The sequence below is a fragment of the Pempheris klunzingeri genome, chromosome 7 (genome assembly GCF_042242105.1).
Source record: "Pempheris klunzingeri isolate RE-2024b chromosome 7, fPemKlu1.hap1, whole genome shotgun sequence".
NCBI classification, from domain to species: domain Eukaryota; kingdom Metazoa; phylum Chordata; class Actinopteri; order Acropomatiformes; family Pempheridae; genus Pempheris; species Pempheris klunzingeri.
In genome coordinates this window covers 24,468-96,556 of record NC_092018.1, presented here as the reverse complement: position 1 = coordinate 96,556, position 72,089 = coordinate 24,468, and the positions used below count along the sequence as shown (strand labels likewise).

General features: G+C 42.1%; 1 protein-coding gene across 2 annotated transcripts; it reads right to left on the bottom strand.

Moving 5' to 3' along the window:
• Positions 1 to 14,160: 14,160 nt before the first annotated feature.
• slc4a4a (solute carrier family 4 member 4a) lies at positions 14,161 to 67,115 on the bottom strand. 2 transcript variants are annotated; one of them, XM_070834380.1, is made up of 26 exons: positions 67,023 to 67,115; positions 61,656 to 61,729; positions 56,480 to 56,653; positions 47,157 to 47,292; positions 42,137 to 42,297; positions 39,670 to 39,849; positions 36,310 to 36,386; positions 30,772 to 30,929; positions 29,984 to 30,071; positions 28,328 to 28,482; positions 27,490 to 27,600; positions 27,041 to 27,215; positions 26,827 to 26,960; positions 25,819 to 26,093; positions 24,768 to 24,838; positions 23,898 to 24,083; positions 23,696 to 23,809; positions 22,676 to 22,837; positions 21,545 to 21,723; positions 20,924 to 20,996; positions 20,693 to 20,761; positions 20,359 to 20,532; positions 19,974 to 20,135; positions 18,129 to 18,222; positions 17,300 to 17,379; positions 14,161 to 14,266 (listed from the first exon to the last, which is right to left on the bottom strand). In XM_070834380.1, the coding sequence occupies exons 1-25, from the start codon at positions 67,037 to 67,039 to the stop codon at positions 17,336 to 17,338; spliced, it is 3,243 nt and encodes a 1,080-aa protein (XP_070690481.1). In that variant the 5' UTR covers positions 67,040 to 67,115; the 3' UTR covers positions 14,161 to 14,266; positions 17,300 to 17,335. The 2 variants fall into 2 exon arrangements, with proteins under 2 accessions (XP_070690481.1, XP_070690482.1); XM_070834381.1 differs by having other exon boundaries at positions 39,697 to 39,849.
• Between the last annotated feature and the right edge of the window lie 4,974 nt (positions 67,116 to 72,089).

Below are 72,089 nucleotides of genomic sequence, written 5' to 3'. Positions count from 1 at the left end.
TGACCCGAGGCTGAGCAAAATATTACTTTCTGTAGAACAGCAAGACGTGTCCGAGCAGCGAGAATTTCAATAAGTCCATTTGAAAACAATGATGAACACATAAAATGGATAGATGCCTTCCTTAGCCAGGATACTTCACCCTAAATTTGATGGAATGGTGGATAATAGCTGGAATCAGCGTTAGAACGTAACCAAGAGAAAAGCGTTTCAAGGTAAAATTATGATGAAATGGGTTTTTTGCTAGTAAATTAAAGCTTAATTCGAGTGGAATTGAAAGAGCCAGCAGTTCACAGCATTTTAGATTTCATATAGAGAGGAACAGGCCAAAACATTATTGACTGGCGAGTTCCCTCGGATGCCTCTAAAATGCAACATTTGAGACGTCTTTGACGGCCAACATTTAGACTGCCTATTGGCTTTTAACTGGTGACACACGTGTGTGTTGTAAATCTGTCGATTTCTCGTCTCTAAACAAAGTTTTGTCCTGGAGAGCAGCGCTGTATGTTCACTGTCACAATGAACATCTGCAGCACTATAAATATTTCACCAACTGAGCTCCTGGTGGACGTGTCTGTCAGGATGAAGAGCTCTCTGCTCTATGGGCTTTATTTAACGCCAGTTAATGCCAGCCTCTTTTTGGTTTGCTGTCATGGTGCGTCTAGGCAGTGGTTGTAAATCTGACGTATTAGGAAAAGTCAGTCAGTCACCAGGTGCATCAGTCAACTTCAATTTTGGGCACTGAGTCCACATGAATCCAGGTGAAGAATATATTTTTTAAAGTCAAACATCGACAGCACACCTTTACAAAGATATTCACTTTACTGTCATAAAAACTAGCAATGCTTCACATGTGTAAAGGATGCAACCAGAGATGTTTGTTCTATTTTAAATAAAATATAAAATTGTCAGTTGACTAATTGGCTCTAATATTACTCTGCTGCTCATTTGCTAAACTAGAAATATCATGTTTTGAGGGTTAGGTTTAGGTAATGCTAACTGAATTATGTTTTCTATAACATAATGAGGATTGCTGTTATTTTCATTGATACTGAACACATCAGTAAGATGTTCACTGACAACGCATTTCATTTGATTTCTGTATCCCTAACCTTAACCAAACTGCTTTTGTTGTGTAAACCACAGACGGGAGTGTGTCACAGTCCTGCACTTTGTATATCCATCCACACCGCCTCCACCGCAGCACATACAGTGCCTTGCAAAAGTATTCACCCCCCTTGGTGTTTTTCCTGTTTTGTTGCCTTACAACCTGTAATTTAAATGGATTTTTATTTGGATTTTATGTGATGGACCTACACAAAATAGTCTAAATTGATGATGTGAAATGGAAAAAAAAATTGAAAGTGGTGCGTGCGTATGTATTCACCCGCTTTGCTATGAAGCCCATTCAAAAGTCACATAATTAGTTAAATAAAGTCCATCTGTGTGCAATCTAAGTGTCACATGATCTGTCATATGATCTCAGTATATATACACATATACACTCTGAATTGGCCTCAATAATCTCCTCATCTAGACCGTCAACATGTCTCCTAGACCCCATTCCTACTGGACTCCTTAAAGAGGTCCTGCCCCTAATGAACACGTCCTTACTGGATATGATCAATCAGTCTTTACTAACAGGCTATGTACCACAGTCCTTTAAAGTAGCAGTAATTAAACCTCTCCTGAAAAAGCCCACTCTGGATTCAGGTGTATTAGCTAACTATAGACCTTCATCCAACCTTCTCTTTCTCTCCAAGATCCTGGAGAAAGTCGTAGCTAATCAGCTGTGTAATTTTTTAAACTCTAATAGTCTATTTGAGGATTTTCAGTCAGGTTTTAGAGCGAACCATAGCACAGAGACACTGGTGAAGGTTACAGACCTCCTCCTTATGGCATCAGACAGAGGACTTCTCTCTGTCCTGGTCTGGTTAGACCTGAGTGCTGCTTTCGACACCATCGACCATCACATCCTGTTACAGAGACGGGAACAGTTCATTAGTATAAAAGGAACTGCATTAAGCTGGTTTAAGTCCTATTTATTAGATCGATTTCAGTTTGTACACGATAATGAATCCTCTGTCCACACTAAGGTTAGACATGGAGTTCCACAAGGTTCAGTGCTTGGACCAATACTATTTACCTTATATATGCTTCCTCTGGGTAATATTATCAGGAAGCACTCCATTAATTTCCACTGTTATGCAGATGATACACAATTATATTTATCAATAAAGCCAGATGAACACAATCAGTTGGCTAAACTCCAAGTCTGCCTTAAGGACATAAAGTCCTGGATGAGCAGCAACTTTCTGCTGCTAAACTCAGACTATAACTGACACCTTTTCTACCAATATAACTGCTCTGGAAGGCATTACTCTGGCCTCCAGCTCCACTGGAGGAATCTGGGAGTCTTATTTGATCAAGATTTGTCCTTTAACTCCCACATTAAACAGATTTCTAGAACTGCCTTTTTCCATCTACGTAATATTGCTAAAATCAGGCCCATCATATCCACAGATGATGCAGAAAAATGAGTACACGCATTTGTCACTTCTAGGTTGGACTATTGTAACTCATTATTATCAGGCTGCCCCAATAAGTCGTTAAAGACTCTCCAGCTGGTCCAGAACACTGCTGCTCCTGTTCTGACCAGAACTAAGAGAAGAGACCATCTTTCTCCTGTACTGGCTTCTCTTCATTGGCTTCCAGTAAAATCTAGAATAGAGTTTAAAATCCTTCTCCTCACTTACAATTCCTACATGTTTTACTCCTCTTTCAACCATGTAGAACACTTTGTAACTTGGTTTTTGAAAAGTGTGGTATGAATTAAGTTTTGAAATATTTTCATTTTTGTGTATTTTGGGTCACTTTATGAGAAGTCATCAAATTTCAGGGCAAAAGAATAACGTTTAGGGTTAGGGTTAAAAAAGCAGTTTAGTTAGTACTATTCCTTCAACACTGATGAAGCCACGAACAACGTGAATACTCTAGGTAGAATCTTCAATGAGGAATCACAGAAAGTCACAATAGAACATCCCAGGGCATTCATTAAAACCAGGCTGCCGTCTCCAAACTGATCGATGGCACTGAGGGAGAGCATGATGAAGGACAAAGAAACTGAAAAAAAACATACTGATGTGGCCCACACTCTTTCATGATTCCTCCATAAAGACAGCATGTTGCTAAATGAGCGCACAGTAAATGAAGCCTCTCTATGGGAGTGGTACACTGCAGGCATGAAGACTAGAACAGTCCTGTGCATCACAGAGATACTTATCCTTGAGCCAACATGTTAATTATGTCCCTTGGACTGCTCAGTTCATTCTGCTGTTCCAGCTGGAAACATCTTATTTAGTATCCCTGTTCTCCAGTGTCAGACTGGAGGAGGAGGAGCAGGAAGAGGAAGAAAAGAAGCAGGAGGAAGAGGAGGACGAAGGAGGAAGAGGAAGAGGGAGGAAGAGGAAGAGGAGCAGGAGCAGCAGGAGGAACAGGAGGAGGAGCAGGAGCAGGAGGAGGACAATAATGTACCACGTGTGGCCAGCACACTGATCTCAAATATTAACAGGTGGATGCTGGACCACTTGGAGGGTGGAGGAAACATCCTTGGTCCTTGGAGCCCATGTGGGCTCACTCAATAAGCCGAGTTAGATAAGGTGCCCCCACATGGTCACAGCTGTGAAGGCTGTAAACAGAAAGAAAGCTTGTGTCACACTCAAGAGCTGAGATGCTGACAGAGTGGTTGTTGCACAGATTGAGAGGCTGAGGGATCAGGAGCAGAGGGACGGTTCTTTACAGGTGAGCTGGAAAAGCTCCATCTGCCCCACAGCACACAGGCGGACTGATCACAGATCACACTGTTGTGCTCGTGTTAACTCGAGCACGTTGGAGGTGAACTTATGTAACATTCTCAGGAGCCGAGCTGCTCTAAACTCCTCAGCTGAGCCAAACATTAGTGGCAGCTGATGAAATATACAATTTGTTTGGCCACTGAAATCCAGCTTGTTGATAATGAACAGCTCAAGGCCACATGAAGCTGTTAGCTGTTGTTGGCAAAGAGGATGTGATTGGATGCTGGAGTTCTCTGCCTTCATCCCCATCTGTTAGCTAATGGTAACAGATAACAGCATTAACAAGCTGACCATACCTGACATGACAGATGCTTGTTAGCACTGAGCAGTGTATTATAAATGGACCACGGGTGATTACAATATAATGCATTCATTTCCTGTCACTTTCAGGCACCCCACAAAATGTTTCTGAGGGCTGCCATTGGCCTATTTGTTCATTTGTTGTTGGATTTATGTGTACACACACACACACACACACACACACACACACACACACACACACTCTAGGTAAAATAAATATTGAACACATCACCATTTTTCTCTGTAAATATATTTGACATGAAATCTTCACCAGATGTTGGTAACAACCCATGCAATCCACACATGCAAAGAAATCAAACCATAGATGTCCATAAATTATGTTACGTGTAACAATGTGAAATGAGAGGGAAAAAGTATTGATAGCTTACTGAAATTTATTTAATACTTCGTACAGAAGCGTTTGTTGGTAATGACAGCTTCAAGACGCCTCCTGTATGGAGAAACTAGTCGCATGCATTGCTCAGGTGTGATTTTGGCCCATTCTTCCACACAAACAGTTCCGTGGGCCTCTTCTATGAACTCTGATCTTTAGTTCTTTTCATAGATTTTCAATTGGATTCGAGTCAGGTGATTGGCTGGGCCATTCTAGCAGCTTTATTTTCTTTCTATGAAACCAATTGAGAGTTTCCTTGGCTGTGTGTTTGGGATCACCGTCTTGCTGAAATGTCCACCCTTGTATCATCGTCATCATCCTGGTAGATGGCAGCAGATTTTTATCAAGAATATCTCAGAACATTTTTCCATTCATCCTTCAATTATGTGATGTTTGCCAGTACCGTGTGCTGAAGAACAGCCCACACCATGATGTTCCCACCTCCAAACTTCACTGCTGGTTTGGTGTTTTTGGGGTGATGTGCTGTGCCATTTGTCCTCCAAACATGGTGTGTATTATGGCATCCAAAAAGTTCCATTTTGGTCTTGTCTGAGCAGACTATATTCTCCCAGTATTTCACAGGCTTGTCCAAATGTTGTGCAGCAAACTTTTGATGAGCTTCAACATGCTTTTTCTTCAGCAGTGGAGTCTTGCGTGGTGAGCGTGCATACAGGCCACGGCGGTTGAGTGCATTACTTATTGTTTTCTTTTAAATGATTGTACCTGCTAATTCCAGGTCTTTCTGAGGCTCTCCACAAGTGGTCCTGGGCTCTTGGACAACTCTTCTGATAATTCTTTTCACTCCTCTGTCAGAAGTCTTGCGAGGAGCACCTGGTTGTGGCCGGTTTATGGTGAAATTATGTTCTTTCCACTTCTGGATATGACCCCAACAGTGCTCACTGGAACATTCAGAAGTTTAGAAATCCTTCTGTAACCAATGCCATCAGTATGTTTTGCAACAATGAGGTTGCGCAGGTCTTGAGAGCTCTTTGCTTTTACCCATCATGAGATGTTTCTTGTGTGACACCTCGGTAATGAGACACCTTTATATAGGCCATCAGTTGGGACTGAACCAGCTGATATTAATTTGCACTGACAAGGGGCAGGATTGCTTTCTAATTACTGATTGATTTCAGCTGGTGTTTTGGCTTTCAGTGCCTTTTTGCACCTCCCTTTCTTCATGTGTTCAATACTTTTTCCCTGTGTCATTTCACATTATTACACATAACATAATTTCTGGACATCTATGGTTTGATTTGATGCATGTGTGGATTGCATGGGTTGTTACCAACATCTGGTGAAAATTTCATGTCAATAGCACCTTTAGAAATATATTTACAGAGAAAAATGGTGATGTGTTCAATATTTATTTTACCCGCTGTATATACAGTGTATATATGTATATATATATACATATATACATACATAACTCAACATCATAACAGCTCCTACACTTTTATGTGTGAACATCCGTTCTTTGTATAACAATCCAAGCCTCCTCTGCACCATAATCCCGTCTCCTCTGTCTGTCTATATGCTCACTATCTTCCACATGCTCAGACAGCATGAGGAGTCATAACTCATATTAAGACTTTAGTAGAGGAGGATCTCAATGAATGTACCATTTTTTTAATCATCTTCTACTAAAACAATGCAGGTAATGTCAGGTTTGGTGCCTAATCCTAAGAAGACTGTGACCGACAGACATACACTCCCCTCCAAAAGTATTGGAACAGTGAGGCCAATTCCTTTATTTTTGCTGTAGACTGAAAACATTTGGGTTTGACATCAAAAGATGAATATGAGACAAGAGATCAACATTTCAGCTTTTATTTCCAGGTATTTACATCTGGATCTGATACACAACTTAGAAGTTCGCACCTTTTGTTTGAACCCACCCATTTTTCATGTGAGCAAAAGTATTGGAACATGTGACTGACAGGTGTGTTTTGTTGCCCTGGTGTGTCCTGTTACATTGATTATTCAAACAATAAATAGCGCTGAATGTCTACGTTCAGTTTCAGATTTGGGTTTTGCCTGTGCAGACTGCATTTATAGTTAGAGGCGTAACCAACAAGAAAACCAGAGAGCTGTCCATGGGTGAAAAACAAGCAATTGTGAAGCTGAGAGAAGATGGAAAATCAATCAGAGTCATTGCACAAACATTGGCCACAGCCAGTACAACCATTTGGAATGTCCTGAAGAAGAAAGAAACCACTGGTGTACTAAGTAACAGACGTCGAACGGGTAGACCAAGGAAAACAGCAGCAGTTGACGACAGAGACATTGTGAGAGCTGTAAAGAAAGACCCTAAAACAACTGTTGACATCAGCATCAACCTCCAGAGAGCAGGAGAGAAGGTGTCACGGTCTACTGTTCGCAGAAGACTTCATGAACAAAAGTACAGAGGCCACACCAGAAGATGCAAACCACTCATTAGCAAGAAGAATAGGAAGGCCAGGCTGGAATTTGCCAAAAAGTCCAGAGACAAGCCTAAAAATTCTGGGACAAAGTTTTATGGACTGATGAGACAAAGATGAACCTTTACCAAAGTGATGGAAAGGCTAAAGTTTGGAGAAAGAGAGGATCTGCTCATGATCCCAAACATACAAGCTCATCTGTGAAACACAGTGGAGGTAATGTCATGGCTTGGGCCTGCATGGCTTCTTCTGATGTAACACATGATGGCAGCAGCAAAATGAACTCAGAAGTCTACAGAAACATTTTGTCTGCCAATTTAAAGAGAGATGCAACCAAACTGATTGGGAGATCCTTCATGGTGCAGCAAGATAATGATTCAAAACACACTGCCAAAACAACACAGGAGTTCATCAGGGGCAAGAAGTGGGAGGTTTTAGACTGGCCAAGTCAGTCTCTAGACTTCAACCCTGTAGAGCATGCATTTTACCTGCTAAAGAGCAGACTGAAGGGAGAAACCCCCCAAAACAAACCACAACTGAAAGAGGCTGCTGTGAAAGCCTGGAAAAGCATCACAAAAGCAGAATGCAAAAGTTTGGTGATGTCAATGGGTCACAGGCTTGATGCAGTTATTGCAAACAAAGGATTTGCAACTAAATATTAAGTCTTTTCACGTTAATGTATTTTAAGTCTATCTGTTCCAATACTTTTGCTCGCCTAAAAATTTGGTGTTCCGTCACAAATTCTTCTAAGTTGTGTATCAGATCCAGATGTAAATACCCTGAAATAAAAGCTGAAATGTTGATCTCTTGTCTCATATTCATCTTTTGATGTCAAACCCAAATGTTTTCAGTCTACAGCAAAAATAAGGGAACTGGCCTCACTGTTCCAATACTTTTGGAGAGGAGTGTATATTTATATACTCATATTTATTGTTGCCTACTTAACTGTGGAATGAGAGCAGCATTAAATGACACATGGGAAGCTTAAAATGTACATGTGAAATGTCCTTAAAAGCCCTTTTAACTGGTCCTGGTACTGGCTAACAAGTGGAAACTTAAAGAATATGTGTGACCAGAGGAGATCTGTTCAATGTGAGATAGGATATCAGACTAGATAACTCTTAAAGGGACAGTCCGTATTATTTGCATTTTGGCATTATTACCCAGATCGGATGCCAGTCGGCACGGCCAGTTTGGAGGAGGTTTGCTGTGCTACTGCTGCCTCAGTCAAAGAGCTAACTTGTTAGCTTAGATGCAGACTAACTGATGGAGCAGTCAACCAGCTTCTCCCATCTCCCTCCGCTGACTGTGGAGAAGAAGCTCAGACAACCATGCTGCTGATAATAGGGACTGTCCGCTTGAATATATTTAGGCATTTCTGTACAGGTAATTCTTGTTCATTACATACATAAACAGCAAGTGGATGTATCAGTGTGGCAGATTTATTGGTCAGGTGTCTCTTAATCGATTAAGGGCTTGTCAGGTTCTGCAAACCAATGCTCCCTGGCATGTTTTGGCTATGAATTATTGATCACACAGCAAAGTACAGGTCTAAGCTCTTTGTTAGGTTTTTGAAAAGCTTATTTTGAAAGCTTTTTTGAATGTGACAGTTTGAATTGGATTCATGTTAGTGGAAGAATAATGAAACTTTTTTAGGTATACAGGAAGAAGTGACTGTGTGAACCTGTGTCAGGCTCCTGCAGCTGATCACTTTCCAATTTTAAATGAGCTCTGCCTTTGTCACTGAAGAGAGGAGAATAAAATCGAGGCTATGGAAGTAAACACCAAATATGCTTTGAAGAGAAAAACGTCTGCTGTTTACTTCTGAGTGTCCTTCAAAAACAATGGAGCATCCCTCCTCATGTTGCCCCCTGATGGAACTGTGTTTAGAGACCAAAGGCCATGGTTTGTGTCTTCACTGTTTCCTTTTCTAGTTTTTCCATCCTTTGGCCAAAATGTGCCATTGTGTAAAACAAGTATGACATATGATTCTACTTTTAAACTAAGGAAGACTTCTAAGCTTCTAAATAAAATTGCATGAAGTCTACATACACACCAGCGAGCGCCATCCCACCACCCTGAACTTCTGCCCAAACCAACAATAAATCCTCTTTCTATAGACGGAACTTTTCAGCTTCCTTGTACAGCTGATTATCAGACCGAAACAAACGAAGTCCTTCCTCACTCCAGCTGACCACAGCAGACACATGGCTCAAACAAAGGTAGCACCAAAGATAAAGGTCTGAGGACACCACAGAGGAGCACACCGCATCACCAAGACTCATGAATGAAAAAAATGTGACACTTCTTATAGAAGCAATACAAATCACCATGGCAACACAGAGCTGAAGTGTATTCAGAGTGAGGAGAGAGACTGTGATGATGTTTACAATCAGAAGTGTGCCATCCACAGCTTGTGATCACCCTCTGGTGGAAACTGTCTGTAGGTGTTTGTGTGTGAAGGTGGTTCAGGTGTTTCACTGTGACAGCAAATGAAGCTTTCCAGTCCGTCTGTGATTTACTGGTTTTTACTGGTTCGTATTTAAACCTGCTGACTAACTGAAGCGCTTGTGCTTGACCAAGACGTGAAACACTTGTAACAAGTCCAGCGTCGCTTCTTTAGTTTTATAACATCATGTGACTGCGATGAGATCCACTCTATCTATCTATACCGCTTATCCATCAGGGTCACGGGGGAGCTGGAGCCAATCCCAGTTGACTTCGGGCAAGAGGCGGGGTCACCCTGGACTGGTGGCCAGCCAACCACAGGGCCACCTAACCTAAACTAACCTAACCTGCATGTCTTTGAGGGAGGAAGCTGAAGTACCTGGAGAAAACCCACACAAGCACGGGAAGAACATACAAACAGAAAGACCTGAATTCAAACCTGGACCCTTCTTGCTGTGAGGCAAGAGTGCTAACCACCACCACACACCACACCACACCACCACACCGCTCCGCACCGCACCGCACCGCACCGCACCGCACCACACCACCGCACCACACCACACCACCACACCACTCAGACCAAACTGTTTTTGATTCAGGAATTCATCATTAAGGATTCAAGAATCCCCACATGAGCAGCATCAGATATTATATTAGAGTGGAGGAAGAACTCCCCTCCCTGGTGACTGTTGATTTCTTGTTACTGGACTATGAACCATATGACAGAAAGGTCCTCACTAGATGCTTATCTGAAAGTGCTGCTGCCAAATTTAAGGAAGTGATTCCTTCAGTGTTTCAGCCAGTGCCATGTCTCCATACAACAGAAGACCCCCACGCTAATCTTAGCCCCTCACAAATTGATTATCTGGTCAATAGTGCTTCAGGCTCCCTACGAATGGCACTCGACTCCATCGCCCCCCTAAAAAAGAAGATAAAGAAAGAAAAGAGACAAGCTCCCTGGTATAATTCCCAGACCCACAAACTTCCTGAAAACTTGAAGGGACATGGCGTGCCACCAAACTAGAAGAGTCCTGCTTCATCTGGCAACAGTGTGAAAACCTACAGAAAGGCCCTCTGTGATGCCAGAGCCTCCTACTACTCCTCACTGATAGAAGAGAATAAAAACAGCGGTTTAATTACTGCTACTTTACTCCTCTCTGTCCTCTCTCACTGTGTCCTGTTACATGGAGGCTATTGAACAAGAATGAACACTTCTATAAAAATATTCATTGAAACCAAAAAATGAAATGATATAACCAAATGATATTTTTAATAGCAGAAGTATGTTTACTTTAATAGTGTAAGTACATTTAGCTCTTGAAATGATGTGAAATCTAGAAAGTGACACTAGTATTTTCACAGAGTGGTACTTCTTCCTCAGTAAAAGATTTGAGTACGCCTTCCACCCCTGAGGCTTGAGTGTGTGTGTGTGATGCAGCTGCACAGACACCAGAGGGTGATACTGCACCAGGAAGCAGGAGACACCTCCATCCAACCATTATCTATACCGCTTATCCGTCAGGGTCACGGGGGGCTCGAGCCTATCCCAGCTGTCTCTGGGTGAGTCACCAACTAACCTGCATGTCTTTGGACTGTGGGAGGAAGCCATAATATAACATAACACAACATAACACAACACAACATAACATAACATAACATAACATAACATAACATAACATAACATAACATAACATAACATAACATAACATAACATAATATAATATAATATAATAGTGGATAAATGTGAGACTGACTGAACTCAGTACTTTACTACACTTCATGTACAGTAAATATGAGGTATTGTATTTTCCTCCATCATTCTCCATAGAGAATATCATACACTTTATTCAATCCCTTTAGCTTGTGACTTATTATTCACTCATCATATTCACACATCACGTTTAATGTGTGCTGCTGTATTTCATTACTGTATGTTTGGCCTTGTGTATTCTGTATTTTGAGTGTAAAGTGCGTTTGCCACAAGGTGATGAAGCAGTTTTGAATTGGACCGATTGGATAGATGAATCAGTTAGTGATCCGTTAGTGAACTAATCGTCGTACCACTGATGATCCTTTGTTGTGAAGGAGACTAAAATCCTCCTGATAACTATGTAATGTGTCCAACAGAAATCTACTGTCATCACTATTATCAATATTATCATTGTTGCTGTTGTTATTAATAATATTATAATCATTATTGTTGATGAAATGTCAAACAAGTGGAGACACCCTGTTAGTTTCCAACAGTCTCCAGACTTATTTTGTCCAGTTACCAGTTTTTACTGTCACACAAGTCAAACTCAAAGGCTGAAACTGGAGATTATTTGGTGTCTTTGCATCACTTTTGACAATGGATTAATCATTTTAGTTCAGAATAATGGATCATTTATCAGTGCTGCAGCAGAGGGTGAAGTGAACTAAACCATCTGTTGGCGGAAGATGAAACACCATCACACTCCATCACTTCAGGGTTGATCATTCTGTTTATTTCCAATATACATCTCGTTTGAAAAATAGAAATTCTAAAAGATACCATTCCACCTGTTCTATAAAGCCCCAGAGTTAATCAAAGAAAATGGATCAGTGTCGGTGCGCTAAAATGAACAGGTGTGTCATCTCCTGTTACAGGTGACATGCTTTCTCAGAATAAACCAAGAGCTCCACGTGATGTGTGTCAGACTGACTCCAAACACCACTGTGGTGGAAAACTCCGGTGTTTTTAAACCTGGGCCCTTGGTTACATATTTGGGGTTCATAATGACTGGTAGGTACAAAAAATGTTGGAATCTGTTCGACTCTGTGTGACTTTGGCGTTTTAAATCGTTAGTTCAGATCCAACACAATATCTGTGTAACACACAATAACAAAAACACACTACCTGATGGAGGCAGCAGCAGACCAGCCGCTCCTGTGTCCTGGGAGCTAAAATCTTTTTTGATTGCTTACGCAGCTTGTAATATGGTTGTTTGAAGGCTTATCAATTGATCATCAATAGATGTATTAATTAAAATATTGATTCATGTAAAAATCCATGTTGAAATACAGTTACACTCTTAACAGTAACAGCTGTTGTAAGTGTAATTTGCATTCCTTCCTTTTAGATCTTTTTGCATTTTCCTGTTACTCCTAGTATATGGACATTTGTGTGTTAGACAAATATTGTGTTGTATCTGAAGTAACACTTTAAAACACCAAAGTCACTCAGTAACAAACTAACTAACTGATGGAGGCAGCAGCAGAGCAGCAGCTCCTGTGTTCTGTTCTCTAAAATCCCTGTTTTAGTGAATGTAGTCTGGTGTGTGTGCTGTTTGTGGTTAAACCAAAAGGATCTTCCAGGTCTCTCTCTGTAGGGATCCTTTCCATGATGCTGTCACACACTTAGAATAACACTCTGAGCCTGTCAGTGGATCAAACAAGCTCTTTTAGTGGACCTACTGTGATCAGGTGCAGTTGTCCCAAACGTTGCAGCCATTGCAGCCCGTTTGGTGGCTGCTGGCTGAGGTGATCTACTGGACCAGTTCCAACACTTTTACTACCTACCAGTCACTCACACACCAGGATGTGGACAGAGAGGACCAGGGGGAGAAACAGGGGAGTGACCCTTTAAAATAGCATTCAGTGTATAAGACAAAAAGAAATGTGTGATCCTGTTTTCCCATCAGATCATCCAACAGCAGCTGAGATGAAACGAAATGAAGCTGCTGTCCCACTGCACGGAGCTCACAAGGATTTGATCTTTTTCTCATAATTGTTACATAAGAATTTCAGTCTCGTTATAAGCCACTTAGGTAAAGGAGTTTGTGCAGCACACGCCATTATCTGATATGCACTCCTCGTCAGAGTTGAAGTTTGGCTGAGGATAATCCGATGATTATGTATCACTCAACTGTTTTCTATCCACAAAAAACCAAAAAGGAAGGACACAAGAAAAGCTTACCGACATACACACACACAACATAATCATTAAAAAAAGAAAGTCAAAAAACATAAAGAAACACATGATTTACCTTAACAAAAGCTTTGAAGTGAACATGTGAAAGAAAGATTCAGAAAATTAGAAGGTGGAGCAATGAAAACTGCATCAAAAAGTGATGATAAAAATATTTACCTCATCTGCACATACACATATGCATTGTTAATTAACTGTTAATTAACTTAAAGTATCTATTTGCAAACATTTCCTTCACAAACTATAATACAGCGAATCTCTTGAATCATTTCAATGCAACAAGAGGACAGAGAGAAGATATCAAAAGCCCATGCTGCGTCAAAAATCAACATGTTTCACCAGAAGCATTTCGTCTAAAACAAGAGGTAGAGCTATAAAAACATACTTTTCCTGCTACAGGAAATGTTATTAGAATAATTCAATGTATATAAAAAATCAGACAGATGATATTTATATATATTTATATAAAAAGAGCAGGGAGGGCATCCATGCGCGGTCAGAGCTGCAGCATTCACTGTTGATCAGCCACATGTGAGGAGCTGCATAGAAGAAGTCAGTTATGTTGAACAGGGTTCGTTTACTGTGGAGCTGTGAGAAGACAGGGAGGAAAGAATCAGTTTTAAATGGCTTCACTATTAGATAAAAAAGGTTTCTATGATGCTTCCTTCCCTTCAAGCATTTCCTTTTCTCTGCAGCACATATTCAGACCAGTGTGGTGAGATCACAGAGAGGAGGTGGAGTTAAAAAGAATAAAGGAAAGTAGAAGAGAGAGCTGGTCAGCGGTGGCTGCTCGTTCTACAGAGACGTCTCAGATCCTCTGCTATTCCAGTAGAAGGAGTTCTCATCGTCTGGGTCCATGTCGATTCTAATCTGAGGCACAGACTTCAGCGGACTCATCTCAGGGCTGCAAACACAGAGAGAGAGACTGTTAGGCACTGTGGAGGAGCACTGTGAGGGGGATTAGGGTTAGGGGGCTGCTGGTATCGCAGGTATGTATAAATATATATTGTATTTTTTATTGTCTGTCTTTAATATGCTTGTCTCTTTTCCAGCTCTTTCTAAATGTAAAGAACACTTTAATGAAATGTTTCAACATTCTTGCCCCTCTGGAAGCTGAAAGTGTTTCAGTTAGAGTGGTGTTTCTTTAATCATGAACATTTTCCTTTTGTTTACAGGTGGACAAATATCTGGTGTCCACATGGAAACGTCACAGGCGTCTAAAGTGGACTAAAGCCTCCTTCCACTGATATGTCTCTTGTCCATGAGAGAGGGACTCACTGCTGTCGTGGTCTGATGGGTCCTGAGGTCATCTGAGCACAAAGCAATCTGGCCACAGTCTCAGTGGGACAGGATTAGTTTTTTGTAATTTTTTGTGTGTGTGTGTGTGTGTGTGTGGGGGGGGGGGGGGGTTCCCATGAGGGACAGCACCCAGGTCAGGACAGAAACACGAGATCTAACTAATCCGGACTCATCTCTCAGATAGGAAATTCAAACTGGTTCATAACAATATTCACTAATATGCAAATGACATATTATTAAAGGTGAAACTACCACAGAGCAACACATACGAAATACTTCAAAGGCAACATTAATAGTAACATTACAGTGCTGCCTGATACTTTTACTGTAGGTACGTTTTGTGGCTAGTACTCTTGTGCATATACCAGAGTACTGTGACAGTGTGATGTTTTATCTGTGGTGAAGGATGAGATGGAGGTCAGTGGAACATGTGTGAACAGCGGTCTGATCTCCAGCATAAGTCTGGAGGGGGTTTGGTGGCGTCACAGATGTGCTGCTGCCATCACAGCTGCTTTTCACACATTGTCCCAAACACTAATCCTCCCCAACTCGCAGGGAGCATGTGGGGTAAAACAGGAAAAAAATGTGACCCTGTACACACGACTCAGGGATCTTGGTCATCCTGAGGGTGTGGGCATGATGGCGAAACATAATCTCCTCCTCATAATCATCATGGGCCAAAAGCAAGGCTTGTTCTGCCTCTTCAGTCCTGATTGTCTCCTCTAAAGCTCGTCACAGTGTGTGTTTATCATGCAGCATCCACTTGCACTGCTCTGATGACAACACTGACACAGGCTGGTAACACTGTGATTACTGCCCCGGTCCTGAATGTTTCCGTCTGCAGTAAACCGAAAACCTTCAGCGCCACACGATGACTTTCATAAGATGTTTCCACATGGAGCTCAAGTCAATGAGATGAAAATATCATTTTGATCATATTAACCATATGCACACAAAACCTGCAACATGTAGGCAGGAAAATGCAGCTGTGGAGGAGCTGCTGAGCAGCAGGCAGACTCAGCAGCTGGGGGGCACTTAGCTCCACTGGGGAGCTAAGACAGAGGACACGTCTGAGAGAGGACACGTCCCACATAAAACAGATTTCCTGAACTGTCTTTTTCCATCTACGTAATATTGTTAAAATCAGGTCCATCCTGTCTGGAGATGATGCAGAAACACTAGTCCACACATTAGTCACTTCCAGGTTGGATTATTTCTGTTCCTTATTATCAGGCTGCCCCAATAAGTCCTTAAAGACTCTCCAGCTGGTCCAGAATGCTGCTGCTCCTGTTCTGACCAGAACTAAGAGAAGAGACCATCTTTCTCCTGTACTGGCTTCTCTTCATTGGCTTCCAGTCAAATCTAGAATAGAGTTTAAAATCCTTCTCCTCACCTCCAAAGCTCTTAATGTTCAGGCTCCATCATCTCTTAAAGAGCTCATAGTACCGTACTACCCCACTAGAGCACTGTGCTCCCAGACTGCAGGTCTACTGGTGGTTCCTAAAGTCCTCTAAAGTAGTGATGGAGCCAGAGCTTTCAGCTATCAGGCTCCTCTCCTGTGGAACCTCCTTCCAGTCTGGGTTCAGGGGGCAGACACCCTCTCTACATTTCAGAGTGGACTAAAAACCTTCCTTAGTGATAAAGCCTATAGTTCAGGGCTGGATCAGGTCTTGGACCAGCCCCTAGTTATGCTGCTATAGGCTCAGACTGCCGGGGGACTCCCATGATGCACTGGGCTCCTCTCTCCTCCTCTTCCTCTCCATCCTGATGCTTCATGTCTCTTTAATGTCTCTTACTAACTTGGTATCTTCCCCGGAGCCTTTCTGTGCTTTTCTCATCTCTCAGGTTCCTGTGGATCCTGGTCCTGGTTCTCAGGTTCCTGTGGATACTGGTCCTGGTTCTCCTGCTGTGGTTCTCAGGTTCCTGTGGATACTGGTCCTGGTTCTCCTGCTTTGGTTCTCTGATTCCTGTGGATCCTGGTCCTGGTTCGCCTGCTGTGGTTCTCAGGTTCCTGTGGATCCTGGTCCTGGTTAGCCTGCTGTGGTTCTCTGGTTCCTGTGGATCCTGGTCCTGGTTCGCCTGCTGTGGTTCTCAGGTTCCTGTGGATCCTGGTCCTGGTTCTCCTGCTGCAGATCGTCAGCCACTGACACTTTGTACTGATATTAGTCCTGTTATTATTATTCACATATTAACTGTTGTCATGTTTTTTGCTACCATATTGATCAGTATCAGTCACATTGATCAGTATTGTAGTTACTGTTAGTATTTTGGTTGCTGTTTGTTTTCTCTCTCTCTCACCTCCACCCAGCACAGACCCCGACAGAAAGCCCCCCCCCCTCTGAGCCTGGTTCTGTTCCAGGTTGTAAAGGGGAGTTCTTCCTCCACTGTGTCCTAATCTAATCTCTGAGCTGCTCTGTGGGGATTCTTGAATCCTTCCTGTTGAATTCCTGAATCTTTGGTCTCTGAATGAAAGAGTTTGTTCTGAGCTGCTCTTTATGGAAACAGTCTGAGAGAACGCTGCTATGAACTGGAGCTGTATAAATAAAGAAATAAAATGATTGATTGATGTCTGACAGAGGACACATCTAACCCTAACCCCCCCCCCCCCCCCCCCCCCCCCAACCCCCCCACTTCTCACCTGGACAGACAATTGGCCTGATAGTAGCGAAGCTGCTCAGCACGTCGTGTGTCTCTGGAGGAATGAAGGGGGCTCGTCTCCTGTGGCAGAGAGAGAGAAGTTCACTTTCAGACTGAGGAAGCCTCCGACCCACAGAGACTCTGCTCAGTCTGTTACTGTGTCTCAGAGAAAAGGGGCACAAATGATGATGAGTAATAAGTGTGGAAGAGCTGCAGATCTGAAGGCGTTGTGGACAGTGGACATTTACTCCACCAGAGTCCTGCTACAAGTGGACCTGGTGGAGAACCCTTACCACTGCTGGTTCATGTGTTCATTACAGTGTTCAGTGATATATGCAAAGTTTTACCTCATCTTCATGAGAACACATCAAGGCCAAATTTAGCTGTAGGTGGACTAACTTTTTAGAGATTTAATATAAAGATGAAATAGCAACTGTATCTGTATCTCTCAAGAAACCCTACAGAAAATATCTTATTATTGTTATTATTATCATTATTATTATTATTATTGCTAAGTTGAAGTTGTTATAAAAAGAAAAAGGAGGTTAGTTGAGCCTGAACCGAGAGGGGAAAAGTAAAGTAAAGTCAAATCTAAATGATCAGAAATGCAATACATGAGTTCAATTCATGCATGTTTTGGAACACAAGACAGACAGCAAAGAAGGAGGAGAAAAAGTTAATATCATGCAGTAATGAGGGAAGCATCGTCATCATCGTCATCATCATTAGAGATAGTGAGTGAGGAAGCAGAGCAGGAGTGGCAGGCAGGTTGAGGAAGAGGAGGACGCGGTGCTGCCGTCCGGTGCTGCAGGTGGCAGGGCTCTACTCACTGTCAGAGGCCTTATCAGCTAAGAAGGGCTCCTGTTCCATCATGTCCATGGGGATTTTAATGCTGGGAGCTTTGTCACTGTAAGGATAGTCAGACTGTTGGAGAGAGGAAACATCCTGAGACGCTGTGGGCCAATGAGTTAGCATTTAGCTGAGTTAGCATCAGCACACACACACACATGCACACGCATGCAAGCACACATACACACACACACACACACACACATGCACACGCATGCAAGCACACATACACACACACACACACACACACACACACACACACACGCAAACACACACACATGCACACACACTCTGTAGAACAACTCTCATGTACTGATTCTGAAACAGTTGTGGAGATGCATCTTGAATCTCTGGGTCCATCTTCTACATTCCTGGTTCCCACAGGACACAGAGACAGTGAAAAAATGGGCCTGTCCATCTGTTACAATCAAAGAGCTTCTGTTCTTCCATTCAAGAACAGTTCAGCCCTTTGATGTCGCCTTGGGACACGAGTCATTTCAACAAGACTGAACAGGTTGGACCGTTTCACTCCAGATCTCACTGGGCTGCTTCGAACTTTAAGAACCACAAAAACACAACAGCTCTACTAACAATTTGTACATTTCTGCTAAATCATTCATCAAAAGTGTGCCAACAAACTGGAGAGCAAAGAGCACAACAAAACACATCCTGCTAGATGGCATCATGGACTCTTCTAAGTTGGGTTGGGTTGGTTTCTGGTTTTGGGTCCAGTGTCGAGAGGTTAACCTAGTTTGATTTCATGTGAACCAGCAAAACAGGTGTTTGTCATTATGAGATGTTCTGGCAGATCATCATCAATATGTGCCAACGGAGAATCCACGTCATCCTGCACTACTAATATGTAATATCTGAAGGTTAGAGGTTCGATCCCGGCTCCTATGAGTCAGCATGTCGAAGACACTGAACCCCAAACTTGCTCCTTCAGTGTGTGAATGTGTCTGAAAGAACAGTCTCCTCCAACTTAGATTCCTCCTGTATGAATAATGTGCGATGAATAAATGAGGATGTGATGTTTGAGTAGATGACTAGAATGGCGCTATACAACACAGACCATTTACCATGATCTGCATAGTGTTTGTGTAGGCTGTAAACTGAGCCATTAGTGCCTGAGAGCAAAAAAGACTGACAGGCCATGTGGACATCTCGTGTCAGCAGACCATGTTCCTGTGTTTTTGGGGTGAAAAGTTGAGACATGGCAGAGTTAGTGTCACAGAGAACAAAAACTGGAAAATGGTGACATTTTGGATTGGGGCCGACAAAAGAGTTGAGATGAAAGATGACGATGCCATGTGTGAACGCCACAGGAAACAGAAGGTGGTCATATATATAACTCTCATTCCACCTGAGAAAACACCATGCCTCTACAGCTGTGTCCCCCCGCTCACGTGTCCTGACTGTGGTGCTGCTGCGCTCTTATTCATGGCCTCTCATTTCGTTGCACCCTGGAGCAGCTGAGTCACGTGCAACACCTAATGGTAAAATTTGGTACTAACACACTCCAGCCCAACCCTACTGAAGAGGCAGTGCCACAGTAGTGCCATCATACCTATAACATCTCTGAAAGAGCAAAGGCACAAAAGATGTACTGTCTCCACTCAGCAGGGAAACCACTCCCCAAACCACAAACTTTGCAACACGAGAAACCAGCTGCATAAAGGGAAGTGTATGCCTGGATATCGGTGAGCCACTGAGTGAACTGTCACATGAAGCATGCTGGGAGATGGCTGCAGGTCGGAGGTCAGTGGGGAGGTTAACAAACTGGGAAATGGGCTGACATGTAAAAATAATGATAACAAAAATCGTACGTCTTCAGCGTCGCTGTCTATGCTGTCTCGTTTCTTCTTTTTCTTCTTCTCATCCTCTTTCTTCTTCTTGTCCTTCTCTGGGATGATGTCGTCCAGGAAGCTGAGGTCATGCTGAGAGAACATGTAGTCCATTGCTTTTCTGACGGCAACCAGAGCGAGGATCTAAAGGACGAACGAGAGGGTTCGAGTTGGCCAGTCTGCTATGAAGCCTTTCCCATTAAATGGAGCTATATCATACATTTTTAACTTTAATATGAAATATGAGCTGATGTTTCAGTCAAAACAGGTTAGAAATGACTCACTAAACTTACTAAAAACTTAGCAGCATCAAACCTGACACATTAGCACAAAATGCAGGCTGAATCTTAATATAAATGTATCTCACCATGACAGGGAAAACAATAGCAGCCACAGTGGACTTGAGGATCCAGAGCAGAGCCAAGCAAAGGATCTGGATGAAGGTGAAGAGGTGGACCTTCCTGAGGGGAACGTGGCGCAGGTAAACCAGGTCCGGCTGGTGCTTCGCTGGCATCAGAAGCAGTTTGAGACGATCCATGAACTACAGACAGACAGACAGACATGGCAGGATGCACTGTGTGCACGAGTACGTCAGAGTAACAGCCGCTCACTGTGGCCTGAAAATGAGTGGCCGTTTCGTGGAGTGTCTGAGGGTTCTCTTGATAAAGGCAGTTACATGTAGAAATGCTTGTGAGGTTTACCTGCACTCCGTTGAGAGAAGCAACTCCCATGTACAGGAAGACTCCATATAGCACAGGCATGGGGATAAACTGAGAGCGTCAGAGAGAGAAACCAGTTAAGCGTACATGCGTGTAAAACTAAACGTGCACAGAGACACTCCTTTGGATTTTCTACAATGTGTAGCTTTAAGTGTGCGATAGAAGAAGAATATTTAAGGTCCAAGTCTGGCTGAGAATGATCTGATGAATTACCTTCAGAATAGGAGACATAAATACAGACAGTCCTGTGAGGATGAACACACACACACCAGTGACCCTCTGCTCTCTGCAAACAAAGACAGAGAAAGAAACATAGTTACAACAAGAACAGAGCTCACATTTTTGTTGCATGTTTGCCTGAGTAATGGAGCCGATGAAATCTCATCAGTGTAGCCAAAAACAAGCCCAACATTTGTAGGAAGTTCAAAGTGTTTCAGTTTGTTAGTTCAGCTCACAGCTGACACATTAGGAGGCTCTGGAGGACGTCATCAAACTCATGAAAACAAACTGGACAAGCTCTGATAACAGGAAGTGTCGTTACCATCTTTTAGTGAACACACAAGGCAAAACGTGGCAGATAATGTTTTAACAGGGCCAATTATGCGCCTTCATTAACAGACAGCGGAAAAAAAATTGCTTAAATAGCTCAAAGCGATGAAAAGAAGAGATTTGTTATTTTACTTCTTGAAAATACAGATAATACAAGAAATGAGTGTCACATTTACAATCCAGTATTTAAAGCAGTCAGGATTAACAATCCACCACTAATATACATCCAAATCAGCTTATTACAGTTCGTAGATAAAGTTGAATATGACAATGGACAAGTCTTACCTGACTCCCAGGAACTTGGGCTGCTCCCCAGGGGCCGATGTCTCGGTTTCCATCTTCAGACTGTCAATGTGAGCGATGGAGATAACGGTGGCAGCAACGTACCATGGCAGACCCATGAAGGAGCAAACCACCAGCAGAATAGCCACCCAGAACAGGTCAAGATGGTAACCTGCCCCTTTCTGGTTCAAACAACAAACACAAGGTCAGAGGTCATGTATGTGCATCCCCAGTCAGCATGCAGCAGTCAGCTGCAGATGCAGGCAAACCTAAAGCCAGCCAACAGCTCCTGCATGCTTTGATCATATAACCTGCTCATGTCATTAGGACTGGGCCACAGGACCATATGTATGTGATGATAGAACAACATCCATTGTTTCATATTATGCTCTTCTGCTTATTTCGTTGTGTCTTAACTGAAATATCTGTGAAACATGAAGGACAGTGAAGGTGACACAGAATGGGGTCACTCTTGACAGGGGAAGGACTCTGACCTAAACCAGGATGTGTCACAGGGACGATGTCTGGGGATGAAGCGTGTGACAGAAAACCTTCCTGATTCACTAGTTTAATGTTTAAATCAAACAAGCCATTGCTCAACTTCAGGAGTGAGTCTCTGAACATCTCAAGTAGCTGCCTTCTAAGCTGAACTGTGTTCAGTCACTGCCCTGAAACATCTCTCACTCCCATGTGAAGAATGACAGTAATATTTAACTACAGTGTGAAGATAGCAGTGTCCTGTAGAGCCTGAAGTTTGTTGTAGGAAATGTATGAAAAATCTTCACTTCACAGAAATCAGGGAAGCAAAAAATCTTTCATGAGAACAAAACCATTCTTATTGTTGTTAGATTTCTAATTTAAAGGTTAAGCCTGGGTCCAATCTGTCCCAAAGGATCACGTTGCAGCCATTGCAGCCCGTTTGGTGGCTGCTGGCCGAGGTGATCTACTGGACCAGTTCCAACACTTTTACTACCTACCAGCCATTCAGACACCAGGATGTGTACTAATAGGGCCCAGCCTTAAAGATACCCATGTTATACCTAAGTTGTACTATCTAAATTGTGGTCGTATTCTGACATTCACCCCCTGGGTCACAACTTCCGACCTGGCTTAGAAAACCCATTTTGTAAGTACCTTTAGTTTGTGCTCCTTCCTGTTGACGATCACAGCAGTAATCTGTTGGTCCATGAAGACCAGGATGGTGACCAGGAGGGCAGGAAGAGCCGACGCCAGGTAAACCCACCAAGGGTTTCCCCCGAACGGGGGCACAAACCAGCCCCGTTTAGGACTTGTTGGCTATAAGGGAGGAAGACACAAGCTTTATTACATTGGTCAACTGGACAAAGTGTCATCAGAGCTCAAAACATAGACAGAAATCTGAGGTGTGCTTTTGATAAACAAGGTCGCTTGACTCTTTGTGTTTCTCATTGTTTTGGTTTGTTTATATGTAAGAAATCAGTTCTTATTCTTGATGATCATTTCCAAAAGCCATTCCATTGGTTTAGCTGTTTTTGTGCTTCACATTTGATATTGCACATGTACAACATAGCTACATGTTTCTGCTCATGTATGTACCTGTTAACCTGTTCTTATTCATATTTGATTCTCACATTAACCTCTTCTTATTTATATAATGATCCTCACGTTAACCTGCTCCATTTCTGGCATTGAGTATATTTAGTTTTTGCAATTTACTGATGATCTTGTTCTATATTTTGTTTATATTTGCACTCTTTCATACTCTATCCTGCAACTGCCACACAACAATTTCTCTTGAGATAAATACAAATCTGTCTAATCTAATCTAAGCTTCTCTTCAGGGATTCAGTGTCTTAATTTGATATTTGTAATTTGGATCTCTGGACAGAAGAAGCCTTGGATGAAACCTACAACCCTACACACCATTTAATTGCTATCCTCTCTGACTTTGGCCACTGGTTTGACTTAAAATGTGGTTAAAAAACATAAATGTCACAGCAAACGATTAGTTTTATCTTTTGGCTAGCTCACATGGTGCTGTAAATGGTGGTGGTAACTAGGAGGATTGTGTTTTGGATTAAAGCCTTTTGAGTCTAATGGAATCTTATTATGTTTCATGAAGCAATAACCCAAAACAATATGAAGCCTTTCTGCGGGCAGCAGGGACGGCCTCACCTTGAATTCAGATGGTACAATGAGTTTAGGGGTATCGACTCCTACGAGCATGTCGACTCCACAGAAGATGAGGATGGCCAGGATGATGGCGAAGTCACTAATGAGTTTCCTGACCTGAGTGGGAGTGAACACAATGCTTCTCTGTAAGCTGATATTCAAACCTTTAGCCTGGCTGAAATGAATGTGGCTGAAAGGGACTCACGGTGGTGGGGAAGAATGGGCTGGTCTTGAACTTCTTCAGACCCATGGAGCAGGTGTATGTGCCAAAGAAGAGGATGAAGGACATGAGGGTGATGTCTGGGACAAAGTCGCAGGCCTTCCCCACCAGCTCTCCTTTGTACCTCAAGCACTCGGTCTTTGAAAGGGATGACCACGTGGCATTCATTGGCTGCACGCAGGAAATAAAAAGCATAGTGGTTATGAAGAAATAAGTATTTGTGCAAATGAACACTACAGCTGTGACTCATGGTACACTCAGTGATGTCAGTAATTTGTGTGCACACGAACGTCAAGTCAGAGACAACTAAGAAAGCCAGAAAAGAGAATCTACGATTCAAAAGGTCCTTAAACACACAGCAGGATGAAAAACAGATTCGACAATCAGGAAAGCAGCCATGTGAGGAGTGGATGGAGGCACTAACAGAAGGCTTTCAGGTGTTTCAAGTATTGTCACCTAACAACTGTTGTACTGAGAAGGTTCAGGAGAGCTCACTGATAACTGAAGCCGCCTACGTGTCACAGTAACCTCGGCCTGGAAACAATGTGCTTATCAGACTGTTGAGTTTCAACTAAACACAACTGTCCTCTTTAGTTTCCTCTTTATCTCCACCATATGGAGGGGGTTTGTCTTTCAAAGATTGTCAAAGAATTCCAGGGACGTTCAGGCCAAAGTCCTTCAGTCTAAACACTGCTTGGGGTAAATATATAAAGTGCACTGCAGTATTTCAAGGCTGTGGAAGGGCCCGCTTACAGGAGCATCGATGAGGCATCACGCAGACTATCAATGTGGACCATTTTAGAAAAGTGAACACGGTGAAAGTGGACTGGCACAAGAAAAATAGGAAATGCTCACCAGATCAGTGTTGTTCCAGTACCAGACTGAAGTACCTTCCAAAGGATCGCCCACGATGTCGGTACTGTTCTCTGTAGAGACACAACATAACCTCCTCTAAGCACTAGAAGCAAGGTTTCTAACATCAGTGGAAGTTTTCATTCATCACACACAACAAATATGTTTTCTAAAGCAAAAGTTTGAAACCAAAATATAATTATGTGTTTTACAGCTAAGCTGCTCTTTACACAAGGAAAACTAAACTGTTGAACAGATGAAAAAAGGAAATCAAAGAGTTGGTTTTCTGACGTGTGACACATTGACAGACCACAGCTCAGCAGCCCAGCTCTTCAAAAGCATTAACAATCTTTAACCATCTATGTGAAAAACATCATATTCAAACTTTAAGCTCACTGTGACTGTTACACTGTGACTCTAATCAATTACTCAATCAATCAATCACATTGATTTGACGACACGACCATCCTGGGCCTCATCACGGACAACGATGAGATGGCCTACAGAGAGGAGGTGAAGACACTACACGGCTGGTGCCAGGACAATAACCTCTCTCTTAATGTCAGCAAGACTAAAGAGATGATCGTGGACTACAGGAGACAGCAGGGAGGTGGACACCTCCCCATCCACATCGGTGAGGTTATTCATATAGAACCAATTCATAACAAATGTTATCTTGAGACCCTTTTCATTAAACAGCAGGTCAGACCAAACTCTTTAATTAAGAGAGAGACCCAATGATTCAAGAAATTAAAACTAAGGATTCAAGAATCCCCACATGAGCAGCATCAGGCAACAATGTCGGGAAAAACTTCACTTTAATGTGAAGAAACCTCAGACTGTAACCGGCTCAGAGGTGGGCAGCTTTCTGTCGAGCTCAGTCCAGAGTGTCCTACCTTTGACAAATAAAACTACCTCAATGTGGCAGACTGGGACAGTTTTCAGAGAACAGTCTCATGAACAGGACCTGAAAACCTGCTGCAGCTCATAGGTTAATCTAATCACACCCTGCTCTTTGACCCACATGGGCTAAATGCCTTAAACCACATCTCACCTAGAACAGCCGGGGCCATACAGAGGCAGTCGTACTGTGTGATGTAGTCCATCGTGAACTCTGAGTTGATGGGATAGTGGTGAGCTAGTTTGAGCATCTTTTTGAAGGCATCGTAGATGAAGATGAAGCTAATGAGACAGGAAAAGCCCTCCTCAGTGAACCGGGTGAAGTACTGGACCAGGAAGCTGGCGTCAGTGGCCACGAGCACCAGGCAGAAGAACGCAGACCACAGGCCAATCCACAGGCGGAACTCCAGGTAGTCAAAGCTATTATCTCTGTGAAAGAAACAGTAAATGTTCTCAGAGAATGAAGTCCATGTGACACAGAGTGTTAGAGACACTGTTAGAAGGTCAGAAAAACCTCTGACAACACAGCTCTTTAAAAAACAACAGTTTTAAGAAGTGATGATATCAGTCTTTCATTTGACACATTAAAAGACTGCTCTCACCTGCTGACTGTCTGAGTGTTAAAATCGGATACTGCTTTAAAATACTTGTGTAAATTTCAAAGACATAAAAACAGTTCAACTATGTTGATTTAACCTGGACCCTATTATTACACATTTTGGGTTCAAAATGTATGTAGATACAAAAAGTTTTGGAATCATGTGTTACACAAATGTTGTGTTGGATCTGAACTAACACCAAAGTGACAAATAACACACACAAACTAACTGGTGGAGGCAGGAGCAGCAACTCCTCTGTCTGAAGAGAGTGATGTAACACCTGAGCTGGGTTCTCACTCTGATAATAATCAAGAGTTTAAAAGGTAATTCTGGTATTTTTACCAGAGAGCCAGTTGTCCCAAAGGACCACGTTGCAGCCATTGCAGCCCGTTTGGTGGCTGCTGGACCAGTTCCAACACTTTTACTACCTACCAGTCACAATTCATTCTGGGAATGTTTACAACAAGCTTGTTTGGAGCTTCTGGAGTGTTTAGCATGATGATAATGTACTTTTCAAACCCTAAATAATCTGTGATTAATAACCAGGCTGAGAGAGAACATACCTGCTGAAGTTGAAAAGCAGCCGCTCAAACACCAGAACAGGCCCGGTACTGCTCAGGATGGTCAGAGGCTGTCCAGCCAGCAGACAGAAAACCCCTCCGGTGATCGCTGTGCCCAGAAAACTCTCCAACACCCCCTGCACACACGGAGGGGGACAGTTAGGGAAGCATTCACAACATAAAAGTGGTTAAGACTCAAACTAAATCTCAGCCTGACCTGCATGTTTTCTGTAGCATCTCCCAGCAGACCACCAAAGGTGATAGCGTTGGTCACAGTTCCCAGGTAAATAAACAAAATGGCCGACAAGGCCTGAATGTGAAATGCATCGGTGAAATCACTGACGAAGAAAGGCGCTTTTCTTTTGATGTCAAGTAGGAGACCCCCGCAAAACCTGAGAACAGAGACAAGCCAAGAGTCCTTTTCTGCAACATGGAGTACTAATCAACTAGAGGCAATTTTAAAAGTATTTACATGTTAGTACCCAGATGCGGAGAACTACGATCTGTCTTTTATTTTAGGATGCATAACGTTTGCAACACTGTGGACTTATGTGGGCTAGGTTTGGGTCTGGCAATGCTCTGAGTCCAGTCTATATGAGTGGAGCTATCCACTTGCACATAAAAAGTATTATTTAAAGAAATTTGGTTTTGTTCATGACTTCATACCTTCCAGTCTTCTTCAGCTCGTCCCCCACAGCATGCCCCCCTCCTCCGTGGCCCCCATCATGAGGCATATCTCCATTCATCTGAGAATCCCCTCCTGCATACATATTTTTCCTACAACACATACAAATAGACAGTTTGGAGCATTTCCCTCATAGTTTAAGTCCTTTTTATCTTAAATAATCAAATTTGTATACAGTTGGATTTGTAAATGCGAATGTATATGTGGTGGTAATGTGTGTGAGTATGTATAAATTGTGTATATATAAATTCTAAAATTTTAATCTTATGATGTACATTTCTTTTTTTTGCTTATGTACATGGTTATTTCTTTTTTTCATGTAGGTTCTGCTTCTGTTCATTTATTAACTGCAAGCAAATCAACTCAACTAAATCATCAATCATACATTTGATGCTGTTGACACAAAATGCACTTTTCAGCCTTTACATGTCTGCATGTTGTCAATCAGTGGATTAAATTGCTGCTTCACTGAGTCAAACTGCAGCTGCAAATGAACCCACTGCTGCTCCTTCATAATTCATCACTGTGCTGCATAGCTGGATGCTCTGCTCTCTCATGCCATAATATGGTCAGTGCACACAAAGCGTTCAGAGCATCAGTGGCTTCCTACATGTTTAATGTGACAGTCCTCTACCCTGTCACTTTCTCACTTTTCATCATTTTATTTCTTAAATATGCTCTGGCACTGATTATTTTTGCATTTCCACTGTTGAATCCTGTTACAGATACGTGTATGTGTATGTGTATGTACGTGTATGTGTTTGTGTGTGTATGAGTGTAATGACTTCCAGTGATTGACCAACAGACTAGCACACAGACCTTTTGTCAGAGGAGGGCAGGGATTTCGGAGGCTCTATCCTGATAGTTGGGTCCCACTCTCCTGGAGGGAGCACGATCACCTCATCCAGGAACTCATCGATACCGGCCAGCAGGTCCTGTCTGTCCTTGGCCTTATATGCAATGTCATGAAAGACCTGAACACAGATGGAGAGAGACGAGGTATCTGAGTGCAAAAGAGAGAGTCAGCAGGCAGTCAACATCAGGTCTGCAGGTCCATACATGGAGGTTGGGGGGGCCCTACATTCACATAAATGCACCAATGAGTCATTGAATCTGATCACCCCATTCACTTCACATCCTGCACAACTGTGGGGCTTAAGAGTTTATCAACACAGTATGAACTCATGTCTGAGCAGAAAAACTGTCCACAATACAGAGGGAATACATATGTGAGAATGCTCTTCATTGACTACAGCTCAGCATTTAACATTATTATTCCCTCGTATAAACTCGTCACTAAGCTTGCTGATCTCGGATTGAACACCTCCATCTGCAGTTGGATATACAGCTTCCTGACGGGCAGGCCCCAGGTGGTGAGAATTGGCAGCCACACCTCCTCCTCGCTGACCCTGAACACGGGTGCACCACAGGGTTGTGTGCTCAGCCCCCTCCTGTACTCCCTGTTCACCTACGACTGTGCTACCAAGCACAGCTCAAATGTCATCTTTAAGTTTGCTGACGACACAACCATGCACGCAAACTGTTCTCCCTGTTACCGTCTGGCAGACGATACAGGAGCATGGCTGCATGCACCACCAGACTCAGGGACAGTTTTTACCATCGGGCCAACAGGCTCCTCAACAAATAGACTTATAACTTATTACTGCTGCTACCTGCACTTTTCACTTGTACTGTTACTGAGCCACTTTAAGTTCAGACCAGTTTGTTCCCCACAGAATTAATCCTGATTATAAGCACACACACACTTTAATCAGAAAGTGTAGAAAGATCTGTCCATCAGAAGTATTCATGTGTAGACAGAGCTTGGAAATAAACTTGAATGAAACCCAGTGCACAGATTCAAACAGGAAGCAAAGGCTGGTCAAAGGTGTTGTAGGCAGCACAACCTTTAACTATGACTATACTATATACTATACTATACTAACCAACTCTATTTTTCATGGCCGCAGAAAACTAGGAGGAGGCTGAGATCCAGACTTTCATTCAGACCCCTTACTTTCATAAAAAAAACAGAATTTTATGTAAATAATTAGAATAAAACAAATGTATAATCAGGAGCTGAAAATGTCTAGTTTATCCTGTAAGTGTCTGGCAGTACGTATTTTATTGTATCTTCATTTTAGATCAGGACTTTGTGTGTGGTGCGCGGTATAACCTTTGGGATGTGTTTGTAGGTGTCACTTTGGTTTGGAATGTGTTTGTCCAAAAATGCAGCAAATAAGCTCTGTTAAAAGCAAAATTCTGGATCACTAATGTCTAAGCCCTCCTACGGCCCCAGGTCAGCCTATGTGGGGGAACCACACCGCATGAAACCTGGTAACATAATTTGACTGAGTACAACAGGACCATCAGTACAGCCTGAGTGAGGGATCAGATTAGGACACAGTCAGAAAATGTATGTCTGTGAAAGCATTTAAAGAGAACACAGCTCATGTGAGTTAACGGCAATCTGACCTCATCTGACATCAGCGTGGCGATCGCTCTGCCGATCTCATGGTACGACTTGGCTTTTCCTTTGGGTCCAAGCAAGATGAATAAAAATCTGCAAATGGTACAAAATCATTTGTGTTACGAAAAGTTTTTGATCTGGATTTTTTCTGATAAAAAATGATCTTCCTGTTCATTTTAACATCTGTTCATGTTTCCTGTTTCCTGCTGCCTGCACCTGTTCAGGTGTAACTATCAATAACATTTAGTGTTTAGTATTGGATTTCTTTATAATTTAAAGTGAACAAAGGAAAAACATCATATTATTTTATATCATTCAGTCCACTTTAATTGTTAATTGTGAGTGATTTCATTGTGTCTACTTGTATATTTCATGTTTTACATTCTATAAATACAATTTTAAAACATATGTGTGAGGTCAGGGCAGCATGGTGGTGCAGTGTATGTTTTTGTATGTTCCCCCCGTGTTTGCGTGGGTTCTGTCCGGGTAGTCCGGCTTCCTCCCACAATCCAAAGACATGCACATTAGGTTGATTGGTGACTCTAAAATTGCCCGTAAGTGTGAGTGTTTGTCTGTCTCTATGTGTTGGCCCTGCTGGTGACCAGTTCAGGGTGACCCCGCCTCTCGCCCGAAGTCAGCTGGGATTGGCTCCAGCTCCCCCGTGACCCTGACGGATAAGCGGTATAAACGATGGATGGATGTGTGAGGACACCTGAACAACTACAACTTGGAAAATCTGGACTGAAGCATCTTCCTACTTTAAACTTTATGTCCAGACATGAATCTCAGCCACCTTGTAGGAACAGGAACCTCCGTCAAGGCTCCCAGCATCACAGCTTGCTGCAGACGAACAAACGCCACAAACGGTGCATCCAGGAAGTCTACCTCCCCCACCAACACGTTGGAGGCCTCGGCGTCTCTCGGCAACTTCTTCATGAACTTGTTCCTCAGCTGAAAGCACAGAGGAGAAGAACAGGAGGATATGTTAAATGTTACGTTCACACCAGCAAGCTTCCCAAGACAGTGCTCACCCAATTAAACAACCTATATCAAACCTGACATTCCCATTCAGCTCAAATACCAAACTGGAGGCACCCTGGCATCAAAATAGGGCTGTATTTCTTTCTGGATGGAGGTCTGACACCTGCTGAGCAACATGTCCCCTCCAGAGGACAATAAAGTCCTGCAGCCGTGTCTCTGACGAGTTTCTCCATTACAGACAGAGGCAGAGCAGTAAATATGCATTCAAAGAATTAAACTGTTGGATCAAAGCCAGCTAAAGAGCAGATGCTGTATTTTCTTTCAGTCTCTGATACCAGATGCAAAGCAAAGGTTATCTTGTTTTCCAGATTTCCAAGTGCTCTGGCAGGCATTAACCTTTTAACATCCACCCTTTGTTTTAACACCTTTATTTAGCATATAGCTAATACAAAATAAAGTATATCAGTTCAAACATGGCTCATTATTTTTGTCTTCATCTTTAAGTCATATTTGAATAACAATAACTAGGACATGGAACATGCCAGAACTATGGAAATCACATTATTCCTGCTACATCCTGTCAACCACCCCTGTGTAAAATTACAGAGCTCTAGGCCTAACCTTATGGGAGCTAGCCATAGCTTTTGTTTGTTGTGTCTCTAGTGCAGGTGTGGACAGTGATGAAGTACACTTGCATCATTTGGTATTTGAAACGTTTACTCCACTGCTGCATTTTTGAGCAGTGTTGCTACCTGATCCGTAAATCCAGTTCTCAGAGGTGAGAAGGAGGCGAGAAGCTTAACTTGCTGGCTACTTTCATAATTTGCTCCGAAAGAAAACGATCGCTGTGTGAAATCACATACTATGCACTGTACTATTATACCTACCCCCCTACCTACTCTGTTTCATTTGTCTACTCATGTGAGTGCATTAGAGTATTAGTTAATAAACTTAATGTAACAAATATACTCATTCCCAGCATTGGCAATGAAAAAGCTCTTTAAATGCTCTTTCATCCTCTTCAGCAGAGTCTACTCCACTTTTTACTCATTTTAACCGAGCATTTGTCCTCACACGCTTTATACCACATTACATTTCAAACGACAATCATATCTGATAAAGAGAGCACATCCAGATCATTAATTAATAAAACCATAGACATGAAGATAAGATTGCAGTGGAAAACTACAGAGTTATATATTAACACTAAAACAGCAGAGAGTAAACATTTACTAAGACGTGGCCTGAGACGCGTCACACTGCAGCTCCTCCAATCATCATGATCATCATCATGTTTCACACCAATGTCACTATGAGTATCTCTCTTCTCTTCAACCTTTACAACGCTTAAGGTTTCAGTTCAGCTCTCTAGTTCAACTCTATTGATTGATTCATTAACTCCAAACCATTGATTCATTTACTAAATAGTAATCATTATACAAAACTGAGCATCATAAAGGTTAAAATGAAACCATCACCACTTCATCCCCTCAGACTGTTCGTGGCACCTTCACTACCAAAACAACAGCCACCACCAACTGTTGACTTTATAAACTAAAGATCTGAAAAGCCTTTAACACATTCGTCAACTCGAGAAACTGTCAGCACAAACTGCTCCGTGACTAAAACATCTCAACGTTTCTGCAATCTAACAACAGAAATTAAGGCATTTGGTAAATCTAATGCCATGGTTATCTCTGTCAGATTTATTTAGATTCACCTGAGGATGTCCCTGAGGAAATAAACACATAACAATCACAAGACTTTGACAATATTCACATCGTCTCTATGACACTGACAGTTATACAGACAAATCTATAAGCACATCAACATATAAGTGCCAACACATTCATCCACTACTGTCTATACGATTACATTTCATTAAATCATGCTCAAATTAATGTTGTCATGATTGGTTGCTCAATATAGATTTTGTTGCACCATTGAAAGAAGAATGATAAGATAAGACATGATGATGATAAGATAAGACAAGACAAGACTCCTTTATTAGTCCCACAACGGTGAAATTTACAATGAAAGTCTGTACCAGTGTGAAGACCAGCTGGAAGCTTTTTCCAAGGTTTGATGGCCATAAGTGAGAAAGCAGACTAAGTTTAAATAAAGATGACCAGCAGCACCAGAGGGTGAAAAACAGACTAAACTTTTCCAAAGTTCATGAGTTTTAGGCTTTCATTTCATTCACAATTAGTGGAAGGATTAGATGCACTTTTAAGGATCAATATGGTCTCCAAACTGTTCAGATAACCTTCAGATGTGTGAAAATCGTGTCGTCACCCAGATGAAGCAGAGCGCTCTGAAGCCAATACATTAAGAACATAGAAGAATTTCACTTGTTATCTGGATTCCATTGGCTCAGTCGGGTAAACTTTCTCAGTCTACTCTGCTCAGCTACTATAGTTACACTTTACTCAGTCTTCATTTACTGTTCCTGCAGTATTTCAGTGTTCTTCCTCACAGAGGAAAGTTAAATATTTTTAAACCTAATCTGAGAATGGACTTCTGATCACTGCTCACCCTTACACTCCATGCTGCTAAAACCACATGGACATGCACAGTAGATTATGTAACACATTAAAGGATCCATCAGACATGAACAGCCAGTTCAATGTCTAACAGTCCTGAAGACAGACTAACTGCTGTTCTAACTAAGATCAAGAAGACTAGTTCATGATCTTTGTGACCTCGACTCTGTCCCATAAAGATAAATGCTGTTCCACACACAGGCAGCAGTACCAATCAGTGAAGGCAGAGAATTGGCACACAGTGCTGCTTCACTTTCATCATCTCTGTTGTCTGTGTTGTGTTGTTAGCTTCCTTCTGTATAGTTGGGACATAATGTCAAATGTTTCATCTGTTAGGGAAGGAGGTCTGATAGCAAACTGAGTCTTGGATGGTGTCCAGTGTGGCTATAAAATCTGCTGTACTAGGATTTAAATTGGATTAGAATCCAAACAACCTTGGCATTTCCTCCAATCAGTGTGAGGCCGCTGGTAAACATCCATACAGATTAAAAAATACAGTCTGAGAGAGGTTTTGTTGTTATGAGATGACTTCAGCTTCTAAAATAAGATAAAGAAATCAATTGTTGATAAAGAGAATTAGAATTATTTTAGGAGCCAACCACAGCATGTAGAACCAGGGTAAAAAGAACAAGATGGAGGCAGTTAAGTCGTATTGGCCATGGGTTGGTTTGTAAATTTTGAGTCGAGAGTTTAAATCTGCGCAACTACGCTCTCGTCCTGTGTCCAATCACAGCTAATCCACACTTCCCTCTAGAACTATGTACACCCAATCTGTTCCCATTTGATTGCGAACTGACATCAAGAACACATTCAATTATCTCTGACATGAAATCTATTTCACACCTGAGATTAAAGCTGGAATAAGCTCAACTAAACCTACATCTTTGTCATTTGTCACACTCCAGCACGGTGTAAAAGAAAGAAAAAATATTCCAGTTAGATAAGAAAATAATGTTTTTTTTAACAATACAGCAATGAGCCACACTTTTAATGCATGTAACTTTACAGTGTGCACCTGACTGTGGATGTGAATCTGCCTGACTGTTGTCTCTATCATTCAGCATTAAGATATCAGGCGTGTGGAAATGATCACAGAGGAAACTAGTGAATGATATTTATAGGCTGAGTGGGTGTGGAAGAGCTTATGCTCAGAAGATGTGCCTCCTGTCCAGTTGTCTCCTTCCTACTCCGTCTGTCCCACAGGACAGGACTTACTGGGTCAGTCTGACCTAATTCTCATCTCCCAGAGGCCTGGTCCAGGATGAGACCATATGAATGGCCCAATGACTGCTGTGAATTGAGTAAATCCAACTGTTCCACTACCAGAATGAATGGAGATTACAGTATGATGTCGGGCACATTACACTGTAACTTTCACTGTAATTCACTACAACAGCAGCCTAAATTCATTTTAAAATTGCTGTTAATCCAGTTTCTACTCAGATCAGAAAGTTCATTGAGAAGTAGCGAATGAATAACTATTTTTGTGTATTTATGTCTGCATCATCATCATCACACACTGAAAGATTTTAAAGAATATGATTGGTTATCAGTATAACACTGAGCCAACCCCTTCCTGTGACCATGGCCTCGGATCCAGTTTCAGTCTGAGCTGCCCCGACACACTACAGGAGGAAATGCTGTAGGAGTACAGGACTAGAGTATTTCATCTGCTGCACCTCCTCTGACACACTATCATCTATAAGCAGGACGGATAAGATAGTATGAGCCATGCAGACACCAGGGAGCAAAGTAAACATGTTGCAAATGAAGGATATTTATTGATAAACGCAAAGATATCTGATATCTCCTGATCAGCCTGACAGATAAACTAAGGGAAAGTGCATCATAAAGAAAGTGTGTTTTGTTGTGTACTTTCCACTGTGACGTAATAACACCTTTTCTCTTCTGTTATTCACTGTTCCAAGGATTCTTGGCCTCAAAATCTCCATTCTGATCAGGAGAAGTTTATCAGGTCTCCTAAGGACTCCAGGAGAAGGCTGCTGGATGACCAAAGCGGGAGGAACAGCAGCCATCTACGAGCCAGCAGCCTCTACAAACCAATAGCCTCTAACAACCAATAGCCTTTACAAACCAACAGCCTCCTCTACAAACCAATAGCCTCTAACAACCAGCAGCCTTTACAAACCAACAGCCTCCTCTACAAACCAATAGCCTCTAACAACCAATAGCCTTTACAAACCAACAGCCTCCTCTACAAACCAATAGCCTCTAACAACCAATAGCCTCTAACAACCAGCAGCCTCTACATACCAATAGCCTCTACGAACCAGTAGCCTCTATAAACTAGCAGCCTCTAGGAACCAGTAGCCATTATGAACCAGCAGCCTCTATGAACCAATAGCCTCTATAAACCAGTAGCCCCTACGAACCAGCAGCCTCTACGAACCAGTAGCTTGTGCAGTGGTGCATGACTGCACCAATGTGTCACTTTGCTTTGGATTTCCAAATATGCTGGAATTGTCATATTTCTCTTGAACAATCCCTTCAAATTGGTTTCAGAATAATGTTTTATGCAACTGAATCAAGCCTCACTTAAATAGTTGTTAATGGGACATAAACCCTACTTGACTGGCACTAGTAAAAACAACTTCATTGAGTTCATGATCTTGATAATTCACTGATTTATTATAATTTATCTATTTATGACACAAAAAATAAACTGTTATCTTCATCAGCTTCATATTCCAAGAAATGCAAATGTTGCAGTGCTGCCCAAAAGGTTTGACTAATCAAAGACAAACACAAAGATAGATTTCCACTATGAAAGGATTGGGTTGACTCACCTGATCTTTCTCCGGTTTGTCAGAAATGTCATTGAGGCTGCTGGAGGTCAGGTGCCGGTGAGTCGTGGTGGGACTATCTGTTAAAACACATCAACCGCTAACAGTTAGAGCAGCTCCACCTTCACAAGGACTAAAGAACTGAATGGAAGAGGGGGCAGAGACCCAAGAAAAGACAGTGGCCCAGACAGTTTGCTCCACATGCAGCACCCAGAAGAATAATAAAGCATCTATCTTCAGCCAAACACAGACAGAAACATAAAGAGATATTGGTCACATTAACTATCATCTGTTTAATAAAGGCTGGAGCTCACCAGACCACACTAACTCCGTTCAAGCTGAAAACACTTCTCTTTAGATGTTCACTGACTGAAAGGGACAATAACTAGATCTACATGCAATCTGATGAGAATCTAGGAGACCGACACGGCTCTATTCAAAGTCAAAAATCTGTAACTTAAAGTCTGAATATCTCTAAAGTTAATGTAACATACAGTCTGAACCCCAACAACGCTTAGTTAACTATTTTCATTGAGTTAGGTTATCACTCTGTACTAATAATCATTATTATATTATATCATTATATTTTTACTAGAGAACCAGTTGTCCCAAAGGATCACATTGCAGCCATTGCAGCCCGTTTGGTGTCTGCTGGCTGAGGTGATCTACTGGACCAGTTCCAACACTTTTACTACCTACCAGTCACTCACACACCAGAATATGTAAAAAGATCAGACACAGTGCCCAGAGAGGCACACATCTCAACAAGTGCAAATTCTGATGCCACTGTAGTTCATGTTCATACATCTGCCCCCTGAGGATTGTGGGTAATAACATGCTTGTCAGTATGATGCAGCCAAGGTAAACAAAGTACTTCTATACAGTAGATACAATAACAAAAGGGAGAAAACAACTGAATTTAAAGGGAATATTTAAGGGATGAAATGTAAAATGTTAGCCAACTAAAAACAAATAGAAATAACCTAAACTGACATCAATAAAAACCTATTCAACAACACATTAAAATGAGAATTGGGTCTGAATGGTTATATTTTAAACTACAGTTTGGTCATGACAACGTTCAAACTGCAGCTCAAAGTTTTCCAGTTGTGGCTACAAAGTGACAAAGAAAGTGAAGTATTACAATAGTAAAAGACTGAGATAGCTGAAAAAAGTCAAATACACCAGCTACTTGGCATTTTTGTTCAGTTCAGTCACAAATATGAAGTCTTTGGCTTCTGCATCATCCAATAGGAGCAGTGATTCAGAATTAATCGGGGTCTGCAGTGTGAACGTAGACCAGGTTCAGAGAACTTACTAAGCCAGTCCATGCTGGTACTCCTTTGGGTCTGCAAGTCCTCCATTGATATGCGACCCGACAGGCAAGTCACAGAGTTCTCAAGAGGACTGCGAGCTTTTAGTAGCAGCAAGGCAAGCAAAGCAGGAGGAAAAAGAAGAGAGGTGACAGGAAAGTCGATAGGCAAACCACTAAGACAAAGCAAGAGACTTGTTAGGAGAACAAAATCGAGTGGCTGTTAAAAGATGTGTAAAACATGAATTATCTGAGTTTTAACAAGCAATGCAGAGAAGGTCAGAGGATACCATGGATCACTGGACAGGAAGATTTCAGGAGTCAACTTGTATTTTAAAGGAGAACTCAAGTAGGTTCTAAAAGTGCTGGAATTGGCTGCAACTTTTCTGGAGTTAGTTAGTTAGTTTGTGTTATTGTGTGACTTTGTGTGACTTAAAGGGTTAGTTTTGATCAAAACTGTTTAAAACACGAAAGTCACACAAACTCCTGTGTTCTGCAATAAAAAAAAACGGGACCAATTCCAAAATATTCAAACCCTAAATATGTACAAACTGGGTCCAAGTTTAAAAGTTCTCCTTTAATAAAGTAGATGATGTATTGTTTTAAAGTTGTAAAGCAATCAATGATTATTAGTGAAGCTGTTTATCTCAGCACTGTGATCTTGATAAGAGGCTCTGACTTTTATGTGATGAGTTTCCATTTGAACATTCTAACAAAGCAGATCAAAAGAGGAAACTTTTCTTTTGATAAAGTCATAAATGTGATAGCAGATAATAAATAACTTCACTTTCCAAAGACCCATGGCTGGTGACACATTAATTACACTGTCAACAGGGTGAATCACTACTCCATGTGTTACAATCACAGCACTTGTACACATGTTGTTAACATCAGTTATATATCAGTGGCTGTCACGTCCTCTAAAGACTGACTGCTGTTTAACAAGGTGTTATAAAAAAATTTGTTTGTTGCTGTCTATAGGAAAATATAATGTTCATTTCATGAACCTTACATGCACACTACATCAGACTGATGTTAAATCCATTTAATACAGAAACTACAATCCTGACAATTGGAATAAAAAAACATGATTGTGTATCTGAAATCAGTTCTCTTTGTAATACATTTTCAGTAAAGCAAACTGACAGCATGCCATGTGTGATGAAAAGAGGTGACAACTTCGACTGTAAAAGAAACATGAATTTTCAGAAAACTCACACACACACTTGAAGAAAAAGAAGTTAGACAAAGATGAAAATAAATCACCTTCAGAAGTTCAGACTGCTGCAAAGGTTAATCTCAAGTTCTTTATTAGTCATATCCTATCAAACCACTGGGGCAGCTTTATGATTTCTGATGACCCTGAACTTTTCTCATCAGTGTCATAAATTTGTACACTAACTCAGCTCCTCAGTGTTGAAAGTTACAACTGAAGTCAGTTTGAAATGAGCTCCACCTGCTCTCACAGATACAGGTAAAAATATCTTTAAGCGTTCTGCAGCGGTAAGGGCGGTTAGTACAGAAGTCTACAATGAGTGCATTAAACGTGATGTTAAAGTGATAAAAGCAATGATGAATCAGCAAAAGCCAAACTTTGCACTAGTTGATTAACAGGTAAGTAGAGGTACTGTACTATATCAGTACTGCAGTAGGACCAATACAAAGGTTTTTTTCTGTTGAGAAAATATAAGGGCTCAAACTTCTGATATGGTCTTCTATAAAAAATGTTTTCCACCTTGTGTTAAGGAGAAGCTGCTACGTATTTTTGGCTTTGAAGTGCCATATTAGTGGGTTCATGCAGAGGAGGGCAGCAGTGTGTCCTTTATGGCTCACTAACCCTAACCTTTATGGCTCACTAACCCTAACCCTCAGAGATCACACATCTCAGGGCCCCAGTTGAGCTGATGAAAAACATGGAAATGAAATGCAGCAAAGCAGGTACAGACAGCTATGTTGATTACAGTAAGACAACTGAGAGTAAAACAACTGATTTTGTTTTTTCTTGTCATTGTTTTAAAAGGCAGACTGCACCACACTGGCATCAGTATTACCGTTTTCCTGGTTGGAAAACAGCCTACTTGCACTGGAGACCGTCTTTCCGATGTCGGCCAGAGAGCGCAAGTTGGACTTCTTGGTCTGGTGACGATGTTTCCGAAGCAAAGTGTACATCACTTTGTCCTTCAGCTCTGCTTTCAGCTGGCCGATCTCTATCTGGTTGTCAGTGATCAGCTCTGGAGATGCAGAGGAAAGGCAGGAAGAGGAAGAGGAAGGTGATTTCAGTCTTTTTCTGGATAGTTTTACCTCTCAAACTACATGATTACAGAACCGCCTACAACAATCCAAAGAGATGTCTCACAGTTTAAAACCCCTAATACTAAAATGAATGAACATTTTGTGTTTATACTTTAGATGCAAAATGATAAACTGAAATAATTTATGACAACTCTTATCGAAAACTTTTCTCTAAATTTACAGATTTTTCCAGCACTTAACTATATTGTTCAACAGCATATAAAGGCCATTGAAAATGACTCCCTTTCCCTGGCTCCATAATATTTTTTCCTACAGAGAAAAAACTCAGAAAAAGTCAAAGTTACAGTATAATTTGATGAAGTCATCCATTGCAGGAAGATTACATGGCAACCTCGCAACCTGAAGTGATGTGGTTTTTCCCATAAAAACTGTTGTGAGAAAAATGCTGCCCAAAACTAAATTCTGCTGTTCTTTCAAATCATCAATACAAGGCTGTACTTTTTGCCTTGATGCAGCATTTTACCAACAACCTTCATTTAGTAACTCCAGGCGAATTAACTGTAAGTCACCATAAAGAGCCTCTTCCTGCTGGTCAGGACACATTCAGAGTCTCCCAGACTGTAGCGCTCCACAATGAAAGTCTTCGTGGCCTCATGAAACAGCTCGATCAAAAGGTCCGGCCTATTTTTAAAAAGAAGGTCAGGAGTCTGAATGCTGACGGAGAGCAGCCCGGGGGGTTTCTCCTCATGGAGGCTAGTGCTGTTAATGGCCCATCAGTCAGGTCTGTTGGCCTCAAAGCAGAGAGGCCCCTCTCAGCTCGGCCTGAACCCTCCATGCAGCTCACTCAATTACTTCACATTAATCAGTCCCAGGGCTAACGCTTCCTCCTGCTCCCTCATGCACACAAAAACCAAGAGGGCTGCCTGTCCTCATATTAGGAAGTTTTTGTCTAACCATTTACAAACTATTTGAGTCTCTAAGTATTCAAATCTGCAGTAAAGTACAGTACAGGCCGGAGCGGGCAGAGCTCTGGCCCCTTAAAGCACACAAGAGGAAAGAAGCCTAACCCTAACCCTCCGCACCCTGTGTGTGATCTACATTGATCCAGAAAGCTGCATGCAGCCCTGCAGAAGAGCTCAAATGCTCTGTCCATCACAGAGCACGTAACATCCACCTGGCAAGGAGGGGCTAGCTTTTCTGCATCACTGACACTGTATGCTCCATCTGTTGGGGCAGTGGTAAAACCAGAGACCTTTGGTTTGGATGACCCACACTAATAAAGCCATTCCATTCACAACACAGTCATAATGTCACCAAAGTATCCTCACAGAACAGAAACATGGATCTCTCTTTATGTGTGGTCCCAAAGACTGTGATCACGACCAACTATGCACAGATCAACTCAGAGAGGATGGATGGGAGCTTTTAAACTGCAAAATAATGAGACACAACAGTCAGAAACATGGGTGCCAGTGGAAAACTGCCCAGTACCATTTTTATTTTATTTTATTTTCCTCTCCTGTCAGAGCTGCTGTAGCGGTCACACTGCAGGTCACCTGTGCTGCAAGGGAAAGCCATCTGATATTATTTGAAGGGTGTATAGATAAAGGCGTACAAATGTGTATATTCAGTTTTTCTGTTTGTATTTTGTGAGTCAATTAATAAAAACTGTAATTCAGTGTCAACATAAGAGACATAAGAGAGACGAAACACAGAAAGGCTGTATTGCAAAGTACTGGATGTTTACCAACTCAATTTAGATCCAAGAGAGTGGAATAATCCTGGATTTGCTCTGGTTTTTGGTATAAATGGATTATCTTGTGCTTTCTAAGGCAGATCATTTGCCTTAATTAAAGGAAAAGTTATTTGTGTTTATAAGAACCTGTCTTTGAGTTTTTTTTAGATCCAAGGGGCTAGCGCTCTATCAAGTTGGGCTATGTAGGATGTACGTGTAGGATCATGGGCTTTTGAATCTGTGACTATTCTGTTTTTATTCTGTCTCTTGAAAACCCCTAACTTCATGGATAATGACCCAGGACCAACTTCAAGCGTAAAATGGGATGGACTCCAGTCTCTGGCATCATAAGTTTCATCAACCCAAAAACTAAGAACTTTTATACGCACATCCTGCGTTGTAGATAGACTTCAACGTAATGTGGGGGACATTATGTTTCTTACCAAAACACACGAGCCAATGCAAATACTGTTGTTGCCGCTGAGTGTGATGCAGTTTATCTTGTCAGAGATAAAAGTAAGGCCACCTACCGACCACCTGAGGCAGAGTGGAAGCTTCCAGATCCAGCATGATGGTGCCTTTTTCTATGCATGTCCGCAGTTCAAAAAGACTGTGTAGGGACAGCGTGGCCACGTGGGGTTTACTCCAGCGTTCACCTCCTTTCTCCACCTTCTCCTCAAACTTGATCCACCTGGAGAGATGACAAGGGTTAAACTGGAAACGGTGAAAGGTGAAGACAAAACATTTAAACAGGTTTCATATTAATATATTTTACCTGCAATCGTAGAATAAATGGAAGGGAAATTCAAACAATGATGGACTTACCTACAAATAAGCACTCAGTATTCAAATAAAATGAATGAAGTTACTTGCTAAAACCATAAAAAAAAGTCTTCTGTGTGATCATTTCAAATTAAATGTGACTGCAGGGATGTAGTGCACAAATGTACTGTATAAAGTACATTTATTCAAGTACTGTACTTAAGTTTGGAGTATTTGTACTTTACCAAAGTTTTCCATTTTATCTGGGAAATACTGTCATTTTTGCTCTACTACATTTATATAACGGGTTGGAGCCCAACCTACACTGGGAACTAGTGAACTAAATTAGCTGACTATATATAAAGTAGTTAAAACTAGTGGTGGCTTGCCCCGTGACAACAGTTAAATACTACTTAAGCAATGATGTATTAACATTATAGACCTACTGGTCCAATATATCTTAATAAATCAGTGACTGTACTGGTATTACTAAGTCCTGTATGTGTCATGGATGTCCAAACTATACTAGGCTATACAAGAGGTTTTACAGCTATCTCACAAATCTGATAGCAACTATTGGGTAATTCAACAGCATTTTAATTGTTTCAGAATTGGACTGACAAGCAAAAAAAAGAGGATATCTAAAAATAATGATTGACGTGTGGGTCAGATCACATGTATTTGGAACCTTGTATTTGAAAAGTGGTGCAGAAACTAAATAAGAAACATCATATCATTATGAAGCACATGACAAATTGTCAATAATATATACATTTATAGGCAATTTGGTATAACTCAGTTTTCTTTTATTACTCCTTTAATACCAGCATTTTATTCTTCATTTAATGCTGTTCGTCATCAAAGCCACATTAAAAGGTAACTCCTGTATTTTTATATCTGGGCCCCATATTTTGTGCACACTATGTTGTCTAAATGATGAGTAGGTACAGAAAGTTAGTTTTGGTTTATTTGTTGTGTTATTATGAGACTTTGGTACTTTAAAGAGTTAGTTCAGATCCAGCACAGTATTTGTGTCACACAAAATAACTTAAACAAACTAGCTGATGGAGGCAGCAGCAGACCAGCAGCTCCTGTACAGAACCTGTGTTCTGTGAGCTAAAATCCCTGTTTTAGTGAATGTAGTCTGGTGTGTGTGCTGTTTGTGGTTAAACCAAAAGAATCTTCCAGGTCTCTCTCTGTAGGGATCCTTTTCATAATGCTGTCACACACTTAGAATAACACTCTGAGCCTGTCAGTGGATCAAACAAGCTCTTTTAGTGGACCTACTGTGATCAGGTACAGTTGTCCCAAAGGATCACGTTGCAGCCATTGCAGCCCGTTTGGTGGCTGCTGGCTGAGGTGATCTACTGGACCAGTTCCAACACTTTTACTGCCTACCAGTCACTCAGACACGCGGATATGGACAGAGAGGAGCCAGGGTTAGAAGTTAGAGTTTTCCTTTAAGGCTCATCTTCATTGAAGAATCCTGGATTGGGTTTCCCTAGCTACGGTGTCAGACACAGATTATTATTTCGCAGTGTTGTCTCATGCACACCTGACAGACATGTGTACAGTGACGTACATGTACATGTAACGAACCAGTATTGTCATTTCTATTTTCTTTATGTATTTTTTCAATTAACCCCTTTCCCCCTCCCTCAGAGTCAGGGAGATGAGAAACTGAACTCGTGCTCAGCAGTTGTTTCTATTCCAGGGTTTTATTTGACCAGTTTGGCTGCAAAAACTGCACTTGGAGATCAGCCAGCACTACCCAGCAGCACTTGTGAGATCTTTTATTCATGTTGAATCCCTTGAGTGGACTTCTTTAGACATTGGGCCAGGGTATAATCTCGGAAATTATTTGCAGAATAATGAGTTTGACATTTAAAATGCAGGATTGATTAATTTCACCTTTTGTAAGCAATAAAAAAGTGATAGGCACTTACTGAAGGGTCTGGAACTGCACTCCTCTTTTAACCTTTTTAACCTGCTGATCCACTTGTAGTGATTTCTTACTTGTACTGTTCTCGTTCATAGCACTTGTTTCGATGTCTCACTATGGGATGCGCCTCCCTGCGTATTCCTCAGAAGCATTTATCTCCCTACACAAATACTGATTGGCTGGCGATTGTGACATCTGTGTCAGGCAGGTATACCCACTCCAAAATAGCTCACGCTATGACTCAGCATCCATTCAAACACCTCTTATTGCTTTGAAGCATATCTCAACGTGTTGCATAGGCTACCTAGCTTAACTGTCCACAGACTGGAGCTGTCCTAGCTAACACTCCGTCTGCCTCTGTTAAACAACGTTACGCTTTGACTCTTTGGTCTTCTCTATAGACTGGAGTCTTTTTCCCATCGGCCGTTCATGGTAGGCTTTTCTTCACGAATTAGCATACCAGCTAATCCATCGTCCCTCTCAGTTAGCACTCCAGCTAATGACAATGGAACCAAACGTCCCTCATACTGGAGGAGATGGAGATCCTGGGGCCCAACTCTGCACTTGTGGAAATAAAATCTCGAGTAAGGACATACCCCAGGTCTGCCCGTGCTGCCTCTGGCTGAAACACGCCCCATTGGCGATTGAAGCCCTCGGCTCATGCTGACACTGTGCCTGCTTCACCATGAAGAGTCTCCACCAACGGCTAGTACGCCAAGCCAGTTTGTCGGGAAAGGACCCTCTCTTGTTGTTGTTATTCTCTTGTTGAAATTAAGTTAAGATAGATAGATAGATAGATAGATAGAAAGAAAGTCTAAGTCTAAGTCTAAGTCTAGATAGATAGATAGATAGAAATACTTTATTGATCCCTGGGGGGAAATTTTTTTTTGATAGACAGAAAACAGATCAATTCTCAAGCTGTTGGCCTTATGAAAGGACCACCCGTTCAGCAGCAAGAGTCTGATACAGGGAGCTTCCCTGAAGAAATGGAAAAAATGGCATACTCCGCTTACCCCCCATGGAGCCGTTAGTTGTAGCCCACCTCCACCCAAGGCTGGCAATGGCATCCTTCAGGAACCCCACACTGCCGGTTTTCAGTCCGCCCTGACTGAGAGGGGCTATAAAGCGGTGGCTTTAGCTGTCAGAGCACACTGAATGTTTCCTCTATGCTCGTGGCCAACGAGGCAGAGTTGTGTGAGGACATGGTGACCAAGCCTGACCCTTTCATGTGGGAAGAGATAACTATGATTACAGACATTTGCCCTGCGTGCAGCAATGTGCTGTCCAAGCCACAGGTAAATCTATGGGGATCTATGGGTCAGACAGAGAGAAGGAAAACATTTTGGACATGCCAAATGTGTCTGACGGTATTTTGGCACAGCCCTGGCCTCAATCCAGGGGAGATGTGAGACTTAGAAAAAGGTGGCCTCCCTCAGACTGGACCACAAGCTTCATTGCGCAGAAAGGGTGACAGTCACTGTAGAATGGATGATGGCACTGTGCAGAAGGTGCTACCCTGCTTTCCTGGTGCAGAGGGTGCCTTTGGGCACCATGCTTTCCTGGACATGAGACATGAGTTTGACGGGCTGGTGCAGAATATACGAGGGCTGATCTGTCAGGGGTTTCTGGAGCAGGGGTCTCCAGCAGTCTCACATAAATTATTTGGAGCTCTTCACTGTGTTTCTCACTCTGAAACACTTCTTCACATTTCTCAGTGGCCATCATGTCCTGTTGAGAACGGACAATACACTCACTCTCACTTTTCTCATCTCTCAGTCCCTGTGGATCCTGGTGATGCAGACGTCACGATCACCAGCCAATCAGTACTGACGTAATGAGATAAATGCTTCTGAGGAATACACAGACTCATACATACACATCTCACTCATGCTACTCTGAGATTTGGGGTTACGCAAGGAACCTAAAGTTTTCTTTTGATACTTCGGTTGATATTTTTGACTGCAGAGAAATATTATTTCCTTGTGAACATTTTTCATCATCATATTATGTATCTTATCCTGTAAACCTTTTAAACCGTGTGAAACCAAAAGCCAACATTTATTCATTTTTGCTTCACCTTTGGCACTTCTGTCTGTTTCCTAACTATCATACTTATTTTAATCCTAACCACCACCATTTCCTGGTTCCTAAAGCTAACCAAACTGCGACATGGACATGGTATGAGGACATGCTGAATTTATCAACTGTCAGTATCAGTTCTGCAGAAGACGGATGAAACAGAACTTAGCCTTAGTTCTTTTGAGTACAAGTAAAAACACTTAAAGATTATTGAGCGACTTTGACAGCAGAGTTCTTCAGGGGTTTCTGCAAACCATTCGACCAACAGTGAACCAAAATGTAAAGTCTATCTGCAGTAAAGTTGGTCAGAGGTTACGATAACAAATCAGCTCATTTGAAGCCTCAAACAGCAGCCCAGGGATCCAGTTTCCCCCTGAGAGAGTTTCATTCATCCAACACTAATGATGCATAAACAATCATCCCATCTCTCTCATCCCATTCCACCAGTGGGCCACACTGGAGAAACCTGCAGAACCCTGCTGCTCCACATTCAGAGCACACCGTAGATCCCTGATAGTGCAACTGAATTTAGACTGGCAACAGCTGAAGTTTTAAGTTTTTAGTATTTGTTCTGTCACTCGAAACTATATAAATAACAATTAGGTAACAGTTCTGAGGCGAATTTGAAGAAACAGATTTTTCTGTGTTACATTTTTGAATGATTGAATGAAAGACAATGGAGGAGGTTTCTAAACATCATTACAGCTGTAGAATCAAAAAGGTGCACATGCAGGAACATTGAGAGAAATTCTGACTGATGTCCTTACCTGGCTGTCTCCTTCCACTCCATTTCCTGTCCGTCCACTGACAGCAGTTCATCGAGCTCGGTGAAGAGCTGTGGGGGCGCCGGGCCATCATCCTCCTCCCCGAGGATGAAGCGAATCCTCTCGGCTGCCGGAGATACTGTGGAGAGAGGAAAAATACTGCGGTTCACAGGCTGGCAATGGTGCCCGTTGGGCAGGGGTTTGTGAAGGGGCTTCCCCTCCTCAGCTGGGCCCTTCCCTTTGACCTCAGCAGGAGGTGGAGGTGGTGGGATTTTCACCATGATCTCCTCTCCTCTCTCCATGTCCTCTTCTTTTTCTTCATTCTCCTCTTGATTATTGTTATTGTTGGACATACTTAACAACTCAGTAACCCCCCCTTTTCTCTCCAAATCAGCTGACCCAGAGTTTACTCTTCAGATAGCAGTTAGCGAGCAACACCACAGTCCCAAAGCAGCAGCTAGACCCTCATTAACGTCTCGGGTGAAAGTGACAGTCGTTCAGCTGACTGCTCCAGTACTTTGTGTGGCAGGTAGGAGGGGGCCGATGGGGTTTTGGGGTCCACTCAGTGAGAGTGTCCCCACAGCTAGCCCCTTTTCCTTTTCTGCCCCCCTTCACTGTTCAAACAGGCATTCGCCATTGGCCCTCAAGCCTTGGCAAACTGCCCTGGACGCCCTCATTAACAATTAGGAAATGGCTCACGAACTGGCCTATTCTTCAGCAGAGGCTTGGCTTTCCCTCCCCTTGTCTTCTCATTTGAATATTTAGAGAGCAACACAAACAGAATTTCAACAGGACTGATACATAAAATAAACTTTTCAGTGCTATTCAAACATGTTGTAAATGGTTGACACAGCTTGTTCCATCAAGTGGAAACAATATCTGAACTTTGAATGAACAATAACTGCCTCATTCATGAAAGCAGGCACATGCATGTAGAAAACTGAACATACAACTCACATCACAACACTCATCTCTTATACTGTATGATGATGAAAGAGACTGATGTTTCATTTTAGTAAAGCTTAAAGCAGAACTCTTTCTTAACCTGGACCTTATTTGTACATATTTCAGGTGCAGTTGCCCCAAAGGATTATGTTGCAGCCATTGCAGCCATTTGGTGGCTGCTGGCTGAGGCAATTCCAGTACTTTTAGTCCCTACCAGTCATTTAGACACCAGGATATGTACAGATTGGGCCACTGGAGTCCTCCGCAAGGCTCATCTCCACTGAAAGGCTCTGGAATTGGTTTTACCTTTGTGTCAGACACAGATTATTATGTCTGATGACTTTAGACTTTAGAGGGCTGTAACCTCATTTTAAACAGATTTTAAACCCAGGTTTCTGTTCAGTGTTTCACTATATCTGGGTATGTAAGCACACCTGACAGATTCCTTTGATTCATTCACAACATTCAATCAAAGCAAACCAGTAATATAAGAAAGAAGGGCAATAGCAGGAAGTAGATCTAAAGGAAGTACTAGTTTATGCATGAAATATACTAACTGGACAGTTAGTTTCAATTGTGTTTTAAATGTTCAAGTATGTTGCTTTTATGTGTGTGTGCTGACATCCATCCATCCTTGTGAGGACCTATTTGGAAAGTGAGGACATTTTGTCTCATTTTTTCTCAGGTTTTGGGTTAAAGGTGTGGGCATGTAGAGGGTCCTCACAAGTACAGGTGCAGAAACCTGTATGTGTGTGTGTGTGTGCCTGATCTGATTACGTAACAGCTTCCTAATACATATACTGAATGTATTTAATTTGGACTTGATTTTTATTTCCCAAAATGCAGTTTTTTGGTGTCTCCCTCTGACTCTTAATCTTATCAGAAAGAGAACAGAGACAGAAAGTAAAGTGAAATGGTTAGCAGGCTCTGGGAGAGTGAGAACTGACAATAAATTAACTATACTGCTCTTAGAAAAAGAATTCAGTCTGTGCATCACAGAGGAAGGACAACAGTCCAGGTTTATGTGAAGTCTCTAACTACACTTCATTGTGCAGGTGTAATGTACACGCACACACTTAACATTGCATTACACACCACAAACATTCATTCATTCATTCTGTCTGTCAGTCAACACAGTAAATGAGGTGAAGGCTTCAGTTTCTTTTTATTGTGTTTTCTGCAGCATAACAACAACAGCAGTTCTGAGCCAGACAGGCAGCCCTAAGATTACTAGGTGGGGGAAAACTGTCTGCGCACACACACACACACACACACACACACACACACACACACTTTAACAAGTTGAAACTAGCTTAAGTTGCTGTGACCTGTTTAATAACACCTCGGGTGGAATAATTTACATGTGTGTTTGACACATTCAGCTGACGCTGATATCCACAGCCATTTATGTTGATTACAGTAAACAGTTTAAACAAGCTTTTAATACCTAGATGGCCAAAATGACACATTAACAATAGCGGGCAGTGCACGGTGAAAGTCAAAGCTTCACACAGAGCTCATGCTGCTGGATTCCTTCTGTCCAGTTACTAAAGGAGAAAAGGAGCAATAACAAACTGTAAACAACAGATTGTTTTCTTCCCTATGAAACTATTGTAAAGGCTGTGATCCGCACTGTTTAAACTACAGCCTTTATATTCTAACTTTACTAATAACAACTATTACTAATTACACATTCAAACTGAGCAATACAATATGTGAAAACCTGAAAGTCAAAGAAATAAAAATGAGAATTAAGAATGAATTCTCTGAAGCGCCTTTGACAAATGTATCAAGACTGTCAAGATTTTATCCAAAAGAGATCCTGTAATTTTTCATGAGAAATTGTCCATGCTAGTGAGCAAAAACTGAAGTAGTGCTGGTGTCAATGCAGGACCGTCCCTGGACGAGTTGCTAAGAGAGAGGATGGGTGAGAAGGGTCTGGGGGAGTGAGGCTTACTGCAGAGTGAAAGCAAAGAGGGGTGAGAGCAAGCACGAAAAGGAGGGATAGAAATGAAAATCCCATCGTTCAAACGCAATTTCAAAGCTCTGTGTGCTCTAGCCAAGAGCCATGGGCATACAAAGAAGACTTTGTCCCAGCAGCAGAGGCTCATGGGATAGGGGATGGAGGAAGAATGCCCACTGCCCGGCAGAAAGCTTAGCGTGGCTGCCACTAAAGGCCTGTTCAGTCCCACTCTTGACATGCATCCTACACAAATAGCTCCCATCTCCTCTGACCTTGTGGAAAAATTCAGGCTACATGGGACCTAATAGCAGCTCATTGTTAGTGAGTGTACATGGGTTATGGTGAGGGTTAGATAACGCAGCTCTGCGTCACCTCATTCACAGCACACAAGATCACTGAGAGGACAGCAACTCTTTTCCACAGTCTCACATTCAGTATGCAGGGCAGCGCACACAGGCAGCACACAGGGAGCACACAGGGCTGAATGCAGAGTAACGCCCAGAGGGCCATTCACTGAGAGCACAGCACCACCCAGACCACCGTCTAGTGTAACCCCCCAGACCAGCTCCCAGACCACCATCCAGACCATCATCCAAACCAGCTCCCAGACCACCATTCAGACCATCATCCAGACCAGCTCCCAGACCACCATCCAGACCACCGTCCAGACCAGCTCCCAGACCACCATCCAGACCAGCTCCCAGACCAGCTCCCAGACCACCATCCAGACCACCATCCAGACCACCATCCAGACCAGCTCCCAGATCACCATCCAGACCATCATCCAGACCACCATCCAGACCACCGTCCAGACCAGCTCCCAGACCACCATCCAGACCATCATCCAGACCATCATCCAGACCACCATCCAGACCACCATCCAGACCAGCTCCCAGACCACCATCCAGACCACCATCCAGACCACTGTCCAGACCATCATCCAGACCAGCTCCCAGACCACCATCCAGACTATCATCCAGACCAGCTCCCAGACCATCATCCAGACTACCATTCACTGAGAACAGTACACAGTACGCAGTATTGTCAGCATCATGTAGTGACAGTAGTAACAGTACGCAGTATTGTCAGGATCATGTAGTGACAGCAGTAACAGTACGCAGTATTGTCAGGATCATGTAGTGACAGTAGTAACAGTACGCAGTATTGTCAGCATCATGTAGTGACAGCGGTAACAGTACGCAGTATTGTCAGGATCATGTAGTGACAGCGGTAACAGTACACAGTATTGTCAGCATCATGTAGTGACAGCAGTAACAGTACGCAGTATTGTCAGGATCATGTAATGACAGCGGTAACAGTACGCAGTATTGTCAGGATCATGTAGTGACAGTAGTAACAGTACGCAGTATTGTCAGCATCATGTAGTGACAGCGGTAACAGTACGCAGTATTGTCAGGATCATGTAGTGACAGTAGTAACAGTACACAGTATTGTCAGGATCATGTAGTGACAGTAGTAACAGTACACAGTATTGTCAGGATCATGTAGTGACAGTAGTAACAGTACGCAGTATTGTCAGGATCATGTAGTGACAGCGGTAACAGTACACAGTATTGTCAGCATCATGTAGTGACAGCGGTAACAGTACGCAGTATTGTCAGGATCATGTAATGACAGCGGTAACAGTACGCAGTATTGTCAGGATCATGTAGTGACAGTAGTAACAGTACGCAGTATTGTCAGCATCATGTAGTGACAGCGGTAACAGTACGCAGTATTGTCAGGATCATGTAGTGACAGTAGTAACAGTACACAGTATTGTCAGGATCATGTAGTGACAGTAGTAACAGTACACAGTATTGTCAGGATCATGTAGTGACAGTAGTAACAGTACACAGTATTGTCAGGATCATGTAGTGACAGTAGTAACAGTACACAGTATTGTCAGGATCATGTAGTGACAGTAGTAACAGTACACAGTATTGTCAGGATCATGTAGTGACAGTAGTAACAGTACGCAGTATTGTCAGCATCATGTAGTGACAGTAGTAACAGTACACAGTATTGTCAGGATCATGTAGTGACAGTAGTAACAGTACACAGTATTGTCAGGATCATGTAGTGACAGTAGTAACAGTACACAGTATTGTCAGGATCATGTAGGGTTCGTCCTCAGCTGATTTAGAACGCAGCAGCCACAAAATGAAGAGAACATATTACCCCCATTCTGGCGTACTTGCCTTGGCTTCCTCTACGTTTCAGAATGCAGGATTGGTCCAGGTCCCTTGGTCAAGGTTCAAAACAAAGGGGGATCATGATTTTTCCATTTAAGCACCAACTCTCTGGAATTGCACCCCCCCCCCCCCCCCCTCTCTATCAGGCCGTCTCAGTTGGTTTTTACTGGCTGGTGTTTTTAGAACTTGTTCCTAAACTCCTACTGGTTTTATTTGTCTTGCAATTTTGCTTTTCTTTTTGCATCCTTGTTCCTGTTGTACATTTTATGTTTCTTTATGTAATTCATTATGATCTGTGAAGCACTTTCAAGCTGTCATTTTTAAAAGTCTCTGGTGGAGTGGACAACACTCACTTTTTATTTTCTCCAGTCTGGTCTCATGACTGCAGACCTGTTTACAGTGTGTGAGCTCAACAGAAGCTTTAACACATGATCACTGTGTGAAATGGTAATGGTTGGTAATGGTGATCTGAATTTCAACCACAATCATGGAGGGAGGGTCAATGAGCTTCAGCAGGAGAGTACCTACCAGCCATTTAGACAAAATATGCACGAGTCAGGACCGGGAGTAAAAAACAACACAGTTTAATTTCTCACTGCCACTCTGAAATGTCCTTTCAGTTTGGATCCTCTGCGTTACTCTCGGGGAAAATATTTGGCACCAAGTGGATTGTATCTAGCACTGTAAAAGCTGTCAAAGGGAATTCCAGTTAACTTTCAGACTGATGGCTGTAAATGTTCAGGGGTGAAGCAGATGACTGTTTCCATGTGAAGGTTCCAAAATGTCAACTTTCCAGGGACCAGAAGAAAAACAACCACTTTCTACCTTGACCTTTAAATAAATCTAATCAATGAAAATCTTCATAAATCTCAGGATTGTACTTTAAGTTGTGAGAGAAGCAGTTTTCCTTCACTGAAGCAACAGCATTATATGAATACATCCGAGCAGTTTCAGTTGGCTCTCACTGACTTTGTGAAATTAAACCCATCTGTATAAGAACCAAGTTTCTAAATAATCTTTGTAATCCATTTGAAGAGAACATTTGATCCTGTAAGCAGAGGGGAAGCTTTAAAAAAAACACACTCATCTCAATGAGCAGGGGTCAAATGGCCCTGCAGTGGACGCACATGTAACCAGGAGGATGGACCCGCTGTCCCTGCAGTGTCCATCTGACCAAACAAGAGGATTTCAGTCTAGACAGCAGGCCTTCCCCTGGGGGCGGCCATGTTTTCCAGAGAGGAGGGCAGTGAATACCAGCAGGACATTGGGTATCCTGGGGGTTAGGGTTAACGCTGCATGCCTGTCAGATTCTGCATGCCTCACAGATGCCTGCAGGCCCCACTTTTAGTGGTACAAACATTTCTCACCAGCTGTCACAAATAAACAACCAACCAACTAAAAAGTGACTGGAAGTCAATTATATCTCAAAAATCTAAGTGGCAGTGATTTCAATTTTAGCTGTGATGACTTTGACATTGGGCAAACATCAACGTTCACCTCTTCGGTACAATGCGTTTTCTTTCACCCTGCACCATGTAAACTACTAAACTGTACACTCGCCTGTTCCCCATTTAAACTACTAATCCATAACCCATGTAACCTACTACCCTTCACCCTATGTAAACTACTTATCTGTTACCCATGTAAAACACCTAACCTGTACAATATTAACCTGTACCCCACATAAACTGCTAACCCACACCCTATGTAAACTACTAATCTGTACACGACCAACCTGTAACCCTATCAAAAAAGGTCACAGTCTATTCTTCAGACCAAAAAACGTATTTTACGTCAAACTCATCAGTAAATAACTTTAAAGTGATGAATGGCAGCTGTTCACTGACTGGTTCACATCAAATGGCATAAAATTGTACAAAAGTCTGTTTACATACAATAAAGACAATGGACCACTGACTGCACAGCAATACCAACTGTACTGTGAGCTGTCTGTTTATTTTGTTATTTAACTAAACGCTTTAATTCCATGACAGATTTTTATATAACTTCAGCCTTCACGCTATTTCACCTCCATGAACCTCATTGTCGACTGTTAACAAAATGTCAATGCTCACACTCACCTGCCAACACAGTCACATTTTCCATGAATGGAGAATTACTGGTGTTGCTGTCAACAAACTGAGGCATGAAGGGTTTCACGTTTCCTCACCTCTGTGGTTTTAGGAATGTAGGATGAGATTTTCCCCTTTGACTCATATTTTTTTTTTTTTATAAAAAAAAAAGGTAAATGAGGATAAATGAAGAAAACTGAGTACTTTGAATGCAAAAGACTTGCAGAAGCCATGAAAGATGTCTCCAAATGTCTTCTTTTGTTCGATCAATAGTCCAAAACCCAAAGATATCCAGTTTACAATGATATATAACAGAAAAAACATGTAACAGCAAATTCTCACATTTAAGCTACAACCAGAATTGTTTTGGCATTTCTGTTTAATAAGTAAATAGTTGCCAATTAATTTTCTGTCAATTGCCTTGTAGATGAGTCAACTAATCATTACAGCTCTTCCAGTTAGTCTTACACATTCAAACATCAATTATCAATCTTAATAGACTACCACTACCTAATAGACCACTAAACAAATGAAAGACCCCATCACAGTAAAAAAAAACTGTTGTCCAGAATATGATCCATCTTATCTCCAAACACACACTTACAGAAAAGACTAATCTTGTTGAACCAAATATGAGCAAATGAAGCGGCAAGACCAAAGAGTAACTGCAGTGCTGTTTACACATAACAGGTCAGGATATTTACCCCACCCAAAACGCAGCCTCTGTGGCCCCACGGACACGACCCATTAGCTCTGAAGATAATGGCATCCCTGCCAGGTCAGTTCGAATGCTCAAACACTGGTCACTTTGGTGGTAGTGATAGGGATCAGCTTTCAGAAGGGAAAGCAAGCACAACATAGTCTAAAATCTGTTTGTACTTAAAGGAAATACGGGTTAGAAATAAGACTAAATCTCTAAATCTGAAGTGCAAAGCTCAGATGACAATGTTCAACAGCAACATGATGTCTGAAGCACCAACAATAATCAATAATCACTTCCTCAGCCACTTTACAAACTTAATACTGTCTGGTGTGTCCCCAAGTAGCTCTTGTGACTGTGGTAAAGGAACATACCCATAAAAAAGTATAAAACTGCATCATCATCATCACAGTCAGTAACAACACCCAGTTGTGCTACAATCTATTCTCTGATTGGATTTATGTTCTGAAAAGTGGACATTGTAAAATCCAGTTTTTAAATCCGTATCTTAGTCCTCTTGTCACATCATGTGTAAAATGACATAAATGTGTAGAAATGACAGTGACCTGCCTCATTAGTCCATGTTGCACATGGTCCTTGTATAATCAAACAGCTACCTTCTATCCAAATTGACTGCATGCTACTGTATCAGAAAATTACTATTAAAATTATTAGTAATATGTATCTTTAACTTTTTTTTAAAAGTTATTTATCTTGTGACCCATTCAGATTTGTCTTGAGGCCCCTAGAAGGTGTACGGCCCCCAGGCCACGAACCTCAGTCATAAACTGTAACGAAGTTTTATTTTAAACGTCACCATTCTCTCTGTGACTTCACTGGACGTTTACAAGTTTCGTTAATGCAAATCTGACTTCAGTCTTACATTTATTCATATCTTAACTTGGGCACAGCAGAGAAAAAAAGTACGGACATCAGTAGGAATTGGGCTTACACTTTAACTAGTCACGGTCACCCAAGGCAACCTTTCCCTCCTCCCTTTCTTTCTGAAGTTTCCCTTGAACTGGCTGGAGCTCTTTGTCTGAGGGCACATCGGACTTCACACTCCAGCCAACCAACAACACAAGCACCAACACATATAGACGCCAACACACCCGCACACACACACCAAGACAGATACACTTACGTCTACAACCAAGAACAAAAACACAGGAGGGCATGCACTCACACTCTGCACTCTGGAGACTCACATCAGCCCGGGTACAATTATATCTGAGCAGCCATTACTTCCAGTGAAAATTCACTCTGCTCTGTCTAAACACACTTGTCACTCAGCAGGACACGCAGAGCTATTCCTGGCCACTAAGTGGACTCAGCAACTTATTTGGGGTCAGGGGGAGTTACAAAGGCTTTTTTCTGGAAAAGAGAGCAGCCTTCAGCTGAGACGGACATGAGCCCTGATCAGCCTCGACACAGAGTCCATCAGAACTTACTGAGAGGTTTGAGGATGCTGTTGCTGGCCTCATCATTGTTCTCTGTGTCTGACTTGTCAGAGGCGTTCTCCGTCAACCTCTCCTTTCTGTCCTTGTGTCCAGTTCTCCGACGATGACGCCTCCGACGCCTGTAGCTCTTGGGCACGTGCACGCCAATATAAATGGTGTGGTGACCTGCAAAAAGGCAAAACAGCAGATGAGCTGACATGAAGTATCCTGACTAATTCACATTGCTTTGATTCACCTTAACATCACAAATTCAGGAAGTGCTAAATTAGAAGCATCAACATTTAGAAAAGCTTGACTTGAACACTACAGAGCTCCAAAATAAGTTAAAAGCAGCATCACTCCAACCCAGTTCTGACCTCAACACAGTTACACGGGGAACATTCTCACATACTCAAGATAGCGCAGCTGAGCAGGTTCTAGGGGTCGCAATACACAGTCAAAACAAATATTAGCACAGAAAAAGAAGGAGGACGTAGCAGTGAAGACGCTGAGACTGCTTGCATGACTACATCCCTGTTATGTGTGTTGGCACGTTACCAATAGGACGTGCAGTTTGACATGTAGTCAGGTGGTTTATGGTAAGTAATGACAAATGGACCAGACTGTTTGCTAACAACATGCCATTCAGATGTGGATCTCATGCCAATATGCTACAGTAGAAATCTATTTTCAGAGATGCTGCTCATGTGGCTGATATTTAGATATCTGGTTCATGTATTCTTCTTATTCTTGTAGCTATGGGACGTGACCCACTCATACCTGAATGACAGACAGGTTAGTGGTATAGCGCGACTGGAACACGTGTTGAAATTGTTTCGTAGAGCTGTTGATTTACTTGCATGGCTGTAATACATAGACTTGAGTGCTGTTGAATTGCACTGTATTACACTGAGAGGTGTAAAATGGGTTGGACACAATAAAAGAAACACCTCTCAGTATTCCCCAAGTTCCATAAGGAGTTCCTGGGCCCTGGAAAAGTTCCTTCAGTGAAACAGGCATCTTGTCTGTATTAGTTCTTTGTTTGGTGTACCTACCAAACTGATCACTAGATGCATAATCGATTTATTTGATATTTTGATTTTGATTTGATATTAAGTCACTAATAATATCAATGATCCTTCACCACCTCTGTAAAGGAAGAATATAAAAAACGTTGTTTCAGAGCAAACATCAAACGTCCTCCTGAAACAAAGGCTCTATGCGATCCGTGTCCAACATCGGGTAACGCTGAGCCAAGCACTGCACATGACCCAACCAGGAAGTGGCTGAACCCCTCAGTACAACAAACAATGATCTCTCTTGGAGCACAACAGTATTCATTATTCACTCGCACCACAATGCCTTGTTTTTTTAAGGGTTCATCTAAATTCACTGACACCAACGGCTCAGCATAGCAAACTGGCACCGAGCGTTGGAGATGAAACACGAGAGGACACTGTAAATCAGGGGGAATACTTCATTTGGTCAGCTTTCCAATCTGAGGGTAAACACTGAGCAGATAATACCCTGTCGGTAGTCACTGCACATCAGCCTGTAGTTTGCTTTTAATGTTGTTGATGTAACTGAGCTTTCTCCCAAAACTAGAAAGAAACTGGATAAAAGCTTTAAAAGTCTTGGATCATATCATTTTACACTTCACTCCTTCAGTCTGTGTTGGTAACTTAACTGCCCAGTGGAAAACAAACAAACAGTTGGAGACAACCCGCATCACCCACACTGAGCTGCTGCCCACGAGGCTTTTGGTTCAACAAAGACACTACGTATCACATGTTTATGGGATAACATGAAAACATAGGATCAATCGGCCTCTGCTAAAACCCTGACAGCATCATCGGCCTAAAAGAAAAAGAAATTAAAACACAATTAATCTCTCTGAGACACATCTCCAAGTCAGAGCAGAAAGAGCAGATTAAAGTGAAGACTGAATCTCTGGATAAATGGCATGTTGTACTAGTGATGATTCTCTTCATAGCACTTGAACATGTGTTTGTTGTGGTTGTCACTGATATTTCTGTGCCGAAACTACTGATTTGTGCTGTACTTTGTGCCTGTTTTTCTTATCTGTAATTTAAAGGGTCAAAGTCTTGGCAGAGAAAACAACTCTAAGAGATTTACATTAGCAGCTTGTTGAGGCAGCCCCCTGAGTGAGATGCCTCTCCTGTTCATTATAGGCCAACACTAGTACATTTTAACTGATTCCACTCAGGTTGAGGTTGGCAGGTATGTTGTTCCTGGAACTACTTCACACCACAACAGCTTCACTTTTCCATCTGTGAGTAGCACTCTGCTATTCCTACATATGGTGTTTTGTTCACAAGCTGCACAGTATAGAACATATTTTCACACATGACCCATGCTGTCCAGATACAGTGACAGTTTCAGCAAATGTGACAATGGCCTAACTATAACCTAACCCTCACTCCCGACCAAATGTGACAAGTTTAGCAAATGTAGGGTTATCATCTACACAGAAGCTTAACTAAAGAGGTAAAACTAAAAAAAACATACCTGATGCTGCTCATGTGGGGATTTTTGAATCCTTAATTTTGAATTCCTGAATTGTTGGGTCTCTCTCTTCATTAAAGGGTTAGGTCTGAGCTGCTCTTTCTGGAAAGCGTCTTGAGATAAGACTTGTTATGAATTTGTGCAATGTAAATAAAAATTGATTGAATGATTGATTGAAAAAAGGAGAGGGAACTGTCAAAGCTCAGTTTTTACATTCCCTCTGAGTTTTGATTTATTGTACTGTATAGCTACAAATTCTGAGCCAAAACAAATGTAGCAAAAGAACAAGAAAACCAACTTCATTATTGTCAGTTTTTTTCATTCATAGCTAAATGTTTTCTCTTCTTTCCATCCACTAAAAATACTAATAAACATTAAGCAGGACAAACTGACCCCTTATGCAATAAAGATAGCTTTACAATAATGCCAAATAATGCATTATTTGTGTTACCTTTTACCTTCACTAACCCTCAGATTTGCTGTACAGGGAGTGGGCATTAGAACAAGGCCCAGAGGCAGATGGCTGGACAGAGATGGACAGACAGGAATAAAGGCGAGTGCAGTTAGAGCTGATAGATGAGCAATAAAACAGAGCATGAAGACGTTCGCAGCGGCTGGGCAACAAGAAAAGAGGTGAGAGAATGAGGAGAGTGATGGAGGAGAAAAAATAAAAAATAGTCAAGTCAAGGAGCTGGAAAGGAAGATTTGCACACAGCCAGTGCAGCTTTGTGTAACGACTTCCTCTTCCTTTTTTGTATGGAAGAAGACGTTCTAGCTGCCCAAAGCACACTGAATGAAATTAAATCCTTGTGTTTGTGGGGAGGTTTGTTTAGCTCACCACATTTCTGAGGGGAGGAAACACCGCCGCCAGTTTCCCGAGTAACCGCAGTGCTGGGACCTGCTCAGATCAGTGGGGAGGATGGCAACACGCCACACAGTGCTGACAGCATGCTAATACCAAATAACTTTTAACATCCACTGTTGGATTAGGGGGGTCAGGTGAGATACTTGGAGTTTTTGACAGTAGAAATGACTACTCTTCTTCTATAATTCTGATTCAGCTGTAACAGGAAAACACAAGCGTGCCTTTACTTCCCTAACTTCGGTATTTTTAAACCTGGGCTCTATTTGTACATATATTGGTGTCTAATGCCTGCGGGGCAACTGCACCTGATCAAAGTCAGTCCACACTTGTTTGATCCACTGACAGGCTCAGACTGTTATTCTAAGTGTGTGACAGCATCATGGAAAGGATCCCTACAGAGAGAGACCTGGAAGATCCTTTTGGTTTAACCACAAACAGCACACACACCAGACTACATTCAGATCCAAACCAACCCTTTAAGACACCAAAGTTCCATCTTCCTTGAAACTGAATCTTCTACCTTTCAGATACCAAATATTTTGCCCCTTATCTGACACACTAATCATTGTCAGATAAAGAGAATTCAGCCATACCTCTTCCAGACCTTTATCTTGCACAACGTGACAAATGTCAAGCCACCTCATCTCTTTCTGTTGTTGTTATCAGTGAGTGTCTGAGTCGGGCTGTCGGCTCTGAGCGAGCAGCAGGGAGGACGCTGAGCTCCACAGAGATTTAACCAGCAGTCTGACGAGTGAGGACACAGCTGAGGTACCGCTTACCAACAGGAAGTCAGAGAGACTGAAGCAAGCTGAGGTGACACCTGACAAAATGTTGACCTCCAGCATGAAGGACACCGCTGTGCAGATTCCACTGTTGACTCTGTTGTTCTAATCATGTGTACTACTGAGTTCCTTAAAGGATCATAGCAGGGTTTTGATCCATTCACCAGAAATTAAACACGTTTTACTGCACTGTTAAACCACGCCACTGTTTCCTCAACCGATCTGTACATTTTACAACCATATTTTCAGCTGACAGAAGCATCAACGCTTCATGGTAACACAGTTTGATTTGAAGAGTCTACTCTGCATCAATCTACTAACACAGACTTCACAGTTGGTGTGAAAAACGCATGTCCATGTTGCCACTAGAGAGACTGTCACATGTGTTCAGAGGAACTCTGGAGCAGTTTGTAAGGGACTGGTTTTCACCAAAGACATCTACAGCTTTTCTCACAACAAATGAGAAAAAATTGGAAAAACTGAAGTCACTCCACATGCCTTATCTGACTGTTAACAAGCTTAGCTCTTGGCTATGTTCTCTCTCAAACCAGAATTTATGATTCGTTTGTCAAATGAAAACTAAAGTTTGCAGTTCAACTACTGTTTGTTGCCTGGTGGCCTAGAGCACAATTCGAACATCACTACATTAGTTTTATGCATTACTTGATGAAGATTTTTCTGTTTGTTGTCCCTCAAGTCTTTGAGGGGATTAGTGAGGTAAACACAGGATCACATGCTCCCTGTTCTACATCCTTCTTGTGCCAGTTTGGTAAACAGGTGAGCGCCACAGTGTACGTGCAGAAGGTGTGCGAAATTTGGCAGTGACAACTGTCCTGTTTCTCTCAATGAGTGCCCTGGCTTTGACAAAAAAAAAAAACTGAAACTGAGTTTTTTTCTGAGTTGTGTGTAAGAGTTTTGGTTTTCCACAGGATAGTTTTCAGACTCTCAAAAGGTAAAATAATAATGTGTTGATCACATGCAGGGAATTAAAAGCTAGAGGAACATGTAAACTCACCCTCCACCTCCTCCTCGTCACACATGTGCTTGAGTAAGGACGCCCCCCGGTCCAGCACCGCCTCATCCTCCATCCTGTAGTAGTAAAAGAGGAAGAAAGACTGCTCACATCTCTCCTCCAGAGACAACGTGGAGCCATAGCGCTTTGGCTCGTTCACCTGCAATAAGTTAGGACTGGGGCTCAGTCTCGTGCTGCTGGTGGCACTCATCTCCACCCATTAAAGTCTCAGGAACGGACACACTCTGGAACTACCTCGGAGCTCCGAGAGAGCGCCTTCAGGTCTGCTCTTCAGCCCCCAAACTAGACTAGGTGTGAAAGTGTGTGTCGTCCTTGAGGGCAGAGTGCACTCGGTAGGCACAATGTGAAGGATTTAATCTGGCCGAGGGAGTGAGGGAGAGGACAGGAAGTCGCTGCTAATTGAGTGTCTGCTGCCACTCATGCGTAAAAAACGACCGACGGACTAACCGACTGAACTCAAGGAAATCTGGATCAGACTCTGTCTCCGTTAGATCAAATCAAGGTGTTCGGTTTTATTGAAAACAAGAAAGAAGGGAAAGAGATGTGAAAAAGAGTCAGTTAGTGTTAATGTCTAATCAGCCACACGCCCACACACACTACAAAGCCTCTCCATCTGCTCAGTAAAGCCTCAGGCCCCACCTCTCAACCACCCTCTGCCTAAGAAACAAGTGGGGCATCACATGTCTGTCTACTCATCCGCCCTTACAGGATTACGCCGGCTTTACTTAAGTGACAAGACACACACACACACACACACACACACACACACACACAAGGCCACGACAGGCCACTCTGTGAGACGACTCCACACGCCGAGTTGATCCTCACCTCCAACAAACTATTTCCAACAAAAGCGATGGGCCGAAGGATTAAAACACATTGGGTTCAGGTCGCTACAGTGGCTGAAAACTACTTATTTCTGTATGTTTTTGTGGTGGGGGGCATGAAAAAATAAAATGTCTTTTACACAAACACCTCACAGATTTATATTTAAACACGTATGTCTGTCAGGATGAAGAGCGTAAACAGCCCCCCTCCACTCATTCACCACCACCACCAACACACACACACACACACACAGTACGTAAGTAAGTAAGTAAGTACACTGTTGCCCATACAGTTGGAATAATTGTTCAATACCCCAAATTTTGTTAAAGCCTGAATACACAGTTTGCAGGTTAATTGTGGTTTAAGTTTCACTGCGATATGTTTGGAAGAGTTTGATCAATAAAGTTGAGAAGATATACATTTCATTTATCAAGAATAAATCACATTGTCAAATCATTTCATGGGAAGAGGTAAAAAACATTTTATTCCAACTTTATGGGCAACAGTGTATTCAGGCAGTGAAATGCAGTTTAGCATCTGCAAGTGCAAAGAAAACAGTTAAGTGCAGATTACGTACATAAGTATAGTGGAATCACAGAAATAAAACCTAATGAATGCACTCTGAGCAGGAGAGAATATACAGCACAACATGAAGATGAACAGGAACAGTTCCAGATATAGAATATAAAGTGCAGGCAAAGGTACTGCTAATATTCATTCACTCATTTATTAATTCATTCACTCATTCATTCACTCCCAGCTGACACTGGGAGAGAGGTAGGGTCCACCTTGGACTGGCTGCCTGTCAGTCACAGGACTGACACACACACACACATGCACATGCACATGCACACACGCACACACAGACACGCACACACACACACGCACACACAGACACACACACACACACACACACACACACACACACACACACAGACACACACACCCAGGCAGTTTAGAGTCCCTAGTTAACATAATTAACTTGATTACACAAATGAAACTAATTGACCTACTTATGTGCTGATACTAGAAAGAAGTTCTCTACCAATTACACAGGTGGGGGTAGACATGAGTACAGTGGATACACTATGAACAGACTGCAGTATAAATACAAGAACACTGTCCAGTACAGGCGGTAGTGTAAGTACACTGTAGGTAAGGTATGTGCAGTACAGACAGTAGTATTAAATGTGTGGGCATGTGTACATGTATGTGTTTATGTATTATTAGCAGTTATATGAGGAAGGAGGAGGATCAATATCGATAAATGCTGACTGTTGAATTGTTTATGTTAATGATTATTTTTTAATGTTGTTTCCAGAGTTCTTATAGTTTAGTATTTCTCATGAATTTTTATTCAATTTTCATTATCTTTTATTTGTCTTTTCAGTTAATCTGCAGAGAGGATTTGATGGTTCTAGTTTAGTTTTTTTATTAGTTTATAATCTTAAATCGGAGTTGAGTTTCTCTTGTTTCAGTGTTTTTAATCTAATCTGGATGTTTATTTGTCGGGGTAGATGAAGAACTCCAGGATTCAGTCAGTGAAAGCAGCTGATTCCCAGTTATGTAGACGGCTCAGTAAACAGACTCACCAGCGCCTCCTCAGGCTGCTCCTGTCCACACAGCTGACCGAGCTGACCCAAAAACACTCAGGTTGAACAGATTTCCCCTGGGTTTTACTTTAATTTGGTCATTCTGGTAAGAACGCCATATCAGTTCATCCATCCATCCATTGTCTATACCGCTTATCCTTAAGGGGGGGCTGGAGCGGGGGGGCTGGAGCCAATCCCACCTGACTTTGGGCGGTTACACCTTGGACTGGTCGCCAGCTAATCACACGGCTGACACATAGAGACAAACAACCATTCACACTCACACGTACGGGCAATTTAGAGTCACCAATTAATCTGCATGTCTTTGGACTGTGGGAGGAAGCTAAAGAACGCGCAGAGAGCATGGGGAGAACATGCAAACTCCACAAAGAAAGGCTCAAGGTTCAAACCACAAGTTAATAGTTTTAATTCAGTTCATTTTCAGAGCACACAATGCATGATGCTACAAAGACTTTGTTACTTGAAGTATTTTTCTCCTAAACTACTTATACACCTACTTTCTGTTCTAAGGTAAAATGGTAATATTTTCTGTTGTGTTGTTGATTTTTATTCTATTTTAATTATGTCACTGTCAAAAGTGTTCAGGAGCTATGACATCACCAAACATTGCACTGTGCTTGACTGTGTACACTGGTTCATCTTTGATGTGTGGTCTTATTATCTGACTGAAAGAGTTTTAGACAACACTGCAACTCAGTTAAAAGTGTCTGCACTTCCCAAGCTCTCCTCTCAACACCGGCCTTCCTCTTCCTCCATTGCCACCTATAGAACAATCATGGACATAACAGGCCACAGGCCACTCAGCCTGAGCCCCCATGTGTCCACTCCACTGAACTTCAAATATCAGCAGAGAAGAAGAGCAAAAAGATGGCCGTGGACTTTGGTGAACTCATTCAGCTAGAAGAAAAGTGTTAATGCTCATGATTGTGACTGAAAGTAAGAATCAACTGTCACTGATGCATTTCTAAATTTGCCTTCCTCTGCTAGATAAAGTGATTTCCTACAACTACCAGAATGATTTCCCCTCCAGTTTTACCTGATGATAACATGTACCTTTTCCTGAATTCTTTTCCTCGACTGAAACAATCAGAAGGAACCCTGGAGGGGAATATCTGAGGAGGACGAATAGAGTTATTGTGGTTTTTACAGAATATCTAAATGATAAACTTTGGCTTTAAAGATCACACCGTAATCAACAAAAGGAGACAATCAATCTGGGATAATAACAAGCCTGTTCCAGAATTTAAAACTGTGTGATGAAATATCAGCTAATGTAAGTGAATGATTGGCAGATTATTCCACCACATGTTCTAATAGTCTGTGCATGCAAGGGCATTAACACAAAAGCAGCAGGTTTAGCAGTAGGACATCACAAAGACTGCTAAGGCTACAGGCTGCTTGAGGTCTGCAGCATCAATTCAGAAATATATTACACCACAAATCGCAACTAAAGGTCTCAATGCAGAGGAACTTTATATTAAACAATGTCTGGGACCTTGTTGCACTTCCACCTTTATCGATGATCAGGAAAAATGGCATCGTATTGACTTGCCTTGGTTGGGATTTGTTGTGATGTGCAGAAACATTTGTGTTTTAGATCACTAAAACTATTTCTGCTATCAAAATCCCTTAAAAGATAGCATTTTTCAACCTGGTCCTCTCTGTCCACATCCTGGTGTGTGAGTGACTGGTAGGTAGTAAAAGTGTTGGAACTGGTCCAGTAGATCACCTCAGCCAGCAGCCACCAAACGGGCTGCAATGGCTGCAACGTGATCCTTTGGGACAACTGCACCTGATCACAGTAGGTCCACTAAAAGAGCTTGTTTGATCCACTGACAGGCTCAGAGTGTTATTCTAAGTTTGTGACAGCATCATGGAAAGGATCCCTACAGAGAGAGACCTGGAAGATCCTTTTGGTTTAACCACAAACAGCACACACACCAGACTACATTCACTAAAACAGGGATTTTAGAGAACAGAACACAGGAGCTGCTGCTCTGCTGCTGCCTCCATCAGTTAGTTAGTTTGTTACTGAGTGACTTTGGTGTTTTAAAGTGTTACTTCAGATACAACACAATATTTGTCTAACACACAAATGTCCATATACTAGGAGTAACAGGAAAATGCAAAAAGATCTAAAAGGAAGGAATGCAAATTACACTTACAACAGCTGTTACTGTTAAGAGTGTAACTGTATTTCAACATGGATTTTTACATGAATCAATATTTTAATTAATACATCTATTGATGATCAATTGATAAGCCTTCAAACAGCCATATTACAAGCTGCGTAAGCAATCAAAACTGGACAAGCTGTTACTTTGCACTCTTGACTGTATATTAGCTGCTATCAATCTTTCCCTCTACAGATAATGTATCAGCCCGTCTGTCCTTGCAGGGCCTTCAGTAATCTGCATGTAGCCTACATTCACTATCAGTTTAAAGAGGAGTGTGTGTTCTCTGAACCCAGGCTCATGCAACTGTCCACTGTGTGTCCAAACCAGGAGACATCAGACAGGGGCTGCGGTATGTACAGTATCTGCTGTGGTCATCGCAGGAGGTATGAATAAATGTAGTCACCTGAACGCCAATCGCTCAAGCAATGCAGCCAAAATGTCATTAGATATGAGATTATCCATATCCTCAAAGCCGTTCTCAGTGCAATAATAAAAAATAAATCACATATGATTTCTATTTAAATGAACTTAAAACCAGTTACATGTTGTAACTCTATCACTGAGCCACTTGTGCCTGCAGTGCACCTGATCTAGAACCATTTCTTGGTTCCTCCTGATGTGAAGTGGCAGCAGCTGTTTGGAGCCTCTTCCACACACAGCTGTTACTATTCCACATCTTTAAGGTCGAGCAGAGTGAAAAGGACTCTGTAACGCTTGTCGGAGTCACTTACTTCTTGCTGCCACTCATCTGTGCAGGTTGCGTGTGATAAATCTTCTTAGTGAATGTGCTGAGCAGAGCAGATCACCGGAGCAGCTGCTGATGTTTGACCTGACAAGGTAACACATGGGAGGGTCATTTCTCTGCATGGAAAGGATATTACACAGCACAGGTATTACAGTAAGAGTTATTATTGGCCAAATATTAATGACAGACAGTATTTAAAATACAGCTGAGCAGGATTTAGCCTCTTCTTATGTGTCTGATGTTTGCATCCCCAGTCAGATGGGTTCTTTTTCTATTTAAAGTTTAAACTGGAATTAGTGCAATGTCCCAGCTGCCCTTCACTCTTACAAGAGATTTGAATCTCAAGGGACATCCAGCTGAAATACAAGCTAAATAACAGGAAATTTAACAAGTCCAATACAGCAAAATATAATCATGAGGGCGCCACATGCTTAATACCTAAAAAGGACAAATACAACCATTTTAATGTTGACACTCTGTATAGTCCTGTACAGAACAGCAGGGGACTTTTTACCTGATCCAGATGCTTTGCTCCTCGCAGTAACAACACAGGGGTTTGATGACCACCATGACTAAATCAGAAACTATCCCAAAGGAACGCCTCACTAACTTAACACCGTTCAACTGCGTATTTACGCACTAGACCCAATTTAACCAGATACCTAATGAATAAATGTCTATAAAAGTGGGAATTCATGAAAAGTGACATGAGGTTCGCTGAGGCTGCCGTGAGAGAGTCAATAATAAGGTGATTTATGTTGAAGACGCGTCTGGTGTCACACACGAACACGAGGCCACACGGAGAGAGTCTCTGCGGGCTGAAGGTGCAGCATGAGCGGGGGACTTACCGCGGTGTGTGTCTCTGGGTGTCTCTCTCCTGGTGTCCCCTAATGTCTCCCCTGCGGTTGCCTCCAGGTAAAGAAGTCTCCTCCGCTGCTCACTTTCAATGTGGTTGCGCTGAGCGCGCTGCCGCCGCCTCTATCTGCTGCTGGACCATCCTTCTATCAACGCCACTCCTCCGGTGGGAGGTCAGATTGCTCCCCCCGCTGCACCAGCAGCGCTCTGCGGCTGAGGCGGCTCAGTGTACGTTACAGCTGCGGGGTCACAGCCTGAACACACACAGGTCAACATCAGGTTCGTCCGTGCATTTGTCAAAGCCTAAAATCCTCCTTTAAATATCACTCATTTAACCACAGTTGAAAAAATGAAGGATTTCTCAGATGTCTCACTTGAGCAAATGAACGAACACCACAGTGTAGAAACTCTGTTTCAAGTCCTGCATGAAAATGTTACTTCAGTAAAAGTACAAAGGTATCAAAATATAAAGTACCAAAAGTAAAAGCTCTCATTATGCAGAATGTTATATACATATATGTATGATTGGATTCTAATTATTGATCATTCATTGCTTTAATGTCACAGCTGGTAAAGATGCATTTGAATGTATTTCTGTATATTTCATATATGACTTTACATTCTACTGAATAGCTTGTGAATTTTCCCAGGGGATCAATAAAGTCTTAAAGATTATAATAATAGAATGTATTTATTGATATATTTTGTCATGTTAATCAATCAATCAAACTTTATTTCAATAGTGCAAATTCTTAACAGCGTTATCTCAGACTCCACATGAGTGGGGGGGTGGCGGAGATGCACAGCAAACAACAACCATAATAATGATAGTAATTATATTACTGATAATAGGAATATGACTAATAAGGAGCAATCTCAACTGGTGAAGTAATCTAAACTGTCCAATTAATGCATCACACTAAAAAGGACAATATTTCCTCTGAGATGCAGTGGAGGAGAATATAGCAGAAAGTAAAAATACTGAAGTAAAGTACATGTACCTCAGATTTGTACTTAAGTACAGTACTTGAGTAAATGTACTTTTTTACTTTCCAGCAGTGATTTCGGTAGGTATTTACACCAGTAAAAGATAGCCATAAATCCATCTGTGGCTGAAAAACGACACGTTTAATGATGCAGATATAATGTCTCAGTAATATTTTTAAGATTGCAGTCTCTCAGCAATATTTGTCCAGCATCTCTCTACAAACTACTGTAGGAGTACTGCACTCTTTACTTAATTTTACTCAATCTACAGCGTCATCTGTGCCATCGGCAGATTACTTATAATAACCTCTACATAATAAATTATAACCCTTTTTATATACAATTATACACATGGTGGTCTGTTATACCAGCTTACAGCTCAGAGATCCAGCAATCAGTTCAAAATAAGTTATTCAGATGATTGTTCAGTTTGTATTCAAAGCAAAGTTGTGTCAACTTTTTTCAGCACACATTATGCATCTATATAAAAGACATAATTTTACACCACAAATGATCACGTGCTTATGAGCAAAGCTGTGTCCATTCCTGATCTGGAGTCTGTCCTCTTATGATGTCTAAGATGTGTCTTCTTGGTCTCATGATTTTGACAAGTTTCATATAAAGCTTCAGTGACTCTGTTCAGGTCAAAAATATAGACATGGAGGCACTTTATTGTCTGTTATTGGCTATACAGTCAGAGTCTTGTCCTGGACACATATCCTGATAAAATTTGATAAAAATGAATCATACTCTTAGACCTTTGCTTTGTGTTTCCATCCCTGCCTCACACTAGAAGGAAACCTCAAACTATAAGTCTTTCAGGAACTAACAGCAACAGTCACATGTTTACCTTAATCCTTTCAGATCATCCATCCAGAACAGGTTAACATGGTTTCAGTTACCAGTTGCCAGCTACTGTGTTTTCAACATATCTAAAGAAACTTGTCAGTATGACTAGTAGCAGTGTGACCAACACCAGTTGGAAACGCTGGTTATACTGGTGTGTGACCAACACCAGCGTGACCAGCACCAGTATGACCAACAACAGTATGACCATCACCAGTATGACCAGCACCAGTATAACCAACACCAGTGTGACCAGCACTAGTATGACCAACACCAGTATGACCAGCACCAGTGTGACCAGCACTAGTATGACCAACACCAGTATAACCAACACCAGTATAACCAACACCAGTGTGACCAACACCAGTGTGACCAGCACCAGTGTGACCAACACCAGTATGACCAACACCAGTATGACCAGCACCAGTATGACCAGCGCTAGTATGACCAACACCAGTGTGACCAACACCAGTATGACCAACACCAGTATGACCAGCACCAGTGTGACCAGCACTAGTATGACCAACACCAGTATAACCAGCACCAGTATCTCACCACGTCTGTCTGGTTGTCAGTCTAAATAAAGACCCCGGAATGCTGATAAGAAACAAGAAATGAGGCACAAATGAGGTGGCATTGTTGTTGTTACGGGTAGGAGACAGGTAGAAGACCTGCAGGTGACAGGTAGGCAGTCTCATCGACTAGTGCTGTGGCAGATATTTGGAGATATTCAGCTGCATCAGCTGCAAACAGAGAAATGTCGTTTCTGCCACCTGACAAACACAAGGCTCCATCATATCTTAAAGAGCTCATAGTACCGTACTACCCCACTAGAGCACTGTGCTCCCAGACTGCAGGTCTACTGGTGGTTCCTAAAGTCCTCTAAAGTAGTGATGGAGCCAGAGCTTTCAGCTATCAGGCTCCTCTCCTGTGGAACCTCCTTCCAGTCTGGGTTCAGGGGGGCAGACACCCTCTCTACATTTCAGAGTAGACTAAAACCTTCCTTAGTGATGAAGCCTATAGTTCAGGACTGGATCAGGTCTTGGACCAGCCCCTAGTTATGCTGCTATAGGCTCAGACTGCCGGGGGACTCCCATGATGCACTTGGCTCCTCTCTCCTCCTCTTCCTCTCCATCCTGATGCTTCATGTCTCTTTAATGTCTGTTACTAACTTGGTATCTTCCCCGGAGCCTTTCTGTGCTTTTCTCATCTCTCTGGTTCCTGTGGATCCTGGTCCTGGTTCTCCTGTTGTGGTTCTCTGGTTCCTGTGGATCCTGGTCCTGGTTCTCCCACTGTGGTTCTCAGGTTCCTGTGGATCCTGGTCCTGGTTCTTCTGCTGTGGTTCTCTGGTTCCTGTGGGTCCTGGTCCTGGTTCTCCTGCTGTGGTTCTCAGGTTCCTGTGGATCCTGGTCCTGGTCCTGCTGCTGTGGTTCATGAATCACTGCTGCGGATCGTCAGCCACTCGTCATGTTTTTCAATATTACCATATTTTCTAATTTATTAGTCACACTCCTATTGTTAGTGCTATAGCTGCTGTTAGTATGTTGGTTGCTGTTTGTGTTGTCTCTCTCTCTCTCTCTGTCTCTCTCTCTCTCTCTCTCTCTCCACCCAACACGGACCCTGACAGAAAGCCGCCCACATTGATCCTGGGTCTGTTTGAGGTTTCTTCCTGTTAAAGGGGAGTTCTTCCTCCACTGTGTCCCAATATAATATCTGATGCTGCTCATGTGGGAATCCTTGAATCCTTAATTTATAATTCCTGAATCGTTGGGTCTCTTTCTAATTAAAGAGTTTGGTCTAGACCTGCTCTTTATGGAAAGTGTCTTGAGATAACGCTGTTATGAATTGGCGCTATATAAATAAAGATTGATTGATTGATTGATTGAAGTTCAGTATTCGCTTTAGATATTCCTTCCTTCTGCTGCTGAAGTCCAACCTTCACTGACCCTACCTGGATTCATGGTTCCATCTACAAACAGCTGACTGAAACCAGGAAATGAGCTGTAAAACCAAAACAATGAGCTTAAGGAGGCCAAAAGCCAGGCAGGTGATCACTCCCTTTGGTTTCTTTACTAACACTTTTGCATCATTCATTGGATGTTGGAAATATTAAAGTACTGATTAATGAAGCGCTCCAATAGGCCAGGACTACAATAAAATTTTTGGTGGAGATTTTTGGTGGAGTCATATCGTATTGGTGGTGATCGTCTTATTGATTTTACATTCCAGATGAATCATCATCATCTTTCATGTATTACAGCTGTAACACAGTTCACTGCATTGAACTCAATTTGATTATTTTATGACTGTGCATACTTTCCATATCTTGAAGTACAGTATATTGATTTTGAAAATAAATCATATT

What these genes read in the sequence shown, in the direction of transcription:
- slc4a4a (XM_070834380.1), bottom strand. An exon ending in CTGCCCTCCTCTGACAAAAG is followed by an intron (nt 27,601 to 28,327) that starts GTCTGTGTGCTA and finishes TATGTGTTGTAG; the next exon opens with GAAAAATATGTATGCAGGAG. An exon ending in TATGGCCCCGGCTGTTCTAG is followed by an intron (nt 24,839 to 25,818) that starts GTGAGATGTGGT and finishes GTGTCTCTACAG; the next exon opens with AGAACAGTACCGACATCGTG.